We start from the raw sequence: 72,089 nt of genomic DNA, 5'->3' as shown, positions 1-72,089 counted from the left end.
TGCTCATATTTAATACAATATCATGTACAATGAATGACATACTAAGATCTTATACAAACCAAACCAAACCAAACCAAACCAAACCAAACCAAACCAAACCAAACCAAACCAAACCAAACCAAACAAACAAAAAAGAACTAAAAGAGATGAATTGGACAGCATTCAAACAAAGAAATGATAAATGTTTAAGGAGATCAGAGTGCTTGTTATCTGCCTTAGTTGTTACCATATTGTAGCTTGTAAGTAAATGTATTATTCTGTACTACTTATAAATACATAAAAAAGAATCCCAGATAATTTTATATTTTCACTTCTTCCTCGATGCAGAAACCATATTTAATTTGCTAATTTTCTCATTGGACTTGTTTAGGCTACAAGGAGTATGATTTACGCATGGATATATATTCTATCATTCTGCCACAATATGGCGGGATTCATTTTCAGGCCATCCTTGGACGTACAGTAAATGCTAAGTAGGTAACATTAACTTCTTCATTTTGATTTCCATTCTTATTTTTGTTATTATCTCATCCAAACATTTATTTTTCTTCATTTGTGGTAATTTCCTTACTAAGTTAAGCTGGAATGTTAAAGCTATAATTATTTATATATGCTAGTAGTGAGATGAATAGGATTCACTGCGACATCCTCACACCTGCACATGCCCCACATTGATGTTGTCTACCCTTGCTTATTCTTCTGCATCTCAGCCTCCTCTATCACCCCCATTAATCTTATCCGACTATCTAGTCCTTATGCTCATGCTTATACTTTCAGTTCTTGAAAAATATCAGCTTACCCATAAGAAAAAATCTCACAGTACTTGATTTTCTGTCTTACTGTATTTATTTTGCTTAGAGTGATATACTCCAATTCCAAGCAGTATCCTGCAAATAGCATGGTTTTACTCCTGTCTATGAATGGGTGATACTTCAATATGCATTCATTTGTTTATGTCTGCTAATGTTTGCAATATGTTTATGCATTCATTCATTGATGGACACCTAGGTTAATTCCATATCTTGGACTTGGGAATAGTACTGAAATAAATATAAGCATTAGATTGATACATAGGAACATAGATAATTAGGGACAGATGAGCAGATAAATAATAGAACGATAAATGAGAGAGATAGATGCATGGGTAATAGAAATAGGTTAGATAGACAGACAGATACATAGATAAATACATACTTATATACATAAATAGATAATAGATCAAATAGACAGCTTATGAGGACAGATGACAGATACAGAAATATAGATAGATAAATTTATCTCCAGGAAATTGGCAGCTAGATCTCATGGTGTTTCAATTTTTAGATCATAAAGAATTCTCCGTGGTGACGATACTAATTAGTTTTGTATCAACAGTATCTGAGAGTTCCATTTTGCTTCACATCTTTGCCAATGTTATTGTTTTTTATTCTTTTGTTAACACACATTCTTACTGGGATGAGATGGAGTCTCATTACAGTTGTGATCTGCATTTTCCAGATGTACTAAAACACTGAACATTTCCCATATATGTATTAGTCATTTGTTTTTATTATCCTAGGAAGCATCAATTCAGATCATCTGCCAATCTTTAATTTAATTACATGGCTTTTGTTATCACATATTTTGAATCCTTCATATATTCTAGTTATTAATCTGTCAGATGAATTATTGGAAAAGATATTTCCCATTCTGTAAGCTGTCTTCTAATTTTTAATTAGATGTGAATCATATTTGTCAAATCTTGCATTTGTTTCTGGTGAGCATAGAGTCCTATTGGGGAAAAATTGCTCTGATTATTTATTATCTTTTAATTATTTTCTTTACACTTTCCCCTAGCTATTTCAAAGCTTCAGGTCTTGTGATCCATTTTGAATTGACTTTGGGGTGGAGGGCATTCAAGCATCTAGTTTTGTTACATATGCTGTCTGAGTGGGTAGGATCAGAACCTGAGCTCTGGACAGCTCTAACAAACCAGCTTTGGCCATCTGTTTTCAATAGTCCAATTAAACAGACAACAGTGAAGAGAAAAGAAAGGAGATTCATTCATCTGGAAGCAAAAGAAAGAGGTCCATCAAGTCCCTGATTCCATTTACCAGATTATGTCATGAAATTTCATATATGATATGAGGTATATTCATATACCTATAGGTATATGAATAACTAAGCAGCTCTGGTCACAGCCATTAGCTATCTTTCAAGGCAGTCTAAGTAGTTGCCAGAAATAGGTGAAAATTTCCTCCTACCTAGCATCGGGCTTCATCCCAGCCTTCGCCTCCTCCTGGCAGAACACTGGGTATTGTTCAGTGATTTCCTATGAATAGAAGCCTCCCCTCCTAGAAAGAGTAGGAGAGGCTCACAAAACTCAAGACGTAGATTATTATATTCAGAAAGCTGGAACTTTGAAGATTCTTAAGCACCCCCCCCCCCAACTAGGTTATAAAAGCAGTAACAATTTCTGGGAAGGAGATTCTCCCATCAGCCCAGATGCCTGTAAATCTTGCAGAGAGCTCCAAGGATACATTTTTCATGTGTCACCATCCATGCTGGACTTTTGGTAAGTGACCCATGTTCCTGTAAGTAACTCCAGTAAACTCCCTGACTCTCAACAGTAGACTGAAGTGAAATCATTTCATTGGTCTATAATTGATGGATGCCCTTTCTAGGATAACTGGGTATTTCTTTACTTATCCCCATGATAAGTCATGAAACAACAGGACTGCTACTTAAATTCTGAAAGCCAAAGGGAAGAACAGAAGTCTTTCTCTAGAATATCTTTAATGCTGCTAAAATGGATATCTAGCTTTCCCAGTAACACTATCCTTTCTCCAGTGTACACTTCTGGTGCATATTTAATAAAAATCAACTAAAATTTTAGTTTCTAAAACAATAGCATTAATAATTAAATTATACAAAAATATTTAGTTGCCTAATTTGTATGTGATGCTCTACACTTTAATAAAAGGGACTAGGGAGATGGTTCCATGGATAACTGTTTACACAGCTCTTCTGTAGTTGAAGTGTAGAGTATTGAGGGCTGAGACAGTAATGTATACTCTGCTGAAGTTATAGGTTCTCGTGGAGCTGTCTATAAGACAAAAAGCCTCAAGCATGATGGATATTCCTCTCCAATCAGTCTGATTCCAGTGGGTCTTGAGGGAAGTCGTGTTTGCCTCTTCCCTTGAGATTTATGGGATCCTACACTCTGAAAGTTGAATTTGTAAAGGTATTATCAGAGTTCAACTGGTCCAAGCTTGGAATTATTTGGCTCAAAATAGATATGAAAAATAAGTGAAAAATAGCAAAACTGGAGATGAGTGGATCAAACTCGGTGGGAAAGGGGAAGAACTTGAGCCTACCAAAAACCACAGCCAGGTCTGCAGAAATCTGCCTCCACACATACTAAACTAGCTAAAGATTTCTAGTGATTATTGTGGCTTCCTGCTGTTTCATTCTTCCAGAGGATTTTACTCCATAAAGGCTGTTCTTGGATACAGTTTTGAGAAAGTTTCTGGCTCTCAGAAGTCTATCAAGAAGCTCTGTATAGTAAAAAGGGTACCTATTCCTAACAATTCTAACCTTCCAGGCAGTGATATATAATAGTGTAATAGTGGCATGATGGTTACAAGGTTAACCAGTTGCTTTTTAATTGAATTTTAGACTTGCTTCATAGAAAGAAGTTCTTGGCTATAAACCTTGGTTGTAAAAAAGGCCATGACTCAGGTCATAGGCTCTACTGGAAGAACCTATTTCTGTGGTTTTGCTAAATGTTCATGTTGTAAAAATTGCCTTCTAAGTATTTATGTTTATTTCTATAGAGTAGTGCTGTTCTTAGTGTTGGTCAGAGAAGCTTCATTTTGCAGTAGGCAGCAGCTAATGCAGATATTGCAATTGATATAAATGCTGAGGATAAATGACTTTTGGATGTTTAGCCATATCTGGAAAGTTTACATCTGCTCTATACCCAACCCAAGGCTCAGTGCAGATTGTGAAAGATGGGATGGAAGAATCCAGGAGCTGGAGAATGATGAGGAGAACTGTGAAATACTGTGTCTGGACAGGACATGACCATTACAGTAACAAGTTCATAGCAACTGTGGTTTCCTATGCAAGACCATCACAAGACTAAGCCCATTAGAATTCAAACATGGACAGGACAAAAGCTTACAAAGCTTTACTGCTAAGGAAGTTTGGTTGTTGATGACAGCTGGGGTAAGCAGAATCATTTCTCATTAGGAATATAGCCACTGGTAGATTGTCAGTCTTCCATTAGGTGTCTTTACACTCATGTGTTTATATGAAAAACATTAACTGGACTCAAGTGTGAAGAAAGAAAGTAGGTTTAAGGTATTATGGAACATGTTGGGGGTAATCTTGGAGAGAATAGAAAAGAATAGGGGGTAGATATTATTAAAGTTCATTGCTTGAATGTTTGAAATTGGCAAAGAACACAAAACAAATATTAATTAAAAAGAATAATTAAAAGAGCAATACAGACATTACCCACTAATGTTGACACAGAACATGTCACAGTTTATTAAAAAAACATTACTGGGGTTTCAGGTTAAAAAGGAAGTGGTCATGAGCCTGTGTCCCTAACCCAAAAGTTGTCTGCAACTGACAACAGCTCACAAAGGAACACACAAGTGTTTTCTAATAGAGTCTCTCTGGGTATACAAATGACACTCAAGGGAGGCCCCATGTCTAGCAGCCAATGGGCAACACAAGAAGAACTAAGTGGTATTGCTAGCAGTGTTTTGTTCCATAATGCTTTGGGCCTTTTCACCTTACTTGTCTTTTGGTTGTCTACTATGGTTTTTCATTTTGTGTTTTTATGGGTGCACGCATGTGTCTGTCCTTGTGTATGTGTATCTTGTACTTCCCCACTTTTTCCCTTCCCTGTTTGTCAGTTGGCCTTGCTTTGTTCTGGTTTGTTTATCTTTTTTTTTTTTTTTAAACTGATTTCTGCTGATTTCTAGAGAAAGGAGACATGGAGTTACATAGGTAGAGAGGTCAGGAAGCTCTTGGATGTGAAGAAGGGAAACTGTGAAGAGGTCAGGAAGCTCTTGGATGTGAAGAAGGGAAACTGTGATCAGAATATACTGAATGAAAACAAATTACTTTCATGGGTTTTAGTTTTTGTTTTTTTAATCTTTAATCTTAATTTTTTTTACAGTCCAGTCATTATCCCCCTCCAGTTCTGCCCTCTGACAATTCCTTATCCCATGCCGAGAAAGCATTTGACAAAATATAACACCCCTTCATGTTAAAAGTATTGGAGAGGTAATGAATTCAAGGCCCACACTTAAACATAATAAAAGCAATATACAGCAAACTAACAGCCAATATCAAACTAAATGGAGAGATATTTGAAGCAATCCCATGTCCATGTTTTTAAAAGCCCATTACTTTTAAGAAAATTTATTTAAAAAATGACTTTTATCATGTCCTAATGTCATTATGGACTTGAAAACAAATATATTGTTGGAAATACCATGGGTGGGTTACAGCATAGCAAGCAGGTGTTTGCCAGAGGTCTCAGGTGCTCTTGGTCTTTAAGCTGGTGGAAGTCAGCAGCATGTTTATACATTTAAAAAAATACCTAAGAGTCAGGAAGATGTTAGGTCACTCACTGAGATGAGTTACAAAAAGCTATTAAGATGTAGCACAAGCTAATTTGTTCCCTTCCAGCTCTCTATAGTCATTAAAGTTGTAATCAGTCAGGTAAAATGATAAATGTGAGTACTTTTTTATTTCTGGAAACTTCAGTATATAACAAAAATATACAACCCCCCAAGGGAAGATTTGAGATGCTGATAAGAGATGATGCTTGTACATTTTAGAAAGACTGCACTGTGCAAAAGAGCCCCAAAGTCACCACTATGCAAATGAACCTCAATGCTCATCTGATGTAATATAAAAATCTCAACACTGCAAGGTGGGGACATTTGAAGTACTCAACTCTCTGCTCTGGCCCGCTTCATCCTTTGGAAGTGTATTTTTTCTTTTCTTTTCTTTTTTCTTTCTTTTTTTTTTTGAGATAAAGCTTTTTTTTATTCGATATAATTTATTTACATTTCAAATGATTTCCCCTTTTCTAGCCCCCCCCACTCCCCGATAGTCCCGTAAGCCCCCTTCTCTTCCCCTGTCCTCCCTCCCACCCCTTCCCACTTCCCCGTTCTGGTTTTGCCGAATATAAACTCTATTTCTTCTACTAATGTGTCTGCTCAGCTCCTTGCTTGGGGACAGTTACCCCTTTGGAACCCCAATATTGATCATTATCTACAACATGGGTTGTAATTTATGCACAGTCTGAGGTTATCAAGTGGCATAGAAAACCTAGAGACAAATATTATGTGAAGTGTGTCCTGGGGAAAATCACCAAGAATTTTCTAGCTCAAATTTCGACCTTGAGAAAGGGGCCTTAGAGATGTGAAGAGGCTTTATGGAACAAAGAAGAGAACACGTGGGTGGGAAATTCCCACATTGAGTTGGTCTTTTTTATTCAGAAGAACATCTCCTTTTCTGCCTGAGAAAAGACAATAATGGTGAATGCTGAGATGGAAGCAAACCAGGCAAGCAGAGACTTTGAAACAACCAGTTCTGGTTCCTATCTTTGGACAAGAATGCACAATTATTCCCACCAGAGACTGATTCATGTCCTAACTTGTGTGTTCTTCCAGCCAGAAGCAAGATATGTTAGAAATGTTCTGGCCAGAAATCTCAATTCAGCCACCAGTGACAAGACACATACCTTGTAGATGGGCCAGCTGGACTGGCCAGGTCTTTTGGTGTGGTTTGAGTTTCTGTAAAGGCTTTAGCATTTGACCACCCAATTCCTAGTTGGTAACACTGCTTGGGAAAGTGGTATGGGTTTACTGGAGCAGGCATAACACTGTGGTAGGCCTTGAGAGTCCATAGCCTCACCTTCTTCTGGTTCTTTCTCTCTGCTTCATGTTGAAGATGTCATCCCTCTCTCAGGTTTTTGCTCCACTGGCCACCATGTTTCCCACAATGATGGACTCTTACCTGTCTGGGACCATAAGCCCAAAATAACTGTTTCTTCCATAGGTTGCTTTTGGTCATGATAGTTTATCATAGCAGTAGAAAAATAACGAATCTATATCATTTAGAATGATAAAACAGGGATACTAGACAATAGTGTAGGAAATCTTTTCATGCTCAGACTAGGAAACTTAGAAACTATTTCCTTCTATTCCCCTCTCTAGTAGATAAAAAATCGACAGAGAGGGAGCTGTGACTCTGTGATGTGATCGAATGACAAGGTATCCATGAGCAAGGTTTTTATTTACTTTATAAAACCAACTATGTAGGGCTTAGTAAATGAGAAAAAAAAATGGATTAAAACTTGCAATTTGAAAGTTTCTGGAGTTTTCACTATATTTCCCTTTATCCTCTTTCACTAGAAAATTTAAATAGCTTTTAAAGATCTGAAGATTAAATCTAATAGTGGTATTTTTAACAAACTTATAGAGTGGTGTACATACCATTCTAGGTCGTTCATATAGCAATAGAAGTTCTTGATCCTACTTATTAACAGTTGCAACTACAGTTTACCAGATGCAATGCCTAGTTTGGAAAGGGCTTAAATTGGGTGAGTGCTAATGATAGTGAATCTTGTTCTCAGAACGAGGACATTCCACCCTGGGTGAGTATGGTTCTGAGTATATGTAATGCATAAGAACCTTATCAGAAAAGTTCTCCTGTCCACAAGTGAAAAATACTCACTCTGGAGACTTGTTTAAACTTAGTTTAAAAATACTTAACCGTGGGATCACAGCTTCCTTCCTCCAGCCACCAGTTATTTATGCAAAGCATTCCACTCTCCCACATGGTACCTGCTTTCTTTCAACACAAATCTTATTCAGTTATTGGCTGCTGTGTTGGAATTGTTTGCCCGTGTTTGTTTATCTTTGTGCTTCACATCATGAAGTAAGTGCTATGTTTGTTTTTTCAGAATTTGGCTCCCTTAACAAATAATGCATTTGGGAACAAGTTTTCTGTTTGTTTGTTTGTATAAGTAGAAACGCAATTCCACATTAATATTTCAGTGTTTCCTTCTTCATGATATTTTTCCCATGTATTTTGCTCAAGAGCAGCAGAAGATGAATATTTTTATATCATCTCATTTCTTAAAAATAGGGAGCCAAGATTTCAGGTAGACCAACCTAACTTGTGGGATGTGTCCTGAGGATGCAAATTCAGGTGCAAATTGCTCTAAGGGGAAGAGCTGGAACACTTACTGCATTCAGCATATGCAAAGGAAACATCTGGGCCCTTTCTTCCTGGGGCTCCAACAGCAAGAGGAAGGACAACAAAGAACCAGAACCTTGCATTTGCTTTTTCAGGACTTGTCCCTCCCACACTTCCTTCCTCCTCTTCTACAAAAGTTTAGCCCTTTGTTTTGACTGTGATAGATAGTCTGAGCCCCTAGCCTTGCTTTTGCATTTGGGCTCACTCAATGAATAAGGTACCCCGCCCCAGCCCTATGTGGGAATCTACAGTGTCACTGCAGTGATCTGGATGCTACGTGGTGAAACTGCTAAGCTGAGATTGAACGAAAGAGTCCTGCTGGCCTTCACCACTGCCAGTATTGGAAAGTCCCTCTTTCTGCTCAAATGTTTATTCTGATGCTCTCAATCTACTTGAGCTGACACTTCCTCTCGGATTCCTTGGTTTTCTTGCAATATTCCGTGTCTCAACTTCGTTGCTTATTACTACATTTGGGAACTGTGGGCTTTGCCCTTGACTGAGTTGTGAATTCACTTGCCAAGCCCAATTGTGAAAGGAAAGTCCACAAAAGAACCACTGTTTGACAAAGTAGAAATTGAAGGCAGAATCTTAGAAGGAGGTGAGGTTAAGAGTTAAGAAGTTCAAATAAAGAATGCCTTCAAAGGTCATGAGGTGGGTTAGAGGGCAGCTCCGGAGATCCAGATGAGGACAGCAAGGCAAACCCAGGATAGCCCACAAAGATCATGGGTGACTCCATGCACCATGCAGGCAGACCAGACATGGCTTCCTGTTGCAGGATTTTCCCTGTCCAATCACATCAGGGCAGTAGGAGGCCAGTGATTGGATAGGGAAAGGGAGGTGGAGCTAAGAGTTGAGGAGAGAGGAGTGTCTCAGGGTAGGAGGAGGAAGGAAGATGGCTACTGATGAGTACCTGTGTGGCGTTTTCGAGCCACAAGTAGTTATGATTTCACAAGGTTAGAAATATTGGAATAAAGCTGTTATCATTATCAATTGGTTCTGAAATTATTGTATTGGCATCCGTAAACTGTGATATTATTGATACATAAATCTGATTGGTTAATTAAGCTTTAGCGTCTTGATTGTACTGGGTTACTGGGTGTTGTGTTATACAACCGCAAGGTTGGCAGTTCTATTTGTTTGCTGGAGTGTGGAACCACCAGTTACAGGGGACTGTGACAGGGAACTAGTGGCTTGTGGAACAAGTAAGCCAGGTACTGCAGGGGCTAGCTCTAGAGAGTTGGTAGCAGTGGCAGGAGTGTAAGAGTGTGGTCTGGCCCCGAAGAGTGGTGGCAGGATCATTTTTTAAATATTTCCCGCAACAGCTTCCCACGTTTTATCTATAGAATTCTAAGCGCAGTTCTTTAAGTTTCCTTTTATACTCACTGAAGAATCTCAATTCCATCTTTATCCTTTAGGGATAACAGCCTCAAAAATTTTAAGCCAGGCTGGATACTCCATTGAGAAATTTTAGAAAAAATTAATCAATTCAGGTAAAAAAGACATTTTGGGACCATTGAATAGTTCCACCAAAACTTATATTTAACAATAGTAATTAATATCTACCACATGTCAATATCCTAGTGCAATTCTTGACTTTGCTGGCAATTCTATTCCCTACTATGTAGTGTTTGGGACTTTTTGTGTTGATCTTAAAGTTTCTTATTTTTGTTGAGCCATTTAATTTTATTTATTTCCTTACACTCTACAGACACTTAAATATGATATCAGCCAGTATCAGGGATTGATGGCAATCACAGGAGGGGTTGCATATATTTTGTTAACTTGATACAAATCTAGACATACCCTGGAAGAGTGAGTCTCCCTGGTGGAATTGACTCCATCAGATTAACCCTTGAGCCTGTAATTGTGGCATTTTCTTGATTGCTATTGAGGGTGGTTCTGTCCCGGGCTATAGAGAAAAGATAAGAGAGCAAACCAGTAAGCAGCATCCCTCTATGGCTTCTGCTTCCAGCTCCTGCCTTCATTCCTGCCTTTGCTTCTCTTGGCAGTATAAAGTATAAAATGAGGTAAGTTCTTTCCTTCCCAAGTTGCCTTTTGTCAGTGCTTTATCACAACAACAACAAAAAGCAAACTAGAGCAAAAGACTAAACATTCTTGTGTCTCCATGTGTGGACTTGAGCAGATGCCTACTCCTAACAAGAGCGTGGACAGTTTATTTAGTAAAAGACACACTGCAAATGGAAGAAATATCCAGAAAACGAGAGGGTTAGAAGCTCAAAGACCTCACTGCACAGAAAATGGAGAGTTTTGTGTTGTTTTACTGTGGACATGTGGGCTCCTTTAGATAGTGAAGGCTTGGGGGCTCATTTGCATGACACCAGTTTTTTAAAGCATTCTCTCTTTGTTACATGTAGTTCTATGTACAACTGTGCCTTGCATGTCTCATTAGCATCTTGAATCTCTATCTAGAAATGTGTATTTTAGTGGTATAATGAGCTATAGGTCAGACTCTGGGGTACCTCTGTGCCAGAGCCTGTGATTGGTTTTAGCTGGGCAGGAATTTCCAACCTTCCTCTTTGGCAGCTTATTTTATTGTTTTCATATGCTAATTCTGTAAGGCCTTGGGCCAGACCTCTCAGATCACACTCTAAGCTATTCTGCCTCCACCATGAGACAGGAAGAACAGAAACATCTCAAGGACTTTTAACAGTCTTTGCTTGCACACACCTCAGATACAGCTTTCTGTGTAGTTATTGGAACATAGTTATTTTATTAAGAAACAAAAAATAAGACCAAGATCGTCAAGTTAAAATAAAACTTTAAAAGTTATAGGTACTAAATATATTCTTGGCAAAGATGGTTATAGAGAAAAAGAGAGACACTATTAGATGGAAAGGAATTTGGGATGGCAGATTTCTCTTCTATGAGAGGGTTGTTTCAAAACAGAAATTGAAATCAGTCACCAGTAAAGACAAAACAAGAACACCTAAGACCATCACAGAAGGTCTAAGTCATGAACAAGTTCATACATGACAAAAACATTACAAAATAGCATATAGTTGGTTAAGTTTCCGATGAGGAAAGGTTAGTAAATTTTTATAAAATTCACATTTATAATTTATTATTATTAATTAAATATATTAAAATTTATAAATTCACATTAAAATAAAAAAGCAGAGGAGATTTATTTATTTATTTATTTATTTATTTATTTATTTATTTATCTATTTTTCAGATGAGATTTACTGAGCCACATTGGGTAGAAGACTAAACATAGACTCCCTGCACTCAGGTTTATCTTTTTCTCTGGTCAGTTTTGTCTGGGTCCTTATCTCATCCATCCATCTACTCCAGAAATTTGGAAGGAGCTGTAAAAGGAGGCTGTGGGACCCCAGACACTCCAGTTTAACTTTTCAATGTTGGGGATTTGAGGTTTTCAAGAACAGAAATAAAATAGAGTCCCACAGACTATGAGAAATTACCATGAACTAAAGGACAAGGCCAGTTGACACACTTAGTCCTGGGGAACAGTCCATCTCTCCTGACACATACATACCTGCTACCTCAGAGAAATGCCACATGGACCAGGACCTAAGGAGTGAGACCTCCCATGGCTGTGGGAACTCAGAGGGGTTACAACCTGTGGATGGGGGGGTGGGCGATCAACTCCAACAATGCTCATCCTTAAAGACTGAAGCTTCCTTGAGCTCACTTGGTGATGTTGACTAACCATGCAGATAAGCATGGAGGTATCTCGAAGAACTCTTGAAGTAACATGTGAACATATTATCTTCAATACTAGGACCTTGTCCTCTGTCTTATTGATACTTCACCTTGCCTCACTGAGTGAACTTGTATAACAACAAGTATGGTAGACTTTCCCAAAAGTCAAAGAAGTTGCCAGCCCCAGCTTTGGAACTGCTGTATATACAGTCTAGTGACAAGGCCTAATATTGATGCCCTCACCTAAACATTAGGTTACATTCTTGGAACCACAACTTGCTTGCCTATCATTCTGTAACACATGAATAACTAGGACACTTACAAGCTATAGTAGCTATGGCAACTACAGTGATGCAATAAATAAAACACAAAATTGCTCGGATATCTCTTTTCTTCTCTATAATTGAAGACAAACCTACTTATACATAAGATGAGAAAGAATGAGCACCCAGTAAAGTCAGACTAAACAAAATGCCTGGTGGATTCCGGGGAATGTAATATTCTATTGTTCTAGGCAAAGGGGGAAAACCTATTGAGGTTCACGGTACCTCAAAAAACAGACATTAAATGTTTTAGTTAATTATGTCTTTGGGAAAAAGGATCATAATCCTGAAGTCAGATCCTGTCTGCCCTGTCTATGTGATAGCCTGAGATGTGAAGTCAAGTCACCTTCTTTCCTTTACCCAGTACAAAGGATGGACACATTCTGAGGAAATAAATGGCAATTAAATTTTATTTAAAAAGCCGGGCGGTGGTGGTGCACGCCTTTAATCCCAGCACTTGGGAGGCAGAGGCAAGGGGATTTCTGAGTTTGAGGCCAGCCTGGTCTACAGAGTGAGTTCCAGGACAGCCAGAGCTAAGCCGGAGCTATACAGAGAAACCCTGTCTCAAAAAAACAAAACAAAAAAAAATTATTTAAAAGCTATTTCTGTCAAGCCTAAGAATAAGGCTACACAATATAAACCTACAGACTATTTAAAGCCTTAGAAATTCTCTTCGAGCAAGGGGAAAATATGTATATTAATTTTGCTGTATTTGTTTTGTTTTGTTTTGTTTTGTTTTGTTTAAAGACAGTGTTTCTCTGTGTAGTTTTGGTTGCCCTGGAACTTGCTCTGTAGACCAGGCTAGCTTCAAACTCAGTGATTTGCCTGCCTTTGCCTCCTGAGAGCACCACCCCTGCCTAGCTTTGTATATTAATGTTTTAGCATAAAGATGTTCTATTTAGGAACCTACGCATAGGGAGCAGAGGACACGCTGAGTGAGTATGTATGAATGACATGTGTGAACATGTAGACATGTTCACAGCCATGGCAGGTCTCCAAAGCCTCAGACCTGTGGAGCCATGGCAACCCTTCCTCAGCACCTTTGTTCTGGATGAAGAATCCAAGATTGTTTGTCATCTTGACATTTACCTATGGCCTTTTCCCCTGTCTATCTTCCTGCCGGGATGTTTATCTGCCTTCATAACCTCAAGGTAGTTTCTTACAATTTACTCCACCATTTGATTTCTTTTTGTTTGTGCTTTGTTACATTCTCAGTATGTAGCCACCAAGGATTTTGTCTGCATTTCGAATCCACAGACTCTCGCTCCTGAAGTCAGGTTAAAATAATGAGGACAGTTGTACTACCAGACACAGTGGCTTTAGACATGCTTTGAGTAGCACTAGGGGGAGCCTGCTTAATCTTTAAAGAGAAATGTTGTTTTGTTGGTGGTTTTTTGTTTGTTTATTTGCTTGGTTTGGTTTTTAGTTTTTCTAGACAGGGCTTTTCTATGTAGCCCCAGCTGTCCTGAAACTTGCTTCATAGGCCAGGCTGGCCTTGAATTCATAGAGATCCTTCTTCCTCTACCCCCAGAGTTCTGGGATTAAAGGTGTACACCACCACCACCCTACTTTTTTTGTTTTTGTTATTTGGTTTCTGTGGGTTTTTGTTTTCCCAAGCAGAGTTTCACTAAGTAGAGTAGGTTAGCTTTCAGCTCAGAAATTATCTAGCATCAAAGGCATGTGCTGCCATGCCCAGGATAATGCTGTTTTGCAGGTAAGTAGGTCAGAACAAGTTCAAACCAGTATATTAAATGAACTAACCAAGCACCTCACCTCCAGGAACACACTAGATAGGGATTACACATCTGTGAGAGCGCATCGTCATGGCTTCCCTGGCCCTTGCTCTTTTGGGGTGTCATTTGTTGACATAGTCAAGTTGTTCCTGTTCAGACCTGGTATTTTTAACCTTCCCATAAAATCTGTGTCTTCTAGAATACTATCCTCTGGTCTGGAGGGTTTGTGAAAGATTAATTGCAAAAACTATGGTGAACTATGGAGAGGGAGAAGAACTGCCCATTTCAGTTGGACCAGCCAGGTGTCCAGCCGCCTCTGCTCATCCACAGCCCTTATCTGGAGATGCTCATGAGGAGATAAAGAAGAAGCTGGAACACACCCGTCTTCCTCACTTTCTGGCCTTGGGCAAGGCCCTTCTCGGAACTGCTACTTTGGGGAAGCTTCCTTATCTGGCCTGCTTCATTCTGTCTTCTGTTCTCATCCCAAGGGAATCCAAAAACCTTGGGCAAAGGATCCAAATGGATTTCTTTTTGCCCCTTTGGTCTGTATAGAGTGCAGTTAAGACAAACACAAGGAATGTTTCTGGGGCAACTTCAACAGAAGAGCTGACTTAGAGAAAAGAAACAGACAGCATAGATGGAGCCCTTGTGTGTCCTTGTTGATTTTGGTTGCTCAGGATAAAGGCTATAGACAAAAGCAAGCTGTGAATGAACGAGTTTGTTATACCATTTGGGATAGACTCCATCAGCAAGGAAGTCAGGGCAGGAATTCAATGCAGGAACCTTCAGGCAGGAACTGAAGCAGACACCATAGAGGAACTTCCCAGCTGGCTTGCTTTTCATGGCTTTTCAGTGTGCTTTCTTGTGCATTCAGGGTCATCTGCCCAGTGGTGACATACCCACAGTGGGTTGGACCCTTCAACAGTTACTAATTCAGAAAATACAGCATGTCCATAGACCAGTTTGATGGAGATAATTCCTCAATTGAGGGTACTTCTTCCCAAGAGACCTAGTGCTCCATGGCAGAAATGTGTTAACTTGTCAGGGTTCGTTGTTATTTTTTTTTTTTTAATAAGAATTTTATCCTTTTTAAAAGCTTAGAAAGAAAAGGAAGTGAACCACAGAGCTGGCTCAGTCTTTGTAGCAGTAAATGCCAACAAAAGCCTCATTTGTTTTATAAACTCTTGAGAATCAGAGCCACTTCTGGTAAAAGATGTCTGGAAGGCCAGCAGTTGGTTTCACTTTGTGTGTTTTTGAAATTTCTGCTTGCAGAAAGTGGGAGGCATTGGGGAGTATTTTTCAGTTGCCTCTTGCATACTTTGCCTGTTATGGAATTTTGGCTTCTGTCTAAGGAGTCTCATTTGTTTTTCATATCCAAGGCTGGTACTCTTAGCATTCCTGACCCACCTCTATGTCATCTCCTGCGGCCCATCTCCTGTTTGCCTCATTTTGTAGACTCTTTAGTTTTGTCATTGATATCTTTTTCATCAGAACAATGTTTTGGACTAATCTTAAAATGATGTCAGCTGAACATTTTTGTTTTTATATCTTTTAGAAGCTTTTGTTTACAGAAAACAATACTTGCAGTAGCTTATACTGTTCTTGACTTGCAGAGCACTGCAGTTACAAGCTGGAAGTGACTTAAAAAAACCTTTAAATATTTTTAAATATTTAAAATTTCTAAATATAGGAAATGTTAGGCTAAAACCAAGTATAGTTCATACTTGTTTGATTAGCTTCTATATTTCAAAAATGTATGGGAATTATCAGATACTAAATGTAAACTTAAAGCATTTTGTATCTTAGAATATATGTATCCAATGTGAGAATGATTGAATTTAACAATTTGCTTGCTCCTGAATAGCTCAACATGTTTCATATACTTGATTGATTCCTGTAAACATCTCCAGCTGTAGTCACACTATCCTTATAATAATGCCTTTCCTCAAGTGCCTCAGAAAGCTAACAAAAGCAATATGCAAACTCTAAAAGAAAAACCTTCTTGAAGCACTCAATTTTAGTACAGTTGATAGTGCTAAAGCCTGTAACCCCGTGTGATTCCCTTAAGCATTTCTGAATTTTAAAACCAGAATTACAAATTCAGTAAATGAAATTATCTTAATTACTTAGAATTTGTGACAGACACAGATAGGGAAAAAAACCACAGTGTTTTAGCCAAAGTCGTCTATTGTGATGTTAGCTCCTCTTAAACATCTTCAATACAAAATCTTCAAGGGAAATACAATGAATTTGAAACTCATACTTGATAAAAATAAAAGCTAGGCAAAACAACAATATTGTATTAATTTTCTTCTTCTGTTTGCTTCACACATATATGTTTATATTTATTTATTTTTAAAGTTTTATGCTTATGAGGATAATTGCTTAAAATTGAGTAGAACAGAATCAGGCATATGGTATTTATAAGTATAAAAAAATCATATTGGATCTGGGTACCATGCTGGGAAGTATGGATCCAACTTAATTACATCTGTAATGATCATAATCAAATAAGATATTCTGCATACCTAAGAGTTATGACTTGAATACATCTTATTTTATATACCCAGCTCTAGCATGGAAGTAGAATTTGCATAGTGTTAGGCAGACATTTTCAAGCTTAGCCCCTTTGAGACTAACTGGACAGTTTCTTGCTATGGAGGATGTGAGGGGACACTGCAGGATGCTTACTAGCACCCCAATCTCTGTCAGCAAGATACCAGTAGCAGTCTGTAAACTGTTCTAACCATAATTGCTGATGGACTATTTTTAAAACTACAAGTATCTTTTGGTATAATTGGAGTCAAAATAGCACTCAGTTGAGAATCACGGAGAGTAGATAAAGATAGATAAAATATATAATTAAAAGCATTATCCATTTTCACTCCGATATAATCAATACTGTTGTTTTGTGTATGTAGAGTTTACCACCGATATCTTTAAGGCAAAAGAAAGAATGATCTGGAGAACTTGGACTATATAACAAAGAGGGTGAGTTGGTAAATCATCAAGTTATTTGAGGCCCCAAACCGGGCCTTTTTCCATGGAATAGCGGAGGGGGGTGGAGTATCTCCTAGGGGAAATGAAGGGAAAACCACACCCCTACCCCAGCAATATGCAGACAATGAGACAAAAAAAAAGTGGTTGCAAAGATAGCTGTCCTCCAGTGGGTACCAGAACCCAGTAGTAGAACAGAAGGAAAGCTCTAGAAAGCAGTTCAAGGACTTATCAGGGTTTCATAAATTGGACATAAGTCCCTACAAGAGAGTTAAAAGAATTTAAGCCTTGGGGCTGGAAAGATGGCTCAGCAGTGAAGAGCACTGACAGCTCTTCCAAAGGCCCCGAGTTCAACTCCCTCTTCTGGTGTGTCTGAAGACAGCGACCGTGTACTTACATATATAAAATGAATCTTAAAAATAAAAAAAAAGGGACTGGAGAGATGGCTCAGTGGTTAAGAGCACCGACTGCTCTTTCAAAGGTCCTGAGTTCAATTCCCGGCAACCACATGGTGGCTAACAACCATCTGTAATGGGATCCTGTGCTCTCTTCTGGTGTATCTGAAGACAGCTACAGTGTACTCATATACACAAAATAAATAAATAATTCTTAAAAAAAAATATTTCAAGCCTTAAAGAATGGTGGAAGCCAGGTCACAAAAGGGTTAACAAAGCTTATAAAGATTAGTGTCTGAGCAGTGAGGTTTCCCAGGAGGCAGTGCTGGTCTTCTTACAGTGAGGAACACAAGGTAATGGTGCAAAGGTAGTGTGGGTTTGTTGCTCTTTTGAGAAAGTTTCATTCTAAAAGTCTTTATAGACAGGGTCTTTCACTTTTGCCAGACTTTCTAAGAAATAAGATTTCAGACACTGAGTCTGACCCATCTGTATAAGCGCCACAGTGATGTGACTGAGTCTGGTTTGTGCTGCCATCATGAAGTTCTTGTGGCTATGGGCTTTATGAAGGAAAGAGATTTGTTTGACTCATGACATTTGCTATTATACATCTAGAAAATACAGCAGTGGGTGTGTATACAGCACGGAGGGGTGGAAAGGGGGATTTCCAAACAGGTAAGGCCATAGTATGTTTGGAAAGGAGACCTATTTCTTTATTTATTTATTTTGGTTTTTTGGATTTGGTTTTTTTCGAGACAGGGTTTCTCTGTATAGTCCTAGCTGTCCTGGAATTCACTCTGTAGACCAGGCTGGCCTCAAACTCAGAGATCCCCCTGCCTCTGCTTCCCAGAGTGCTGGGATTACAGGCATGCAGCACCACCGCACAGCAAGCTATTTTTTAATGTTCTGGGTTGCTGAGGTAGCGGTAGACTGTTCATGAGGGAGCATGCATATCCTCATTATCGTCTAGTAGGCTCAGACTCTGAAATCAACAATTCAATTTCTCCATACTTGGGAACCAACAAACTAGCAGATGAAACTATTGGTGATTCAAGCCATGGCATTTGCATTAGGTAATAGGACATGAGCGTGCGCGCGCGCGCGTGTGTGTGTGTGTGTGTGTGTGTGTGTGTGTGTGTGTGTGTGTGTGAGAGAGAGAGAGAGAGAGAGAGAGAGAGAGAGAGAGAGAGGCTTTACTAGGATGACTTAAAAGTCATAGACTGAGTAGTCAAACAGCAGTCATCTAATACTGGAGAGGCAGAGAAGATGATGACTATTCATTTCACAATGAAAGAGGCCAAACAATTTGGAGGTGGGTCCTGCATTTAATCGTTCTTGGAAATGGCAGCACAGATACACCCAGAGGTGTGCCTCTTAGTGGATTCTAGATCAGGGTTAATCATCCTGAACTCTGGCCTCTAGACCTGCTTCAAGAGTACCACTGGGGCACTCTCCTGTGACAGTTCTTCATCTGCCACAAGGTTCTGCCAGTCCTCTCATACTTTCTTTGAAGTCTTGGTGGAACGTGCCAGGACCCTATTACTCTTGCATGTATGTTTGTATATAAGAATAGACCTTGTGCATAAGTTTCTGCTTGGCTTCCTCCACAGTGGGAGCCTGAGAAACATTCCTTGACATCTGGAAGGGCTCAGAGCAGTGTCCTGCAAAGCATGCAGTGAAGTCTTGAGGTGACTTTGTTCAAGGAACCTGTAGAAATCATACCAGGCCCATTTCTTGAACCCACACTATCTAAAAGGCATAGGAGCTCATTATAAGGGGAGAGATGACTTTGTAAATTCTTTCTATGACCTTGACATATTGTTTTCTATTGACAGGATGTACAACACCTGGCTCCTTTTAGTTGGTGCTAATCTTTAGCAACCAGCTGTTGTGACATATACATTTCTTTCATGCCTTTCTCTGGCCAGCCTGAAGCTTTCCAATCAAATTTCCTGTTCTGTTTTCCCTTTTAAATACCTATTTCCTCTATCAAAACTGCTTTAAACTGCCCACATAGGCTCTTCTGTATTTTGTGTAGAAATGACTCTTATTAGACACCCCTTAGCCCACAATTTCAAATGTGGACTTCCATAAGTCCCCAAGGCATGGGTACAATATAGACAGGTTCTTTCCAATACTGTGGTAGAGAGGGAAGGCTTGATTCTAGTTTCCAACAGGATCAGATTCATTTTATGGGCTCCTTTCTTCAATTAGTTGCTTCCCATCCACTTCCATCAATCTTCTGGTTAAGAGCACTCAATGCATGTCTAAGAAATTCTTGCCCTTTTCTAGTTTCCTTGCTTTCTGAGCTTTCACTAGAATCACTGTTATGTTCTGTCAATGGGCATGCAGACTTTTTCTAGCCGCTTCCCCAAACTCTTCTAACCTTTGCTGATTACTCAAGTCTAAAGTTTATTGCAAATTTCCACATATCACTATAACAATAATCCATCTTCTTGGTACCAATTTCCTATCTTAGTTGATTTTGGGTTGCTAAAATGAACTCTCCAAGGCTGAATGCTTTGTTTACAAAAAGAGTTATACTGGGATTATATATAACACAGAAGACTGGATGGTCCAGAAATTATGGAAACATTGGCCTGGTAAAGGCCACCTTGGCTGTGTCACGGCATGGTAGAGATGTGAAACAGGGGGCTCTACTTGAATAACGGCCAAAGTGTGTGAGTAATCTCACTTTTAAACATCGTTTTGCAAGACAGGTTTAATATATTATTTAATCTAATCAATAGACTCAAGCCTCCATGACTCAAATGTCTTCCAGTAGACTCATCTACTTAACCACATGAGCACCTTAATGAGCACCATGCTTCCACTGTACGAACTTTTGGGAAACAAGCCATGTTGAATCATAACAGCTAATGAGGAAGAAGTCTAGACTTTGGTCTTCAATTGTTCTTAGCCATCTGTGTTTTTCTATTAGTAAGAGTTTCTTAAAAGATGATTATTCCCAATTTGTTGGTTGCCGATTTGTCCTCTTGATGGTGTCCTTTGCCTTACAGAAACTTTGTAATTTTATGAGGTCCCATTTGTCAATTCTTGCTCTTAGAGCATACGCTATTGGTGTTCTGTTCAGAAACTTTCTCCTTGTACCGATGTCCTCAAGGGTCTTCCCCAGTTTCTTTTCTATTAGCTTCAGAGTGTCTGGCTTTATGTGGAGGTCCTTGATCCATTTGGATTTGAGCTTAGTACAAGGAGACAAGGATGGATCAATTCGCATTCTTCTGCATGCTGACCTCCAGTTGAACCAGCACCATTTGTTGAAAAGGCTATCTTTTTTCCATTGGATGTTTTCAGCCCCTTTGTCGAGGATCAAGTGGCCATAGGTGTGTGGGTTCATTTCTGGATCTTCAATCCTGTTCCATTGATCCTCCTGCCTGTCACTATACCAATACCATGCAGTTTTTAACACTATTGCTCTGTAGTATTGCTTGAGGTCAGGGATACTGTTTCCCCCAGATTTTCTTTTGTTGCTGAGAATAGTTTTAGCTATCCTGGGTTTTTTGTTGTTCCAGATGAATTTGATAATTGCTCTTTCTAACTCTGTGAAGAATTGAGTTGGGATTTTGATGGGTATTGCATTGAATCTGTATAGTGCTTTGGGAAAAGATCTTCACCAATCCTACATCAGATAGAGGGCTAATATCCAATATATATAAAGAACTCAAGAAGTTAGACTCCAGAAAACCAAACAACCCTATTAAAAAATGGGGTACAGAGTTAAACAAAGAATTCTCACCTGAAGAACTTCGGATGGCGGAGAAGCATCTTAAAAAATGCTCAACTTCATTAGTCATTAGGGAAATGCAAATCAAAACAACCCTAAGATTTCATCTTACACCAGTCAGAATGGCTAAGATTAAAAATTCAGGAGACAGCAGGTGTTGGAGAGGGTGTGGAGAAAGAGGAACACTCCTACACTGCTGGTGGGGTTGCAAATTGGTACAACCACTCTGGAAATCAGTCTGGCAGTTCCTCCGAAAACTGGGCACCTCACTTCCAGAAGATCCTGCTATACCACTCCTGGGCATATACCCAGAAGACTCCCCACCATATAATAAGGATACATGTTCTACTATGTTCATAGCAGCCCTATTTATAATTGCCAGATGCTGGAAAGAACCCAGGTATCCCTCAACAGAAGAGTGGATGCAAAAAATGTGGTATATATACACAATGGAGTACTATTCAGCCATTAGAAACAATGAATTCATGAAATTCTTAGGCAAATGGATGGAGCTAGAGAATATCATACTAAGTGAGGTAACCCAGACTCAAAAGGTGAATCATGGTATGCATTCACTAATAAGTGGATATTAACCTAGAAAACTGGAATACCCAAAACATAATCCACACATCAAATGAGGTACAAGAAGAAAGGAGGAGTGGCCCCTGGTTCTGGAAAGACTAAGTGAAACAGTATTCAGCAAAACCAGAACGGGGAAGTGGGAAGGGGTGGGTGGGAGGACAGGGGAAGAGAAGGGGCCTTACGGGACTTTCGGGGAGTGGGGGGGCTAGAAAAGGGGAAATCATTTGAAATGTAAATAAATTATATCGAATAAAAAAAATACAAAAAAAAGATGATTATTCCTGATCATCACACAACCACATGAAGGTCTCTACACGTTATCTGAACAGTTTCAGCTACATTTTAATTCAGCACCTTGTATTCTTTCACATGACCTGGAAGAAGTATGAATGAGGTCATGATCAAGAGCACATATTTGCGAGCATTACACACAAATCTGTATATGCCCTTACTGCATTATGTGACTCAGGCAGACTATCGTCTCTTCTGTGACTAATAGAAACAATCAAAGTTCAGTTGTGGGTCTTCAATTTGGAGCAGCTCCAATCTACAAACATTTATTAAACACTGTGCCTAGTTCTGATAGCTACTGGTGATAAACAGAAAAAAATACAGATAGATTTTTGTCTTACAGGCCACTCAAGGAAAAAAAATCATACAAATATTCTCAAATAAAATAAAAAAAAATATGAAGCTGAAGAAGCGCTCGGACATATCAGCCTGGGGAATCTGAAAGCGGGATAGAGAGGAGAGGATGCTTAGCTTGTGCTTGAGTGGGGAAAAGAACATGTGTAAACACATAACATCTGCTCCAGATGTTTACATCTTACAGGTAGCCACAAAGAGAATTTGGTTTATATGAACAATGCCTTGTCCCATTGCTTTGGAATTCAATTCATCTCATCCATTATATTGCATGGATTTTAGGAAAATGCTTTGTTTATATGGAATTGCTCCACTGTTGAGTGCTTAACTATAGCTTCCAAAGTCATCCTCTGAAAGGAATCGCAGGATGTGATGTACTTGTCCTCAGCTGTGAGAAACTAAACAAGCTTCTGGAAGAGTTTTCCAAGGGATCTCTTAGGAGTTCACACTAAGCTGTGGAAGACCTGATCTGCCGGCCAGGTTATCTTCATCAGGTTGGACATGAAAAATTCAGAAGAACTAAAGCTGTACACCAGATAGTTGGTGGTGCCAGGTGTTGGGTTAGACAAACTCCAGGGGAAAAGAGGAAGAAATTAGTGGAGCATTGGGAGGGTGGAGTGGATCTCCCAGAAAGCTTCTGGAGGAAGAAGTGCTTGCAATCCAGATATATTTTAATTCCTGTGGATAGGAAGGTACAAATCCAGTCTCTAGAGTATCCAGGCAGTTAACCAAAAGGAATGACTTTCTTCCCACTGTTGTGGATAAAACAACAAATGTGGAGAGCTCTGGCAAAGCCTAGCTGCTGCTTGTGGGGACCCATGGGTTTATGTGGGAGTTAGATACCTGGCCAAGCACGGGCACACTGGAGTAACGTTTTATTTCCAAAATCAAGGAATTTATACTTTTATAGGAAATCTCCAAATGTTATCCAACACCTCATATACCAAGCAGAACACATCTGCTAGTGTTTGAGTTCATTAGTGACCAAATTCTGATGTCTGCTCAATTAATAAACCGTTTACAGAATCCCGTAGTTAAAAATGACAATGTCCTCATTGGAAGCATGTGAGTTAATGTATTAGAACATACTTAATTGCAGTAAAGGGAACTTGTGCTTTTTAATTTTCTCTAGTGGGCCAAGTCCAGAAAGATAACTCTAAATGTCCTAGACACAGTGGCTTGGCTGTAGAACAGAGAGCAATCATGTTTCTGAAGTGTGGTCTCCTCTTGTCTTGCTGCCCCTTAGCACGGTTGGGAGAAATAAGATTCGACAGTAAGAGAGAACACTATTCTGAGTCATAAAAAATTTTATTTTCATTTGTTCCAGCAAAGCCTAACAGCTGCCTGTAAGAAGCCATGGGTTTGTGTGACCAAACGTGGGCCGGGTAGAATTACTGTTTTTTTTTTCTTACAAAATCAAGGAATTCATATTTTTATAGGCACTTTCCAAATTTTATCGAACACTTTATATGCCAAAAAAATACATCTGTTATTGGTTCAGGTTATTAGTGAGCAAATTCTATATAACAAATAACAATTGTTAATGTTCATACTAAATCCAACACAGGTCACGGCCATGACTCTCCAGAACTTTGAGTTCCTCTAGATCCTTCAGTTTGGTAGACTTTAGAGACCAGGATGTGAAGGCAGAGAAGGCAGGTAAAGGGGGAAGAGATGAAAGAATGTCAGGTATATGTGGTGCACGTAAGAAAGCTCTCCCCACACAGGACCAGAGGAACTTCTGAAGAAGCCCGGTAGAACTTCTGAGAGACAAGCTGCACACTTTCTTCCTGTCTTCTTATGATCCTTCCTGCTCTTTGCACGGCTCCATTCCTTAAAGGAGACATACAACTGAGTACATCAAGTTTGAAAGGATCAGAGCGACCAAGGAAGAAGACCACAGTTTGCGAGTCTGCTCATAGAACTGCATGTATTTCACCAGAGCGGAGCCCGAATAAAAGCCACAATAAGCCTTCAGAGAGACAAAGATCAGGTCGTGCAAACACAATACACAACAAAAGTTTGTAGAAGGCCAGAGAGCACACGTAACCTTTGCGATCCTTGATGGACCTCACCGCAACTTTCCGTTTGTAGTTACCACAGTTTTCCATCAAACTAATATTTATTTTAGCAGTAATCAAAGACCTAGAACTTTTCCCTGGAAGAGCAATGAAATCCAAAATGTGAATAACTCTGTGAATAACTCCTGAGTAAATGCTATTGTCATCCTAGGCTGGGGTTGTGTTCCTGTAAAGAGATTAAATGAGTCAATGAGAGGGAAGCAAAACAACGCCTGCAAGAAGATTAGCTCCCCCAGTGGTTATGCCTGATGATTCGATTTTTCTTTCCTGAATCTGGGTGTGGTGGAACATGCCGGTAACCTCAGTACTCAGGAAGACGAGCTCAAAGCCAGCCTGGGTGCCATGTGAATTTGAGGCATCCTGAGTTGCTCACCGAGATGCTCTCTCCCAAACGAAATTTTGAACTCTATCATTTGCCAGGTTCTTGCTGCCCTGTCCAATACCTCTGAAAGATAGTGGAAATTTACTTCGGCACATAGAGACTTCAAAGCAGAAAACAGGGTTGCCTTTAAGAGTGGAAGAACAATATTAACTAACCTAAATGAACCCCTCAGAGCTCCCGGAGACTAAACCAACCAAAGAGAATACATGGGTGGGTCCATGGTTCTCACTGCATAAGTAGCAGAGGGTAGGCATCAATGGGAGGGGAGACTACTGGTCCTGTGGCGGCTCCATGCCCCAGTGAAGGGGTATGCTAGAGGGGTTAGGCAGGAGTGGGTGGTTGGGTTTAGAGGCAAAGGGCTGGCGGGTGGGATGGGGATTTGTGGAGCAGTGGCTGGGAAGGAGGACATTTGAAATGTAAATAAATAAAAAATAAAACCAAAGAAAAAGAAGAAGAAAAAAGAGTGGAATTTGGTACAGGAGGGAACAGCCAAGCATTTCCTTGCATTGTAATGAATCCTGAAGATCTGTTTGCTCAAAGGGAAGGAGACTTGTTTCAAAATCTCTGTGGAGGTCCACCTGTGTTATCTTTCGCAACTTATTTTCCTGTCGCATTTCCAAGTCTTCTGTTAAGTTTTCCTTCTAGGGAGTTTACTGTCTGGGGTTTGTCCAGTAAACCTTCCCAGTCTGCTTTCTCTCTTGCTTTTCAACCAGCCAGCCAGTCCCTTTATTAACTTAATTATAACCAATTTGAAAGCTATCTTGTTGGAGTAAGAATAGATTCATCTCCCTTGGTTGAGACATTTAAGACTGAAATGCCTTCAAGCCTACAAGACGACCAGCAAAGTTAAATTTCTATCTCACATCCCCAGACTCCAAAACTCTGTGTATATTTTATCTTTTGGCTGGTTAGGGAGAAAGTTACCAGCATTTCTGAGATTCTTAGGAAACTGCTTAAGAAGAGAAAGCTTCCTCCACAGTGTCTCAGAGGCCAGTGATACCAGATACTGTCTTAGCATTAAAAAAACAAAACAAAACAAACAAGCAAAAACTAAAAACAGAAAGAAACAGTGAAAAGTTGTTGCCAGACACTGAAACAGAAGGAAGAGCAGGGAAACAGAAGCTGAAGGCAGATCTTTGCCTTGGGCTCTCTCTGCCATGACTGTGGTCTCTTTAATTATGTCCCATTTTACAGACACAAAAGAACAAAAAGAAGAAAACTAAAAATGTAAGATATTAAAATAAAACTATAAAAGCCAACAACTGTGATTATTTAGTCTACTGCACTTTAGTTTCTTGGCCTGTATATGGTGGGCAATGGCAAAACATTGAACAACCCTTGCAAAAACAAAATGAAGCAAGATAAGCCAGCTTTTAATGATGCCTCTTGTTTGTCAGGCTAGGGGGAAGTTTGGAGCAATAAACTTCTATTGAACCAGGAGAAGAGAATAACACTCTCAGAAAGAAAAAACTTTTACATAAGCAAATATGCATAGTCTCACATAAGTTTATACACAGCTTCCAACATGCAGACCTCTCATTTACACATTTCCACAAAAATTTATCTGGACCCAACTTGTATGCATTCTCACAATTATGTATTTATACACACATGCATAAATTCTCACAATTACATATATATACATACATACATACTTACATATGCATATGGAACAAAAGACCAAGCACCAGTGTAGAAAGAACTCACTCATTTTGGATGAAAAATGAGCTCCAAGCTTTATTGCATAAAGAAAGAAAAGGCTTCCACCCTTTAAATGCTAAATGAGTTAAATCCATGTTTATAAGAAAAAAGCTTTGTTCCTCTTAATAAGACTAAGCCTGCCTTGTCCTTACCATGGGGCCTGCTCTGTCCCATGATAAGGAGAAGCCTGCCTGCTCCTTCTGCTCTCTGCAGCATTTTCTTTTTCCCTCTTTCCCTCTGCATTCTGCACAATGCTCTCTTAATTTTTTATATTACCTATAGTTTCTAAGTTATTCTACTCTGCATTCTCCTAATCTTGTTCTCTTCTGACTAAAAATTTCTCCTCAGTTCAGTTTTTCTCTCAGCTCAGTTCTTCTCACCTATTCCCTCTCACCTCAGTTCCTCAGTTCTAACTCTTCTCTTTGTCCTCAGCCCTTAAACATCTTTCAGAATACATGATCATATGTTACAAAGTTCATCACAAGTTCAAACAAAAAGTCAAATCAGAAATTGAAATAGAAGTTTACAACAGAGAATGTTTACTTGCATATCCATTAAAAGTAATTATCTAGCTAAACATCTATCACCTGTCTTAGCTCTACAGGTTCATCTAAGGTTTAAAAACCATAACTAAGTTATAAGTCAACCCTTCCAGCAGGTTCAGTTATTCCAGGGTCCCGAAGAGGCACTACCTGAGGGTCAAAAGGGGGGAGAGAAGGAAGGAGGCCAAGCACCCTAAGAAAGACAAAGTCAGTCTGGGTTGTGTCAAAGCCTCGTTTAATGTTCTGGGGTACACAGGTTTTAAGCTCTCAGGGGAAGAGTTCTTCCTAAGGTAAGAACAAAGGAGGGAAGGGCAATCTTAGCAGTTTCAGCGGGAAGAGATAAGTATCCTCTGGTGGAGACATCTGGTGTTTGAGTTGTCTGGAGCACCCCACAGTTATCTCAGGACTTCCTTCCACTGCAATTACCGGAGAGGCTCTTCTTTGTTTTACTCAGGACCTTTGCCCTGTCAGCCCTCCAGGCTGAAGTGAGGATCTCTAATGGCTTCCCACAATAAGTGAAGTTTTGTATAGATAATCCGAGTCAATATTTTATCTTCTGTCCTAGCACCTATAATAAATTATTAGTTCCCTTTTTATGACCTTTGGATAATTGTTTTACCAACTCTTGGAATGTGCTCTGAGTAGGAGAAAGTCTGGTTGCCATCTAAGAGCAATTAACTGGTGACACTTGGGAGACTGCAGTTTTGACTATCAGAAAAGAACCTAATAGTAGTCCTGTTATAAAAGAGCTTAATAATCACATATATAATTTTAGGAATTCCTATAGGATCATCATTAAAACTTAAGTAATCTATTTGTCTACACAGCATCACTATAAGGCAATACATCTTTGTGGATCTGCAGAGATCTACTCCAAAGGGGTGTACTATTACTTATTGATTATTATATATATTTAATGTTAAGAGGAAAAGCATATTAATAGCAGGAGTCTTTCCTAAAATTAGTCTCTCACAGCCTTGCTTAAGGAGGGCTCCCCTGTTGCAGATTATATAATAATCCGAAGCAGGCCGTTTCAAGATGATCACCTGCTAGTTATTAGCTTATCCCTTTATGGCTCCTGCCACTGAAACAATGAGTCAAAACAAATGTCCCTTTTCCATCACGTTCACAAGAAAGTGACAACACATTGAAGACTCTAGTGAAATCTGTGGGTTCTTACCTTGGCCATTGGTGTATAATCTTATACGGAACAAAGTTATAGTGAGTACCTATTCTCTCTGTGAGGTGTTATGGTCAGTGCTGGAGACATAAAGCTACACAGTAGGAATGCCCCCTCTGCCTGGTATGCAGGGTATAAGAAAGTTGTCAGACATTTCAAAGCAGAGCTCATAATCAATTATTCATTTTGAATTTCCAAGAGATTATGTGCAAAAAACCAATAGTTTATACTCAGACCTGTTCAGCTTGAGTTGACTATTAAGTAGATACTTCATAGGTGCAGATGCGCTCAGGTGCGTGTGCACACACACACACACACACACACACACACACACACACCATGTGTTCTGAGTTTTGCCCCCAGCACCTCAAAAATATTAATTCTTTATGATCTCAAGAACAAAGAATATTATTTATCTGTATTTAAAGTCAGTGAAATCACTTAAACTTCTTTTCTTTGATAGTCTAGTGCTCCAAAGAAACAGAAGATTTAGTCTATTATTGTCAGGACAGGAAGCATAGAGGCACACAGGCAGACATGGTATAGGAGAGGTAGCTGAGAGGTCTACATCTGAATTCATGGGCAGACAGAAGAAAGAGACACTGGGTATGCCTGAAGCTTCTGAAACCTCAATTCTATACTAAGTGACACTCTTCTTCCAGTAACTATTAGGAGGAGTCGCCTCCTAATAGTGCCATTCCATATGGCCCTATGGGAGCCATTTTCATTCAAACCAGCACAATTACTTTTCTCATGATCTCTGGGAGAAGTACAGGAAAATATCACTAGCTTGTTTATGTTATGCAAAGTGCTAACATCCCAAACTCTTGGGGAAGAGGATAAACAATATGGAGACACAGGGAGTTCTAGAAGCCCCAGGAACAAAGACTACATGAGTAACTGCAGTGGTGTTTGTAAGCAGTGGGCTAGAATGCTGTGTGAACATGATCTCAGCTCTATTCACAACATGAGCTGAATATAACATTCTGGTCTGACATACAAGACAGTGAAGCAGGATACTTTCCCAGATGACACAGTTACAAAGTGTCAACTTCTTTTACATGCTCAGTTCTTCATGAAGGCGCTTGAGAAAACTTCCCAGCTCAAGTCAAAACCCTCATCATTACTTGTGTGTACAGACTGTTTTAGTGAATTATGGTCATTTATGTTCAACATGTGGAGGTCAGATATCACACATCCTGATGTTCCTATGGCTCATTGGTTTACCGTCAGCTGAAAGAGGAAACATTTCCCACATTCAGTGTGGGAAAAACAACAGAGTCTAGAAATAGCATCCAATTCCCCTTTCCCTTCATGTCGTATAACCTGAGCAAAGCCAAGAAATTTCTGTTTATGAATTGGGCACACACTGCCATTTGTCCAAGTAAAATATGTCAAACCTCAATGAATCAGATATTTTCTTTGTGAGGTCTATTCAATTTAAATTAGAGTATTTCAACTTAAGCCAATGCGTTGTAAGCTAGAGTGAAGAGGCAACACAAGCTTCCTGTATCCCATAGATGTGCTATCTACCACAACCTCCCTTCCCTAGATCTTTTCTGGCTATTCACACTCACCTTAACCTTTTGCTTCTTGCTTTCCTCCCTTATCCACATGTGGTTTTCTACAGATTTGTTCCTGGAATATTTGTTAACCATATGACACTCCATCACTGTTCTGCATTATGGAATTTACAGAGAGCCTCTCTAAAGAAATGATCCTGTCTTACTTTAGATCATTCGAGCTAACTAGAATACCTTGCTCATGTCTGATTAAAAAGAAACAAAGAAAGAAAGAAAAGAAAAGAAAAGAAAGGGAAAGAAAGGAAATAAAAGGAAAGGAAAGAAAAGAAAAGAAAAAAGAAAAACAAGCAAAAAAACAAAACAAAACAAAACCCCTATTTGTTGAAATGAAGGTGTGGCCACATGAAGGCCAAAGGTAGTTTTCGTATGCTTCCTGATTGGATGTCGGTTTCTGATTGGATGTCGCTTCCTGATTGGATGTCAGAGTGGAAGCAGTTCTCTCTTTCTACATCATTCCACCTTTCTTCCGGTCTCCCAGGTTTGTTTCCTTTTTTATTCTCTCAGATTCATTGAGCTCCACTGAAGTAGTTTTTGAAGAGATATTATAGTTTAAATTTCAAATGTCCCCCAAAGGTAAGAAGGTAAGGTTGCAAGTGCTTTGGTGGTCAGCTTGAGATGCTGTTTTGATGGCTAAGGAGCCTGGCCATGGAAATAGCCCACTAGGAATGGGCTGAAGATTATAGCCTCCCCTGGTCTCAGTGTAACTCTCTTCTTTATGGTTCACTGCCTCGTGAATAAGAGGCACCACACACTCACACACCATGTGACACCATGTGTGTGACACCATACTAGGATGGAGCCATCCATCTGTGTCACCACAACTGTGATGGGCTTAAATGATTCTGAAACCATGAGACAAAGCAAACTTTCTTTCCTTACCTTGTTGTTTCCTCCTCATTCTCCATCCTTCCTTACCCATCTTTCTTTCCTTTTTCTTTTTCTTTCTTTTCTTTTCTTTTTTGTTTTTGAGGCAGAACATAGTATAAACCAGGGTAGCTTTCAACTCTGAATAGTAAAGGCCAATCTTAAATTCTTGATCTTCTGTCTTTGTATTTCAAGTCATGGGATTACAAGGATGTATCATCACATATGGCTGAGGAATGATATTTCTACATAGTTATACTAACCTCCAAATGTAACCTTACTCAACACTTCCCCCTCTTTACACAATAGTGGTATGAACGATTGTATAAGAACCAGAGTAGAATTCAGGATTCTTTCCTGGAGAAATTATTTAAAGAGTTTAACACAACAACAAAACCACAACTTTCAGAATGTCCAAGGCATCAAAACTGTTTCTATATAGGAATAACTAGCTTTGCCAGTTTATAATTAGAAAACTTGCTCAACCTTACAATGCCTCTTGAATTTGCTGTTGTTGATTGTAGGTCAAAATCACAGTCCCTTTTACTGAGTTGTGAATATTAAATAACATGCTATGTGATCAGCAATCTATACTATGCCTGATTGCGACAACAAAACCCTCAATATAAGTTGGCTGCTTTTGCTACCATTATATCTCAGTACTTTTCAATTTCTTTCTGTAGCCAATGAATCATAATCTCATAGCTGAGTGGGGATTATTTTTAAAAAACCTAGGCTTGATGAAACTTGCCTGATATCATTACCAGGTCAGTTGATTTAAGGGCAAACTTTTGTTTGTCTTTCCTTTTCTAGGAAGAACCTGTCACCAAGCCTGCCAACTTAATTTTTATCCCTGGGACCTACATAGAAGAAAGATAGAATTGACTCTCCAAAATTGACCTCTAACTTCTTGTTCACTGAGGCACACATAAGGACACACACACACACACACACACACACACACACACACACACTAAATAAATTTAAGTCTTTAAAAATAATACAATGTGAAAATTAGAACCAAGTAAGTGAGCATTTTATATATCAACCATGATAGCAAATACAGTTTTATAAATGGAATGCCATGGTTAAACTTCCAAAATATGATCAGAATAGCTTTTCTGGTCAGTGAGCTCTATAGTGGATTAGGTTTTATTATTGTTGTTGGTTTTGGTTTTGTGTCTATCATTCCTTATGCTTTTATCCTTCTGCACTTCATAGCTCTTTAAAGGTGACCAGAAATCAAACAAATAAATAATCATACAAACTAGATTGGGTTTTGGATTCTCTTGAATCAAGGCAAGAAGGGGAAAAGACAATTATATGGTTAGAATTGCAAAGGAGGGGGTCTCAGGGAAGAAATAATCCTTCTAGTATTGATTTTCAGAGCTTCAGTTTGGAGCTCTGGCACCATGGCTTCATGAACACACTGACTGGCTAAAAATGAACAAAAGGTATCCAAAAAGAGCAGAAAGACCAAGCAATGCTCTACTTTGTTGTTGCTGAAAAAGTACCATGACTGATACAACTTAAGAAAGAAAGCTTTTATATTATTATTGCAGAAGGATGAGTCTGTCACAGCAGGAAAGTGATGACCCAGGAAGCTGGCTGATCCAAGTATCATTAGTAAAGACAGGGAACAGGAAATGGGGCAATATTCTAAGTCTTCAAAGTCTACCCCAATGACATAACTATCCCTACAAGGCTCCATCTTCTAAAAGTTCCATGTCTTAATTATAGCTCTGGTAAAACACCATGACCAATGCAATTTAGAAAAAAGTCTTTTGGAGGCTTATAGTCTCAGACAGTGAGCCCAGGGCCATCATGATGGGGGAACATGGCAGCAGGCAGGCACGCATGGCACTGGAACAGTAGCTGAGAATTTATATCTTCATCCTTAAGAATGAGGCAGAAAAAGGGAGAGACACCAGGAATAGGGTGGGATTTTGAAAACTTGAAAGCTCGCGAGTTTTCAAGTGGCAAACCCAGTGGCAAACCACTTCCAATAAGGCCTCATCTCCTGATCTTTCCTAAATAGTTCCATCAACTGCAGACCATAAATATTTAAATATATGAGACTATGGGGGCTGTTCTCATTCAAACCACTACCACATGCTGTTAACCTTCTCAAACACAAACTGGAAACCAAGTGTCCAACTACATGTTCAGCACCTGGATCTTTGTTAACTCATTTCTATGCTGACAATTACTAAGAAAATGATTCTTTAGTCATTTTAACATTTATGTTTACGGAAGGTTGGGTGCAGAATGTTTGTTGTTTTATTTTTATTGGTGGTCTACAGTAATTGAATTAATTCAAGGACATGGAAGAAAATATTTTATTTGGATGAAAAGGTGACAAAATTGAATATATAATGAAAGTAGATAGATGACAATGTTCCTGCTTAAAGAAAAAAAAAACAAACCCAACCTCCCAGATAATGAAAAATTGTCCTCAAGTCCTTTTCTGACTTTGAGTTTTGAGATTTTTAACAAACAAATAGAAAAATGGAATGGGCTTCAGTTTCAATGATAACTAACAGATGGCCAACTCTTAATTCCTATCAACTATACTTAATGGATTATAGTTTTACATTTGCAATTATATGAAATCATTCTGAAAACTGAATCACATTTTGACTGTCTACACAATGTCACATGGGGAATGAGTCATGTGGCCTCATATGATGGACCACAGCACACTAAAACTGTCATGCGAGTGTTGATAAGATGGCCCAGCATGCAAACACTCTTGCTTCACAAGCCTGATGACTTGAGTTCTGATCCCTCAGAAGGTACATGGAAGGGGAGAATCAAGTCTCAAATACTGTTCTCTGACCAGCACATGTGTAATGTATGCTGTGGCATGAATGTGAACACTTGTTTTCACGTGCATGTATGCCTGCATACATATAAACATCATATATCTATTAGGCAATGCACAAGTAATAAGAATTTTAAATATATAACTAGCGTACAAAATTCCATTTAGCATATATATGCATATATATATGTAATGATTTATATGAAGTATAAATCAATTGTCGTTAGACTTGGGTCTACCACAAGTTCCAAGATAACTATGCCATACATAGATTTAAAATTATGATGAGCTAAAATACTTCTGCTCTCAAGTATGAACATTTTGTATAAGGGACACCCAATCTGCATTTGGACATTTTGTTTCACTATATATAACAATACTTTATGAATTTCCACAGGTTGTCTCTGAATACATGCAAATAGCTTTATTTTATGGTTTCTTAACTGCTGAAATTTTCTCCAGTAGGATTTCATTAATTCCTTCTGCCATTCCTATTTCCCATGTTCGGCATGTCCATGGGAAATAGGAATGTCCATTGACTGACATTTTGCTCAAGGTTTGTCCATTGCTGGATATACATTGCTTATTTAATCACTTAAAACAGGATTCTAATACAGAAACACATTGTATAATGCACCACAGAGAAATGCACGTCATCTCCTAAAAACTATATAAAAATTATTCTCATGTTTTTAGTATAAAATGCAATCAATAATAGAAACCTTTTTCTAAGTAGTATTAGTACTTGTATTCTATCTTTGAAAATCAAAACCAACATGACCCCCACGTTTGTCAATGACTTGTGTTCTTTCTCTTCATCTTTTGTCCATGGCTGACATGTCTCCTATTCTATGTTTAGGTTTTGAAAACTGAGGACTTTCAATAAAAACTCATTCAAGTCTGGCTTTAGGTATTTGCTTCATGATTTGGTTCTTTTGGTTTTTGATATATATTTAAATTTTGTTGTTAATCTGCAATCTCCAGACACTTGTTCTTCCCCAGCTAGTAATGCATGGGAACACACCTCCTTACTTCCAAAGAAAATAAACACCCTGGTTTAAGCCATCAAAACCACTCTACGGGAGAGAAAATCTGTCCTGTTGTGTGCTTTTTACTGCCAAAGATGCCAGGGGTAGCTTCTAACCTTGTACAGGAAAGCAGTTTAGGAAGCTTTTGGCATTCAGTAAACTATGGGGTCCTAACACTCTATATAAACTAGAGAAACAGTTTGCTCAGCTGAGCTGGAAGTTTATATTCTATCAGACCACATAAGAATCATTAACAACATTGAAGTTTCAAGTGCCAGCTTTCTAATCTACACTAGCAAAGGCTTGTGGGAACTCCTAGAGTGAGATCTACGAAAAGATCCTTGTGAGATTTTTCTAACATCTGGGAATGTCATTCAGCCTTGCCCATGGAGACTTAGAGGTCACTGTGCCTCATGGACTACATCCAGTATGAAGTTTCTGTTTACGCAGTGGCTATGTGTTACCCAGCCTCTAAAACAACCTCTATTGCTAACTTCTGCTAATACAAGAGTGCTGTCTATTGGCTAAGCTGACACTTGAATAGGCTCTGGCCAAATCAAACACAGTGTGAATCTGATAGACTTGGAATGCTCTTGAAGACTATGTTCTCTTCTCAGGAGTAAATTAACATTGTCTCTAACATGGAAAAGTGTCACATTGCTCCCAATCATGTCTCAGCAGCCCTTGAACTGGCCAGTCATTTTAAAAATTCACTGGGAAAAGATCCCTTTTCCCACTTAAAATACAGATACCTTTCAGGTATATTTCACAAGCTCTGATAGGCCAATCCCATCCACTTGAAATGACCTGCTTTCTCCACTAAACTCCTCACTGTTTGTTTAGTTGCTCAAGGGAAATTTAATGTTTCCTGGAATTGCACACAGAGCCATCTGGCCTTGCAATGTGTTACTTACAACCATTTCATTAAAGCCATTATCTCATTTATTTTTGACGTAAGGTAGTAATGCTAATGTCATTTATTTATAAAAAGGGAAACCAAGATATTTCCTAAATCTTAAGGTAATTTTTAGATACAGAGGCAACTATGTCCAGAAGTTGCGTGTTGTTTGAAGAACATACTGGAACAGCTGAGCATCCATCTACCTCTGTAACTAGACAGGAACATAAAGAAAACTGGAAAGTGGTTTTAGTTTCTGATTTGTCTGGTTGTCTTATTTTCTTTTAGTTAAAAAAAGTAAAGACTGTTAGATCCAAATTGTATGTGGTATAGGTGGGATTTTTCTAATTTCTTGATTAACATGAATCAGAAAGAAAAAATCTCAAAGCAACTATTGAGTTCCCAGGAAACTGTTGAGCTTTGGCTATTTCCTGATGAAGTTACTTCAGGTTTAGCAATATATATCTGGAGAAAGAACCCTAGAAGTCAATTGTGGCATCCTGCTTAAGTCATCTGGAACAGAACCATCATCATGGAAAAAGTCACATCATCCAGATTTTAAGGTCAAATGGCTTGATGGTCTGTGTTAATGCCTGCTTGACAGGATTTAGGATCCCTTGGAAGATGAGACCCTAGACATGCCTGTGAAGGGTTGTCTTTTTGTTGTTGTTGCTGTTAATTGATGTAGAAAGCCCATCTTAACTAGAGTCAAAACCATTCAGACTGAAAGCAAAGAGTGTGCTCTGCTTCACGACTGTAGAAATGTGACCAGCTTCCTCTGGCTCCCATGGCTGTGAACTCTCCACATCCCTGTGCCCCATACACACATACATCATGGCAGGCTGTAACTTGAACTGTGAACCAGAATCAACCCTTTCTCTCTCTTGGCTTTTTTTCAGGGTAGTCTATCACAGTGACAGGGAAGAAGCTCAAACTCATTACAACACTATGCTAGGGAAGACGGTCAATGGAGGTCCTGTAAGCAGGATCTTGAACTTTGATATGTCCCTTATTTCCCAGCACAGAGAAATGCTGTCTGTGACTCAGCACCTCCTGAAGCCAGGGGATTTCTCTCTGCTTCCTAAGTCAGACCACAGTTCCCAAAGTAAGGCCTCAGGGGTCCACCTGCCTCTTTGTTGGCCTAGAGGAGCTGGAAACCGAAACTGAGGACAAGAGGCACATGATGCAAGAGTGTCAGTTGGGGGTTTTGATGTCACCAGGAAAAATGAGCTCAACACATGAACTTGCACAAGTTATAGATTACACCATCCATCCTTGAATCCATCCACTGAAAAAGACTTTTATAGCTCTAATTTTATTGGATCTACTGAGCATTGTTCTTACTGGATTTAGTGGCCAGTCCATAAAAGCAAGGAAGAAAATATAATCTCCATTTTATGTCTCTAAGTCTGCAATTTTGTAATTTTGCATGTACTTGGTTTCTCTCTCTCTCTCTCTCTCTCTCTCTCTCTCTCTCTCTCTCTCTCTCTCTCTCTCTCTCCTTCTCTCTCTCCTTTTCTCTCTCTTTCTCTGATTCTCTCTCTCTCTCTCTCTCTCTCTCTCTCTCTCTCTCCCTCCTTTATCGATTTAGAAATCAAGGTCTTCACTGTTCCATGAGCTCTCCTGGATCTTCTTGAATGTCTCCTAGCACTGGGGTTCCAGGCATGAGGAGGATCTGAGTTGAATCCCCAGTGCTCAGAACCTAGGTGTGGCAGTGAATGACTGTAATCCAGAGACTCCAGCGCTGCCTTCTCAGAACTGGAATTACAGGCATGCACTATTGCACATGGGTATTTATACGGGCCTGGGGGTAAACTTGACTAAGCCATCTCCATAGTTCCATAACTGCCAATTTTAAAACATTGTTTCATACTGGAGAACACAGTCACATGGTCCTCTACAGGGCAGAAAGGATGCACAAGGACAAAGTTGTGTTAGTTTCTCCTCCCTTCCATAATTTGTGAATGAAAAACTTCACTCAAGGAAGATTGATCGGATGAATTGATTGGTTTTGATTTAGACAGGGTCTTTTATATCCTAAACTGGCTTTGAATGTGCTATGTAGCCAAGGATGACCTTGAATTTTTGATCACCCTACCTCCACCTCTTATGTTCTGGGATTCTGGGTATGCACCACCATACCAGACTGATGAGTATTGGGAATTGAATTTGAAGCTTTGTGCATACTAGCCAAGCATTTGACCTACTGAGCAATATCTCAAGCCCAGTTAAGATTTATTAGCCAATAAAATAAGCCCCCAATGATGCTTATGAAATAGTGAGGGAGTTAGATAATAGAATCAACATGTACCAGGTACAGTGTGCCAGTTAGTGATGCCAGCAATGGAGGAAAGCCAGCAGAGGGAGGTGAGGTAATCTGTCAGCAGAAAGGTAAGGATTGTGAAGTGATATGAGAGGCTTTAGATAGGGAGGCAAATACTAGGGCTCAAGGGTAGAAATGTGTCCAGAATATTGGCAAAATATCAGAGATGCTAGTGACTGTAAGTGTCAGCAGCATCTTGAAGGCTCATGTAGACTTTTGCTTCTATATTATGTGAACTAAAAAGACACTTAAGAAATCTTGTGCACTTGTTATATCTTAAAACAGTCATACTTAAAAGATACTGAAGAGTGGAAAAGAGAAGCAGGGTGATTAATTAGGAAATTACAGCAATGATTCAGGAGAATGATGATTTAGACCAGGGGGTAGAAATAGAGTAAGTGACAGAGTCTGAACATACTGATAGAGCAAACAGGAAATCCTGCTACATTTGATGTGAGGTGGGTCACAGTGCAGTTCTGGGTGTGGATGGAAGTTTGAAGGGCAAATACTGGACAGGAAGCCTAGAAGTTGGAGCTGGAATTTTAACCCTATTTCAAATGCCCACTGCTGTCTGCACTCTCATTTTGGATATCTATAAAAAATGGGATTCAATATCTTTCCCACTCTGGAGGCTCAAATGATTATGATATCTGTACATAGGTTGAGTTGCTTGGGTTGTACCATGGCTCTCTGCGACCTCCTAAGAATTAATTGCCTGAGCAACTCTAGGGAATGTGGAGGTCAAAATGGAATATTTTGAGAATACAAAACAATTTGATCATTAAAGTATACTGGGGGAATTATTTTCAAAGTTTATTTCAGAAAGTAAAATCCTTATATATAAGAATAACTAGTTTAATTGCTTAGTTTGCTTTGCCTGAGTATTTGTTTGAGAGAAGGCGTACTGTATTGTCCTAGCTAGTCTGGAACTTACTATGTAAAAGGAAAGCCTACAGTGTCTAGTAATAATAAGGATTTTCTTCTCTTTGTGCCTATGGTTGTGAATCACTCTCAGGGTCAGTGACTAAGTTGTGAGATAATCAGACCTCATCTCCAGTTTCAGCTCAGCATCAAAGAATTCTTTTGTTTCCCCTTGGTTCTGAATGAGCTACCACTACTGTGGAATTTTTCTAAAATTTTAGCAAAGATGTATGCAACTGAACTACTGTGAAACAAAAACTTTACAATTTCCCAGTTTTGCTTTAATGCGCAAAGTTCAAACTAGTCTTTCTAATTCACAAACATACAAAAGATCCTTTAATTGAAATTTCAGAATGAGAGAGGGAGAGCTGGTCTAGGTGAGGCAGTAGAAGGAAGCGTGCAGAGAGAAAGTGAGACTCCAAGTATAGTTTGTCTGCTGTCTCAGACAAGGGAGCATGGTCTTAAATACCTCTTTTTGTCTTTTGTATTTCTCTCCAACCCTGATACTTGATGTCTCCATCAAACACGCCTGCCTTAAGTACAACTGCCTCAATATTCTGATAGACAATTGATAAGCCATTCAACATGCAGATATAAATTGAACTATAGTGAACCAAAAATAATTAATCCAGGTATCCTCCCTTGTCCAGGAGTTTGGAGGTGGGGGAAGGGTGACCCTAGCTGAGGTTCCTACCAGACAGGGATCTGGAGACTGAAGTGGCCATCGTCTGTAGCCAAGAAGGACTTTCAGAGGAGGGGAGGGAGCATGAATCCACCCACAAAAACCTTCAACCCAAATTTTGTCTTGCCTACAAGATGTGCAGAGATGAAGAAAGAGCAGAGACTGAATAAATAGCTAACTAATGACTCCCTCATGTTGAGAACCAACCCATGTGAGACAGCAAACCCCTGACACTATTAATGGCACGCTGCTATGCTTTCAGACAGGAATCTAGAATAATTATTTCCTAAGAGGTTTCATCTAGCATCAGATGGAGGCAGATGCCAAGACTCATAGCCAAATATCAAGTGGGGTATCTTGTGGAAGAGTGGGGAATGGAATTGACCACATCTGAAATGTCAAGGACAAAAAGACCTACAGAATCAACTAATCTGGGCTGATGGGCTGATAGAACCTTACAAGACACTGGGCCATGAACCAAGAAGCATGCATTGGCTGGAACATGGCCCCCTATACATTTGTATCAAATGTGCAGCTTGGTCTTCATGTGGATCCTCTAGTAGAGCAAGGACTGTCTAGGTCTCTTCCCTGCCATTAGATCTCTTCCTCTACCTGGACTACCTGGTTGGGCTTCAGTGGGAAAGGATGTGCCTAGTCCTGCTGGGACTACATGTCCCAAGGTAGGGTGGTACCCAAGGGGGAGAGCTCCACCTTCTCTGAGGAGAATGGGAGAGGCAGTGGGAAGAGGGACTTGTAAGGATGGGCCTAGGAGGAGAGGAGGGAGGAGCTGTGATGGGGATGTAACGAGAATTAAAAAGAAAAAGTAAATTATGAAAAAAATTAATGTAGGGCTCTCTGAAGTCTTTACTTGGAAGATGAACTCTAAGAAAGGCAATGTCCCTGATAAAGGGATGGCTGATTGATCAAAACCTTAGGTTGTGTTGACATATCTATCTAGGTAAGAGTTGCTTTGAGAAAGGCACACAAAGTGTCATTACCCATCTTTTGATTTACTCATCTTCAGTTGTGTTCCAAGACCATTTCAATGAATGGGTGTGCTGAATGAAAACTACTTTTCCAAAAGCACCAATGAACTATTTGCCCTTTTAACTCTCCATCTTTTGCTAGTGTGGTGGAGTTGACCCTAAACTCTGACAACACTGACAGCGCCGTGTGCTTATACATTTCCCTTTAAAGTTTTATGTTTCCCTCTCAGATATGGTAGCTATCAAGATACATAATTAATTTCACATAGAAATTCTTCGTGGGCCTCAATAATGTCTTTGACTGATGAGAGGAGTGAGTCCTGAGAACAGCACGTTGGAGAAGCATCTCTTTCACTCCTCTTGCCTGACACAGCAATGATTCAGCTGTGGTACCAGAAGCAGCCATACTGAGTGCTAATTGCTATGGTGCCAGAAACCATCTAAGCTACTCCTTTGTGAGGGTTGGTATTTAAAGCTAAAACCAAAAGAGCACCCCTAGGAAACCCCAGAACTCTAGAAACATGTCAAAAGACACTTACCTCTGTAGCTCTCATTGACCACATCAGATACCACCCCACGAGGAAGCAGAAAGGTCAACTGAAGATTTCACACAGAGAAAAAAATGTCCAAGAGTTATTCTTTATTTCTATATTTCTCAAGGGAATGCCACACATCAAATATTTAGTTGACACTTTTAATCACTCAGTATTTTAATACAAATATAGGAAATTATACAGAATTAAATAACACCTGAAAAGCATACTGAGTATATAAATATCCAGTTCAACAACGAAAACAACTTACACTTGAATTCCTAGGCCACTCTATAAGGACAGATAAAGCAAAAGATACAGAAAACAACGTCACTAGTTTTGTCAAAGGGTTAAGAATTAATAGTTCACAATATCTTCGGAACAAAGAGATTGTATTCCAGAGTTGCCTTCTCTTTGTGAAAAATAAAGTCACAGAAAAAGAAGCTAAGGGGGGCGGGGAGTATATACAATTGACTGCTGTACAGGAGATTCTTAAATATCTGTTTTCATAATATATTATGGTTACACGAGACAGGATTTAGAATGGCCTCAAAGAGGGTGATATCGTGGGCCAAATGGACAGGGAAAGCATGCTTTTGTAAAGATGTGAACTACTTGCTAAGACTAACAATATTGCCTAAGTGCTATAAAAATAAGTTAAATGGACACGTTACGGTTGCCAATGTTACTTCACACTAAATTCTGCTCTATTTTCATCATAGTAACCCTCATAGAAGCACATAGAGAACGGCAGGGAAATCAGGGACTCTAGCAAGGCCAACAATCAGCAGAACAGTAGCAGGTAGTCGACTAGATACTCAAACAACAGGGAAACACACTGGTGGACCTAAGAACAAAACCAGAGCTGGGACAGCAACAGAAAGGCAAAAGGTCTCTCTCAGAAGCTCTTTGGACCCTTCTGTGTTCTCTCTTCTTTTGTTTATTCTTCAGCGTTCTTCCTAAAATTCCATCAGATTTCAGACATGGCAAATTTTCTGGTCCCACTCCTTTCTACTTTGTATAAGGACCAGAAAGCTCTGTGAGGTAAGTTGACTATGATTTGTCCCTCCGGTGGGAGTCCTAGTCGGTCTGAGAGCTGGCTTGGCACTGGTGATTCTAAGTCCAGTGCCTTTCTAACAAAGCACTGCATTTTATAGAGCACTGCATCGCTCTACAAAAATCAAGTCCTACAACAGACCCGAGGCACATGATTTCCTCTTGGAATGCAAACACTGAAGACCTGGGACAACAGCAAAAAGTCAAATCGCTCACAGGCTTGCTTCTGTGTTTTTACTCTTTTTAGGTCCCATGGAGAATGACCTTTTCCCTCCTGCTTTTCCTTCACATCAGATTCAAGTAGACCAGGGAAACACGTTCAGGGTTCCGTGTAATTTCTCTAGAGCTCTGAATAAAAGAAAGAGAAGTGTGTCAACATTGGATGTTTCTAGTTTCTCAACATACTTTGGCAATTAACAGAATTAAGTAACACAGAAATACAGAGATCTCTTAGTGTATAGTTTTCCCCTCCCTCCCCCTCCCTCTCTCCCTCCCTTCCTTTCTCTCGTCTCGTCTCGTCTCGTCTCGTCTCGTCTCGTCTCGTCTCGTCTCGTCTCCTCTCCTCTCCTCTCCTCTCTTCTTTTTTGGATATAAAGTTTCACTCTATAACTGAGGAGGCTGTTCCAGAACTCACCAACTCACTCTGAAGCCCAGAATGTCTTTAAACTAGCAATGATCTAGTTCAAGGACCCTACCTCCTCGGTCTCTCAAGCACTGAGATCACACAGTTCTGACCTAGTAGTGGACTAGAGAATCACCTAAGACTACAAAGAAAGGCACATGGTCAAGAATACCAAATGAGCAGAGAGATTCTACCTAAGAAGAACCCTCAGCTTTGTTTCCTCTGGGTCATAACTTGTGGACATCAAACAAGAAATAATCATTAAACAGACAAAGTTTTTCAAGAGTTACTGACTGCCTAGCACATAAAATGGGAGGATGTCAGCTTCCCCACAAGGAATGTAGAAAGTGAGATAACAGACCTGGAATTTAACCTCAGTCCCTCCCTCCCATTTTGTGTCCTTTTAGGTCATTTTACTGGATCTTCCCCAGTTCTGCATACTTTAGATGCCAACGTTTTCAGCATCAGCTATCAGTGATTCATGAAATCACTACCTTCTCCATTAACATGGCCCAATATTTTGATACAAGTGAGTTATTACAATAAAAAGAAAATAAAAGAAAAGACATTTATGAAGTAATTGATTTTTAACAATTATTGTATTTAATAGACATGAACTTTCTCTGTCAAGTTGTTATTATTCCAGCCATTTAGTCTGAACCTACACTTTACTTCAGATTAGTAAGAAGTAGGTTTTGATCTTAGAGCATAAGCTATTAGTGTTCTGTTCAGGAACTTTTCCCCTGTGCCCATGTCCTCAAGGGTTTCTCCCAGTTTCTTTTCTATTAGTTTCAGTGTGTCTGGTTTTATGTAGAGGTCCTTGATTCACTTGGAGTTGAGCTTAGTACAAGGAAATAAGAATGGATTAATTCTCATTCTCCTGCATGCTGACTTCCAGTTGAACCAGCACCATTTGTTGAAAAGGCTATCTTTTCTCCACTGGATGGTTTTAGCTCCTTTGTTGAAGATCAAGTGACCATAGGTGTGTGGATTCATTTCTGGGTATTTAATTCTATTTCATTGATCTACCTGCCTGTCACTGTACTAATACCATGCAGTTTTTAACACTATTGCTCTGTAGTATTGCTTGAGGTCCAGGATACTGATTACCCCAGAAGTTCTTTTACTGTTGAGAATAGTTTTAGCTATCCTGGGTTTTTTGTTATTCCAGATAAATATAAGAATTGCTTTTTCTAACTCTGTGAAGAGCTGAGTTGGGATTTTGATGGGGATTGCATTGAATCTGTATATTGCTTTTGTCAAGATGGCCATTTTAACTATATTAATCCTGCCAATCCACGAGCATGGCAGATTTTTCCATTTTCTGAGGTCTTCTTCGATTTCCTTCTTCAGAGACCTGAAGTTCTTGTCATATAGATCTTTCACCTGCTTGGTTAGAGTCACACCAAGATACTTTATATTGTTTGTGGCTATTGTGAAGGGTGTCATTTCCCTAACTTCTTTCTCAGCCTGCTTATCCTTTGAGTATAGGAAGGCAACTGATTTGCTTGAGTTGATTTTATAACCTGCCACTTTGCTGAAGTTGTTTATCAGCTGTAGGAGTTCTCTGGTAGAGTTTTTGGGGTCACTTAAGTATACTATCATGTCATCTGCAAATAGTGATAATTTGACTTTTTACTTTCCAATTTGTATCCCTTTGACCTCCTTATGTTGTCGAATTGCTCTAGCTAGAACTTCAAGTACTAGATTCAAAAGATATGGAAAAGATATGGAGAGAGAGGGCAGCCTTGTCTAGTCTCTGACTTTCGTGGGATTACTTCAAGTTTCTCTCCATTTAGTTTGATATTGGCTACCGGTTTGCTGTATATTGCTTTAACTATGTTTAGGTATAGGCCTTGAATTCCTGTTCTTTTGAAGACTATTAGCATGAAAGGATGCTGAATTTTGTCAAATGCTTTTTCAGCATCTAATGAAATGATCATATGGTTTTTTTCTTTGATTTTGTTTATGTAGTGGATTGCATTGATGGATTTCCTTATATTGAACCATCCCTGCATCCCTGGGATGAAGCCCACTTGATCGTGGTGGATGATGGTTTTTATGTGTTCTTGGATTCGGTGGGCAAGAATTTTATTTAGTATTTTTGCATCGATATTCATAAGGGAAATTGGCCTGACGTTCTCTTTCTTTGTTGGATCTTTGTGTGGTTTTGGTATCAGTGTAATTGTGGCTTTGTGAGTTGGGTAGTGTTCCTTCTGTTTCTATTTTGTGGACCAGTTTGAAAAGTATTGGTGTTAGGTCTTCTTTGAAGGTCTGTTAGAATTCTGCACTGAAGCCATCTGGTCCCGTGCTTTTTTTGGTTGGGAGACTTTCTATGTCCCCTTTTATTTCTTTAGGGGTTATGGGACTGTTTAGATGATCTATTTGATCCTGATTTAATTTTGGTGTTTGGTATCCCTCTAGGAAATTGTCCATTTCCTCCAGATTCTCCAGTTTTGTTGAGTATAGGCTTTGGTAGTAATATCTGATGATGTTTTGAATTTCCTCTAAGATCAAGAATTGACAAATGGGATCTCATAAAATTACAAAGTTTCTGTAAAGCAAAGGACACTGTCAAAAGGACAAAATGGCAACCAACAAATTGCGAAAAGATATCGACCAACCCTGCATCTGATAGAGGGCTAATATCCAATATATACAAAGAACTCAAGAAGTTAGACCCCAGAGAACCAAATAACTCTATTAAAAATGGGGTACAGATCTAAACAAAGAATTTTCACCTGAAGAATTTTGGATGGCCGAGAAGCACCTTAAGAAATGCTCAACATCATTAGTCATTAGGGAAATGCAAATCAAAACAACCCTGAGATTTCACCTCACACCAGTCAGAATGGCTAAGGTTAAAAACTCAGGAGACAGCAGGTGTTGGCGAGGATGTGGAGAAAGAGGAACACTCCTTCACTGCTGGTGGGGCTGTAAAATGGTACAACCACTCTGGAAATCAGTCTGGCGGTTCCTAAGAAAACTAGACATGACACTTCCAGAGGACCCTGCTATACCTCTCCTGGATATATACCCAGAGGATTCCCTAACATGCAATAAGGACACATGCTCCACTATGTTCATAGCAGCCTTATTTATAATAGCCAGAAGCTGGAAAGAACCCAGAAGTCCCTCAATGGAGGAATGGATACAGATAATGTGGTATATATACACAATGGAGTACTATTCAGCAATTAAAAACAATGAATTCATGAATTTTTTAGGCAAATGGATGGAACTGGAAAATAACATCCTCAGCGAGGTAACACAATCACAAAAGAATACACATGGAATGCAATAATTGATAAGCGGATATTAATTAGCCCTGAAGCTCTGAATACTGAAGATACAATTAGCATATCAAATGATTCCCATGAAGAAGGAAGAAGAGGGCCCTAATCCTGGAAAGGCTTGATCCAGCATTGTAAGGGAGTACCAGGACAGAGAAAAGGGAGGGGGAAAGATAGGAGAATGGATGGAGAGAAGAGGACTTATGGGACATATGGGCGGGGGGACTGGGAAAGGGGAAAGCTTTTGGAATGTAAACAAAGAATATAGAAAAAAAAAAGAAGTAGGTTTTGGGTGGGTAAAACTTTCTCAGACCATACTCCACTTACAAGTGTTCTAAAATCTTAATGGTTTCTCTTTCTTTGAGATTTCAAATTTGTAATTCTTTTGCTAGAGGTCAACTATCTGTTCTCCTCCAAGGCTGGTTTGTTTTCTGTTTGCAGGTCCTTAGTCTAACCAAGCCAGAGAAGCTGACCTTAAATAAGTTGCCCTGCTCCTCAATCTCCCCTCTCATTGTTATGCTATATATGGTTTGCTCACAACACCATTTTCAGTTTTTCATAGTATCCTGTCATTACTTCATCTATGGTTTCTCTGTCTAATATACATGTCTCTATAACAAGTCATATATAATATATATTATAATACATACATGCGTCAAATAAATGGCTTTCCAATCATCCTAGTCCTCTTACCCATTCCCCAAAACAACTCAGGTTAACCAAAATAATTCCACGTCTTCAAAATGAAGCAATTTAGGCTACCAATATCAATAAATCAATGATAAGTATTATAAGCTCATCTCAACACATATGTGTTTTTGCTATATATACCTCTGTCCTTGCTCCGCTCTCAGCTTACCTTGCTTCCAAACTTCTAAACCTGCTTGTGAATGGAACACTGTGTGTTCTGCCTCGCAATCACTCCTATCCTGTGTTCAAATCAGTTTCTGAGTTCTGTTCCCTCAAATCCTGCTTGCTGTAATACCCATGTCCTTTTCTCTGGTTGCCTCCTTGAGCTCTCCTCCTTTTATTGTGTGTGCAAATGCTTAAATACACATTGATAAAACCCAAAAGGACCATAGACTTTGTAACCACAGAATCCAGCACTTCCTGGAAGCTTACTGTGATTCAGTGATGTGATTGGAGCCTAAATGGCATAGGCCAATGGTCAAATTGCTTGAAATTATAAACGATGAAGACATTTGTACTAAATAATACTTGATAAAAGCAACTCTGCTGGCAATCCCCTAAGCTAGTTGGTCCTAGCTTTTTAAAAGCATTTCTTTAATTGCATGCATTTCTTTTAAAATCTTTACAACATTCGTATAATTACAGTAATTGCTTCTAATTTCTGAATGCAGAGAAAGGAGCATAGGTCCAAAGGCACCCAGCTATTTGTTTTAAAGAAATAGGACTTTATGAGAATTGGTAAGGAAGTGATTATAGTACATAATAAAACAAATGAATGCTCAGAAAATAGCCAATTCTGTAGGTCATCTATAATCTCCTTTGCTAAAAGAGAAAGTTAAAATAGTGACTTATTGAGGACAGGAATACAATTGTAGGACAGGAATACAATTATCTCAAGCAGCACTGGGAAAATGAGGGGAATTTCAGTTAGACAGAGGAATGAGTTCCAAAGACTATTGTAACACATGGTGACTGGAGGAACGAGGTCAACACATGAAAATTACTGAAAGCTTAGCTTGTAAGTGTTCTCATAAAAAAAGTTCAACATATAATGAAGAAGAGATATTCCTTATCTTGATTTAGCTATTCCAGAATTTGTACATACATCCAAAGCATTGTATTATGTTACTGATATAATTTTTCAGTCTAAAAAATAACACAAATAATTGATTTGAAATAATTGATATACACATTATGATGATAAAAAGCCCTAATGATATTCAGTAAAAATAATCTTCAAAGGACTTACAAAATAGGAGGCTAATCTTTTCTCTTTGTTGTATAAATGTCATAAATTTTGTAAGCCATTGACCACAGAAATTTTTAGTGTTGGGCGCACTGACAGATCATGGTGAGTTCTGTCTAGTTTGTTTACTAAAAAGAGAAATAAGCTGTATTATGGTGCTCTCTGGTCTAAAGAAACTTCCATAATACTCTATTGTGCAGTAGATGATTTTGTTGAAGGTTGTGAAAGAAAAAAGTCAGCAAGTGTACATATGTCTACATGCTATATTGAGGTGTGTGTGTGTGTGTGTGTATGTGTGTGTGTATGTGTGTGTGTAAGTGTGTGCATGCTCATGTGCATGCCAGAATACAGTACTTATTAGCCCAGTTCTTGTTTGAAAAAGAACTATATTGTATATGGGCTGATGACATCATTGATGCTTATTAATAGGGACTTCTATAGAGAGTGATGAGGAAAATACCCAGAAACTTAGTATCTATAATGGCCTCATAATATTATTCTTTCAGCACTAGAGACTCAACCATCTCCATTTCCCCCCTCTTTAGTCGGTCTTTGACTAATAGCACAGGCTAATGTTAAACTTTAAATTCCTTTGTTTCAACATCTCAGTTGTTGATATTACCGGCATGGATCATCACACTTAGTTAGAAACTTGTGTCTTATTAAGCTATAATCAGTTGGAAAGATCAGTTTGGTTCTGTCTGATATCATGATGTACAGTTCTAAGTGAACTATTACATTATAAATACTGCTCTTACAAAGAATCCAAATGGACTTACCTATGACTAAGCTATAAGGACAAGGTCAGTAACAATTGCTGCTGTTATGGGTGTATGAGTAGAAAGATGCAGGAAGTATGTAAGAATTGAGGTTCCAATGAAAAGAACCCAGGCTAGTAATGTTACAGTTAGTGATGACTAATGAAGAACAGAAAGCAGAAGTTACATTTTTGTGTTAAAGACTTGAGAGATGCGGAATATAATTTTGAAAAATATTGTAAAGTCTTGCCTTGTTGGAAGGAGGCAAGGTTTGAATGAGAAAGCTAAAGGAATGTTTTCAGAGGATCTGACTGGTTTGATGTTCTTTGATACAGCACTTCCCTGAACTAAGCAAAGCTAAGGAATATAGGTATTGGGTGGATTTTTGTACTCGAAGTCCAGGTAACAGTTGTCTCTCCACTTACTCCAGCCCATCTTCATCTGTGTGGTAGCAGCACAAGGTTGTCTTGTATCATCCCTATTCTAATTTCAGGAAAGTGGGAAGGAACATGGAAGGATGGGTTTATCTGTATGATGTAATCAAAAGCCCAGAGATATAGATAGGCTTAATGCAAGCACACATGTCTTTATGAGGGTAAGAGGAGTCAGTGAGAAACTCAACTTGAGAATGACCTAATGGTCATCACTACCTCTGTATATGGAAACAAGTAAAAAAGCAAACAAATAAACAATAACAAACAAAAACAAGGAATGAATTCAATATGAAACTCCTGGATAAACAAAGGCCATTGATATTCTTCAAGAATTTGCAGAAAGGAAGATAGCTTCAAAGGCATTTTGATTTTAGCCCAATGACTCCTATGTTGGATTTATAATCTGAGGGATTGTAGGAAAATGAATTTTTGTGTTGTAAGTCACCAAGTTTCTGATTATTTGATAAAGAAACAAAAGAAAACATAGTATTTCTCTTCCTTGGCTAATCCATTTGTGTATTTGGTAAAGTAATTCAACATCTTTCAATTTAGATAACATAAAGTTGGCTTCTCTAATAATGAAGACTGAAAGTTTGGATCTGTTCAGCCAGGGCTCAAAGTATAGACTACAAGGGTGAGGAGAATAGCAGTTCCAACAAACACAACTGGCAATAGACAGGACAGGAAAAACATAAGCTAAAATTCAAAGTAACAACATTAGAGGATTACTCAACTTAAAAATGTTCTAACTCTTCTTATTTTATTACTATGTGTAATAAATGATGTTAATGTGAACAGGCAATTTCTTTAAAAAAAAAAACAAAAAACCTCCATGGTCAACAGCTAAGGAGATGGATGTCCACTTGAGAGCCAAACTGCTATTTAGTTGCTGTAGAGAAGATTATGATGTCTTCACTCCTGGAGATGTTCTGGCTATGGAGTGAAATTCAGATTTGGTTCATTTATACCAAGATTATTATTTTAGGGTTTTGGAGAGAAGCAAAGAATAGTTCTGTGCGTGAAAACCCAGGCTTTGCTCCAGCCTCTCTTATTCTCACACTCTCTTGGCTTCTCTCTTGCCCTCTTGGGCTCTTCTCTCTCTCCCTCCCCTCCCCGGCTCTCCACATGGTCATAACCAACCTCTACTTCGCTACTCTCTCTTCCTCAGTGCATTTCTATGCATTTTCTACCCTCTTAACTCTCCTCCCCATTCCCTAAATAATCTCTATTCTATACTTTAAAAAAAAAGAAAGAAAAAAAGAAAAAAGAAAGAAAACCCAGGCTTTGAGAGTCTGGTGGTCAAGAAATTGTCATGCCATTTTGGAATGATGAGTAGCATTTTTACACATAAAAAAATGCATGTTTTTCATATAAGCTTGGAGTATATTTTTTCCCAGCAAAGCTAGCCTGAATAGTTTATTAAAGGTTCGCCATTGCTTCATTTATATAGAGCATCTAATTCTTTCCTAAGATTATGAAGATTCTGGGATAGGGTAGGGATTCTCACATACCCAGTCCTTTAGTCTGGAAATCATTAGCATTATTGTTTAACAACAAAGATTCTAATTGCTTTAATAATAAATCTTCTTTGGATTATCTAACTAATGATGAATTTTATCACCAGAAAGTTCACTGAAAATCTTTGGCCCTTGACATAATAGTGTGCTTAACATAGGAATCAGTGTATGTTCCTATCCAGGAAATAGCAAATTATGAATATAATCATTATATATTGTCAAAGGCCCATTCATAGCTCAGGAAGTAAGGGAAGTCAAGATAAATATAAATATTATGTGGCCAAAATATATTTGATGTGAAAATATATTTGATATCAAAATATTAAATATATGAAATAGCCAGCACTTGGAAAAGAAGTAAAGTCCAGAATATATGTCTCACTTGAATGTTTGTGTTCTTTTGTTTTCAACCGAGGCTTGAATCAACCAAACCAAAGCCAAGAAAATAATTTAGCTACTCAAAATTAAGAGTTCTAACATGCAGTGGTATCTACAGTGATCTAGTACATAGCAGACCCAAAATTACATTCATCATTTCTGAGAACTATATAATAAATGGTAGGTGATTGTTGTGAAATGCAAGATCATTCTCAGCCTCAATTTTACTTCACTGTCCTATAAGGAGAAGGTATGAACTTATGACATCATCAACTGTTACTAGAAATAATGGTTTGGGATGATAGAAAATTTCCCCAGGAAAGTTTGTATTCTTTCTCACTTTCTGTTTCAATAGTAAAATACTGATTCACAGAAACAAAACAAAGAAAGCATATTCCTGAAAGACTTCTTAGTCTTATAAGGGTAGACTCCAGGGAATTAACTGTGGTGATACTGCTAGGAGTCGGGTACAAGTGTCCCAGTAGCTATCATAACTTCCTCCAGAGCAAACAATACAGCAGAAAAAAGAGCAGAGGACAATGTCCTACACTGTACTGAATCACAAGAGGAGTTAGGCAAGGCTGACCTCTATGCAAAGAAAAGAGCAGTTATTACAGATTGTCCCTGTGAACAAAACTAAATTTGTTTTCACTTTTGTGGACCATGAATTGTGACTGGGATCTAAAAGGAGTTTTGTTTTGATGGATTAGCAAATAAACGTTGACATAACTGAACACATTCCTATTGGCTACTGAACTCTCCATGGAGATAAGTCCTTTTAGATTTAGTTGGTATAAACATCATTTATCTTTCTTCTTATCTACCTGCAAAGCACACACTTGCACATTCATACATACACATACATATTCACACACACATTCACACACATTCATACACACACATACACTCATACACACTTATACACATTCACACATTCATACCATACACACAGCATGTATACACGCATACATATGCATACACACACACACACACACAAACACTGCATTCAGTTTCACTTTCTCATTTCCTCTCTCATGTTCATGGCATGAGCTTTTGGATCACTGGTTTTGGAACCTCGATGTTGTTTTCACCTGACTGCATTTCCTTTCATATCTAAAAGTTCTACGACCTCAAAAAGTGAAATAGGATGGAAGTAAAGGAGGAAAATATGGAAGACAAGGGCAGAGCTGTGTGTGCACCTGTTGCATGAAAAAAGAGAGAAGCATTACCACATTCTTTGATGTTTTTGTATTTCTCACAATGTTCTGCATAGCTTAAAATTTGGTTCTTTGGGAACGAGTATTTCCTTAGTTCTGAGCAATTAGGCTTTTGATATTATTGACACTTGGTTTTAGTAGCTTTAAGTACACAGAATCAACTCCTACGGCTGCTAAAGTTCCGAAATCTTAAAAAAGAAATCAAGTTACTCAAAATATGAGCATTCAGAGAAATTGACTGATGTGGCCATATGTCATGTCAACGTTTGCCAACAAAATGGCAATTAAGTGTTCACAAGGTTCATCTGAAGGAGCAATAGTTATTTCTTAAGTGAGAGGGAATTTTAGCACAGACATTGATTGCCTCTTCCTGCCTCTTTCTGGCATTTAGCAATTCTATTCCTCAGAAAATCTAAATCTGCAGACTCGCTAAATGAAAAAAAGAACTGTTACTTTGCAAATATTCTTGTTTAGTGAAATTTATCTTGGGCTTAAATATAACTCTTAGTCAAGAAATGAATTTGAATATTTTGGACATTTTTGTTTAAAACAGAATAATTTATAGTGAATACAACTGATAACCATAGCTTTTTTTTTTTTTTTTTTTGAGTCAGGACAGAGATGGGAAAACAGTCTTGTAGTTCTAATCTGCTTATAAGAACTCTGACCTTCAAAAGAAGGAAACTGGCTTCCCTTGCGGAGCTCCTGCTACCTAACTGAGAAAACAGAAATGTTTGGATAAGATAGAAACAAAGAGATTTCGGCCTTTGATATTGTGAGGAGGGCTTGGTGTTCTATGGCTTATGTGTCTATACCATGAGATGTTCTGATCTATAACCTTGCAGACAGAACGAATCCTTTCATCTACTTTCTCAAAGGGAGCACAGACATTGCAGGCTCATTTTGTAAATTCATATGAATTAAGCTGATGTTTATTTAAGGTTTAGGCAAGATAAGGTGATCAAAAACGTTGTGAGAGCATGAGAAATGGCCCAGGAGCTACAAAGTGAAAAGGAAAATAATGTAGACTTTGAGGGCAATTTCTAAATCAAAATCTAAAATATTATTTAAAACCACTTTTTTTTCCTTTCCTGACCCTGAAGTTCAGTTAACTAGGATGGAAGAAACTCCCACATGACCCCTTCACCCTAGGAAATTCCCATTATAAGGAAAAAAATACCAGATTTGTGCTTAATAGGTTGAGAACAGACTTCAGAATGCAAAGAAGTGCATTTCTTTCCTGAAATATAACTCACTTCTCTTGTTTTAGTGGCAATATTATTTTTTGATACTTCACATTCTCAAAGACTTGGCTTATGTTCATAAGGTACTGTAGTTATAACAAGAGGAAGATAATCTGGAAAATATCTTATTCATACTAGTTCCATCTATTCCCTCACTTAGTAAATGAATACTTATCGAGCAATATATCATTATTGCAATATATACCATATATAGAAATAAGTATGTGATCCTGCGGCAAATGGTGGTGGTAGAGGATAAAGAGAAATTCTCAGCCTGGAAAGGCATGAAGAATACTATGAAATAACAACTCCATGTGGGAATCACTTGTATGTGGAGAGTGTTTGAGGAATCCTGAGTGTGTAGCATAGGAGGTGCTATTTAATGATATGATATTGGACAATGTCAGGCTCCTAATTGGTCAGATGGCTGTGGTTTGATATAAAACGAGGCAAGATTGGCCTTATTAACAGGTGGAGAGCTCTTTGCGTGCGTGCTACATTTTTCTATTTGGTTTCACAACATCCCACTATTATCCAATCAACAGATTCCTGTTTTCTTTCTAGAGTTCTTACTCTTCACTTACAAACTAGCCTTTAAAATATCCTAGGAAACGAACAGCTGAAATGTCTCCTTGCAAGAAAGCAAGCTTGTAGATTTTCTTGAACAGCATCAATATTTATGTACTTTATAAACAATATACCTAACAATGCTATCCCCCTTTATTTCTATTTACAAACAAACCCCAAGTTGTTATAAAGAAAGAAATATTTACCTTATTTCATTCTTTGCATCCCCTGTGATGACTCACCGCGCTCCTGATTTCGGTGACGTTTCCAGTAGAGTAAGATGGAGATCAAGACCAGAAGAATTACCAGGGAGACAATGCTCAGCAGCAGTGGAACCGAAAACCAAAATCCTGTGTGCAGAGCGGAGAGAAGGAGAAAGGGGAGTCAGAAGAAGAAGCTGCTAAGCAAAACGTGAAAAAGCAAAAAGTGAGTCTTTATAAAACTGAGAGCTCTTCAAAAATTCTCCTTAAGTGCATACGTAGTTACATCTACAGTCATGACCTCATAGGGCTTGCAAAACAATTAGATGTTAGTAACAGCCAGCATATTTCATGCAGTTGCATATAATAATGTTTCTGCAGTGTCATTTAATTTAGGAGTTAAATGTTATTATTATCTATAACACTTAAAAATGAAACCACTCCTAATCGGAGAGGCTAAATTCCACCAGGGTAGGAAATTGAAAAGCTAAGAGTTAGTCAACTTTTTTTTGCCTTCAAATCTCATGTTCTTTAAATCTCTTCCCAGGAGTGCCCAATGGAGCCCAGCTAAACACGGGTTCCTTGGTGTATAGAACACGAAGGAGAGGAAACATCTAGCACCTTTTCTGAAGCAGACTTTGCACAACTGAACAGAACGTCTCCAGATTTGTCTCATTCCCATGGATTCTACAGCTGCTCATGGGAATTTGCATCATCAGTAAATAGTCCCAGAACAAATACATGCTGTGCAAGCAATAGAAAACATTTTATGTCATCTAAGTCAAATTCAGATTTCCTGGAAAAGAACTTATTTACCTTTTCAAGTTCTCATTTTCAAGGACATTTGCTCTTGACCTTGGCTGATCCCCAGGCTCTCTTCATGAAAGTCCAAATGCACCACACGAGGCTCTTTGGCCAAAATTTACCCCTAAACACCCAATTTCTAACCAGCATTGAGGTTTTAAGGGGTGTGCCAGACATGGTTGTAGGAGCTAGTCCCAGGAGGCCACCGCACAAGAAGGTAACATGGACAACGTTTCCAGGTTTTGTTGATTGAAAAGAACTCACACACAGCTGCTGACATTTTAGGTGCTTATCCCTGTGTGCTCCTTCCAGGGCTACTGCTTCAAAACTAGAGAAAAAGCCGTGCTTGAAATCCAGCTCTCTCTAGTCACCCAGACACCATTCTCAAACCGTGTACCGTGAGTCCCAGAGAGAGTCATTTGGAAGGAATCATCTGAGAAGCTAGAAAACCATACAAATGGCCATGTAGTTTTTCTTAAAAGAGGGATGAGGCTTCCTCAGATGGGCTTTCCTCAGTGATGATCATTCAAAGATTTTATCACAGATGTGGATGGATGGGGTCCTCCAGGAAACCTTCCTAATCCCCAGACCGAGCTAATGCCTCACCTCCTTCACCTTAAGTACTTTCATGGTCTACTGTGGCTTTCTTACTAGACATCCAGTTCTGTGATTGCCTAGAAAATATTCCCCTATTGATGGATATCAACCATACGTATGTAAGCAATATGTTTCCCATGTACCCTTTCTGGCAATTTTACTTTCTAGAGCTTGAGTTAGCTGTTGTGTAGTCCAAAAACATGAAAAGAAAATCCCAGAAATACACAACCCACACATTTTAGCTCACGCAATATTGTAAGTGAAGGATAACATCTGACATCATCTCATCTCACCTCACCAAGGATATGAATTGCCTGGTGTAAGGACATTGTGTGTGCGCTATCCTTCTCTTAATCACGGAGTAGCTGCCTTAACTTTCATATAAACTGTTTTTTGCACCTCATGCTTATAGTCAATGATTTTTTTTTTTTGCATAGAGGAATTCTAAACACAAATGTTTACTAAAGTAGATTTCTGTGATTGTATTTTCTTAATTGGTTTTCATTGTTTAATCTCTTACCACGTGTAATTAGAGAGCCAAGTTAATTATAGATACATGTGCAATTGTGTGTGTGTGTGTGCACGCGCGCGTGTGTATAAAACATAGGGTTCCATACTCTCTGTAGGTTTATGCATCTACTGGAGGTCTTAGAGTGTCATCTTTGTGGATGGGGAGACTATAGGAAAACTTGTATTTGCTCCGCCAAGCTCTTGCCCCTTGCCCCATGCTCTCTCTAACTGCGGCCTTTGCTGAACAGTTGAGAGTCTCTGAAGAACATTACCATCATCCCAGTGTACGAACATAGACGCACCACAGTCTACCTTGCCCAGCCTCTCTTACCTTTGTCCAGACTCTGCTTGTAGTCAATCACAGTCCCCAGGTATAAAACCTGGCAGATCACTTCCTTCCCAACCTGAGTTTTGGGGTCTTTGACCCGGAGGATGCTGGTGACAGACGTCGTCCCATTTGAATGGAAGTGACTCTCAGTACTATTCTCAATTCCTGTCCCAGTGCCCTTCCAGGAGATGGCAGGGGCCGGGCGGGCAGTCGCAGAGCAAGTGATGTTTAGGTGGTCTTCGAAGTAGTTGTAGTGGAGGTGCACTATGGGCTGTACTGCGACAAAAGAAAAGAACACAGGGCCTGCCGTCAGTTAAGCACCTCTCCTCAGTTCTGCATTTTCTTAAAGAGATGAGGGGAAATTCCTCACAGAAAGACAATGGGAGATAGACAGATAAAATGACACATCTTCCTCCCAATCTCTTCCAGTGAGTTCAAACCTTGCATGAGAATCATCATATCTGCAGTTTGTCTCTAGCATAGCTGGCTAGTTAGAAACACGAAGATAAGGTAGGAAATGATATTTTTCTCCTCTGTATATTGTAAGCCTGATTATTCTGCATCTTTTGTGTGAGCAGTCTTTTCTGTTATGTGTTTCTCAGAAATCATCTGAAAGTATCCCCCCAGTCAGCCCCCGTCTATGTGTACCCTTTACCTATTACAAGCAACAGGCAGGGTGCACTTCCCAGAGCCTGTTGTGTAGAGAAAATTCTTACTTTTTCCCAAAAAGATGAATGAGACAGAGAAGAGACTCACCCCTTCCCCAAATTGCCTAATTAGAAAACTTCCTTAAAATGTGAACTAGGAACTCAGAATCCATAAATAAGGAAATCAGAGAGTGACTGTTGGAAGGGCTACAAGGATCATCTGACAATGCTGGAAAAGTTGTTTATATAAAAAAAAGGATGTAATTTCCTCACTAGTTTCAGCCTGTTCTCTTTATAAAGTCATCCCAGCCAACAACTTGAAATAAAGAAACTTTATTTCTGTTGGAATGTCGGCCTTATTTCTGCCAACGAGTACAAACCAATCCTTGTGTAGCTGGCTTTGCAGCCCATGAGTTAATTATAAGCCAGTGGTAAGTGAAAACTTGTTTGTGCCTGTAGGTTCCAGAGACAGGTAGACTGCAGTAGCTGGGGGTGGGGGGAGTGGAACTGTAGATGGGTGTTCAAATTCCAAGAATCAGTAAATGCTGGGAGAGATAAAAGCAAGACAAAAGGATCATGATTTATAGGATTAGACTGTGTATCATAGTCTATGGGGTTATCAGAGAATGACTTAGATGCAAGTTGTATGATTGGATAGAAAGGAAAGGGTTTCTCGTTTGGGGGATGGAGGGAGAAGGAGCAGGAGAGGAGAGAACTAGAGAACAATTGCAGAAATTATAAAATATGAAATGAGAAGCAAAAAAAGAAGGAAAAGAAGACAAGAGGGAGGGATATGGAGGAAAGGAAGAAAGAGAGTAAGAGAAATACACAAAGAAGTAGAAACTAGGAAGAAAGCCTGACCTACTACTGAGAAGGTCCATCATAGAGTAAATAGAAGATCCCTGCACCCATCCGGTTTCCCACATCCTTGTACCTAGTAAATCTCTTCCTGTGGCCGCCTCTCTTAGCATGCTTACAGCCTTGCTTCAACATTTGAAATGCCTCCACTAGGTTCATCTTATCCCTCCTAAAACCACCACATCACATTGGATGTTATAAAGTCATCCACTTCATCCATCCCAGTCCCACATCCTACTGCAGCCATGTGTTAGTAAAGAAGAAACAATCTCTTCCACCACTGTGCCTATGGGATGTTTAAAGAATGTTTTATATCCTGTTATACTCCCAGTGGTATCAGTCATTATGAAAAGCCTCCGCTGGCCATACCCTTAGAAATCTTGAAACTGCTTCCTTGAAGTGAACCAAGAAAGGCATCCTATTGGCTCCAGGTTAGACTATTCTGCCTCTGTTGCTAGTTCCAGAAGTTGTAAAGAGCTCCACAGATAACATATTGCACAGCTGCTGTCCAAAAACCAATGAGCAATGAATTCACTGCTGTGGAGAATGTGTCACCCTCATTGTCTTCAATTTTGGTGATGGCAAGACCCCAGAAGAGAGTTCCAGCCAAACAGCTTAGTGTAGTGACGTCAGCTCTCTGGATTCTGCAATAATAGCGAGAGCAGGCACGAAAGGCTAAGAGCCTTCTACTTCACCTGCTCATGTTTATGAATCAAAAAAATCCAGGCGCCATAACCACATACCCAATGCTCCTGGAAATCATAATTTCTGAAAAAAAAGAGAGAACTTTTTCTCAAAGATTCTCACCATAGAGGGTAAGGCAGGCTGTCCCCGAGACCTTCCTAGAGCCAAACGTGTTGAAGAGACACATGTAGCAGCCCTCATCCTCCAGTGTTGTGTTCCAGAAGGTGATGCTTGAGTTCCAGAGTCCCAGTTCGGTGACGTTTATTCTGTCTTTGTAGGCAGGCTGGATTACAACGCCATGGGTTTTGCTGTAAGTGACCATGTTTTCTGGGCTCACTGCTTTCTTTTTCTGCCATGTCACAATCAAGGGTTCCTGGGATGTTTTCAGAGAACACCGCAAGGATGCGGTTGTGTGCAGCAGCTTTCTTTCATCCTGGGTCACCACTTCCACTATGGAACCAAAAAGAACATTTCTATTTTAGAACCTTATTACACACATACTCTCACTCACTCACTCACTCACATACACACATACACAGACACACACAGACATACACACACACACACACACACACACACACATTCCTAGTAACGAATAGATGCATGCTGAAACTCAAATATAGAAAAGAATAAAAGAGGCCAAGAAGAAAACAAAGTGCATGCACATGCCTATGTGCTAGCAGAGAACTATGTCTCTTTGACTTTGAAAAGCAGAGGCAGAGCATAATAACACAATGATGCACAGTAACCGGAACTTGTGCAGAATCCCTGTGAGCTGGAGAATAAGCACAATGAATGGTTGAATGTGAAAAGTGCCCATGGCATCGGTTCATTGGGTGAGTTCATGCATAGTGACGTATGAGCGACAGTGAAGAAGAGCCAAAGAGCAACAGGCAGATGAGGAAAGCGCTACACACACACACACACACACACACACACACACACACACACACACGCACATCACAGAGGGCTCAGGCTCTGGAAAATGAGGAGAGTGATAAACAGGACGTTGCTCTGGGAAACTTGATATACCCAGCATGATCAAAAGATTTTGGCCCCCAACTGTCATCACGCTCTATTTTTATTGGGTGTTATGACAGCGATTTCTTCTCTGCAATGCAGGCCACTTACACTCTGACAGAGATGTATAAACATCCACGTGATAGCAAAGAACCAATAGCAAAGGACCAATGCTTTGAGAAAAGGGACACAATGAAAGAGGAGTAATAAATGCTATGTCCAAGAACTCACAACAAATGAATCCGGACATCATAAATCAAGAAGCACTTTGGAATGAATATGGGTAAGTAAAAAAAAAAAAAGACATTTTAAATGGTAGAAATTACAGATTTGGAAAACAGGAAATGCAAAATCTCAACACACTGTCCATCTTAGCAGAATGGCTGTCACTAAATGAAGAATCCGTAGGCCAGAAGGCCAGATCTCTGCATTTCCTGAGAATGTAACACATAAGGGATATATATGTGTGTGTGTGTGTGTGTGTGTGTGTGTGTATGCAAAGGATTAACGAAAAAACTCAACAGATATGCTTAAACATTTTAACACTAGCCCAGCCAAAAGCAATGGAATGTGAGGCAACTTATTAACCATGAAACCTCATGTACTTGACAACCTAACCCTGAGACTCAGAAAGCAAACACTGATAAATTACAATAGCAAATTATAAATCCACAGTGGTAATATGAGAGTTTTCACTATGTCTCTCAGAATCTTCATTTCCACAATTTTAAATCACTAAGGTAAAAATTTAACTATGATAATACAAAAAAATTTTAAAATATGCTGATAGGTGTTTTACACTTAATTTGAATACACTAGACTTACATAGCCATTGTTTGATTATATATAAGGATATGAATCACTCAGATATGTGTACTGCTGAGTCATAAAATGTACAATCTTTTTGAAAACCAAAATATTTCCCCCAACTGAACTTGAAATTGATCTTAAAAATTTACTCTTTCTGAACACTCTCTACAGTATACTAAAACCAAAAATTCCCCAATCACTTTTTAAACTGTAATTATAGCTCAACTCATAACAAGATTCATAAATTACCTGAACCAAACAGTAACCAGAACATAATGCGCTCAGTGCCTATAAAGGTCGATGAAGCATTTTCTGATGGAAATATTTAACACAACCACATTTACTGGGAACCAAAGAAACTGAAAATGAATACATTTTCATGTATTTGCCTACATCCAAATCTTCCCCTCCGCACACCAAACAGCAGCAGAGAACTAAATAATAAAATGATAGACAACATATGGATGAACAAAACCACTAAATTTTTTCTTTAAGGGTAACCAAGCCAGTGACATCCTAACAAGTGTAAGCAGGAAATGAGGGTGGCACAAATGTTCCCCTGAGTATCAGAGAACGAGGACAGCAGAGCAGCCAGTATACCTTGGGCACCATGTTACCTAGCTGGGAATTTAATGATGGGAACTCCTTGAAGGTCAGGGCAGTCATGGAAAGCAGAATCCCATTGATGAAGTTGAAGTTCGAAAACCCTTTTAGATTTTGCAGAATGTGTTTGGAACAAATAATGTTGCTTTTAGATTTCCGAGTGGAAAGGAGATTAAAACTAGTATTGGGTATGTGGCAAGCTATACTTGACTGTAGAGGATATCCCGTAGTGGGAAAGTTACCAAGTCTTTGGTGCTCATATGGAATCCTTTTCGACTCTGCTAGTTGGTCAGCAAACCCTGTAATGGACACAGTGTGTCAGGGCTGTGGGTGGGGGTGATGCCTGCCAGACCTTCATTGGCAGCGTCTTTCTCAAAGAGGCTAATGATGAGTGACATCATACCACAGTGATCAGAAAAGAGCTGACAGAAAATGAGCAGCAACCTGCCTCCAATGACATGGAGATTCAAAGATGGCGGAACAAGCAGGGTTACTGTACAAGAGACAATGTAAGCTTATGCATCTCTGAGTGACAGTATTTTTTTTTCCTACCTTTTACTTTTTGTTAAAAGCAGATGAACTCTCAATTTTAAGGATGGCCTTCCAAATATTCCCAGGTCTTTAAAATTACGTCCAGGGAATTATTTTTCAAATATATTTCCCCAGTTCTCTGGGTGAAAAATCTAACATATTTTACTAGGGAGGGGATTGTTTTTCTTAAATCTAGTTTATCTACTGGAAGTGTCAAATTGTTCTGCTACTTTGAAAACGAAAGTAAGGAAAATGGAAAGGACAACTCCCAAGGTTCCAAGGCTGATAGTATGCTTCCGTACTTCATGCAGATGAGTGGGCTAGCCTGAGAGGCATAGGAGTGGCCAACCTTCACCCCAGAGGCTCTCCAGACGAGGAACTGAGTTATCTTTACCTTGAGCTGTGCTCAGCGCTACTGCTGCCATGCCCCAAATCAGGCTGTAGGTGGAGAGATGGCAGAAAGGTCTCCTGTATACCTGAAGACAGAAAGCAAATGACAGAAATAGAGGTTGTATTTGGACAGAGCCAGGGAAAGGTCCTTATAATACCTGTGTTAGGAAATGCAGGAGTCAAGTGTTTACCCACCAGAGACTTGTGGAAACAGAACCCAAGGCTATCAATGGAAGAAATAACAGTGCTCAGGATGTGGGGTGAGGAAGCTGCTGTGTGGCTCTTCCATAGCCCTGGCAATGTAAGCCTTGCTTTTAAAGCTACCATTGTCAAGAGCAAAGTCTTGAACACATTGGCTCCCTGAGCCAAACTGCCTCGTGCTAATAGAGACAAATGCAGAAAATACAGATACCAGACAGCTTACCCTTCCCAAACAATCAGCTTCTGTTAATAATAAGGCCAAAGCTCAAAGGGAAAACATTTTTCAGAAATGTTCCTGTTCTAAGCTTTGCTGAGGCTGACTCTCTGGAACCAAAAAAAAAAAAAAAAAAAAAAAAAAAAAAAAAAAAAAGAAGAAGCCAGTACTATTATTAACTGTGTTTATTCCTTCATTGCTTTATTTTTCTTTACTTGGCCAGGAATACTCTACCCTGATAGATATCCTGGAACTATTTAAGAAAATGTTATTGTAGGCATTGCCTTCTTTAAACTGAGGAGACAGCGTGTTCAGATCAGCTACCCTTTATGACTGCCTCAGAACTGTTTTACTGGACCTAAATTATGCTTTCTCGTATTGTTTTTTTTGTAACTAATTTATTGCGTGTGTGTCTGTGTGTATCTGTGTATGTCTGTGCATGTGCACATGTATATTGATGGGTGAGTTGAAGGTCAGAGAACAACCTGTTGGATGACGTTCTCTCCTTTCACTTCTATGTGAGTTTCAGGGACTGAACTTGGGTCACCAGACTTGTGTAGCAGGGACCTCAGCATAGTGAGCCATCCCAGTGGCCATAATTCTAAAATTTTTATACTAAAGGAATGTAAGACATACCATTTTTTTTTCTGTAACTTTCATCAACTGAATTTCATTCTTATTTCACGTTGCCATTCCAACTGGGGCTAAAAACTTCCTTTCAGTCAAAGTAGTACCTTCTCTGTCAATTCAGCTTCCAAGCACCCCAACACGCTATTGAGCTCCCCATTTCTGGCATTGTATCTGCAATTCAGGAACTCACAGGGGCTTACAGTACACCAAGGTATAGCATAGGGCTAAAGGACTCTTGTTATAACCATTTTCTACCTTGTATTCGCTAAGATAGCTGTGTTTTCCCTCAGTCACCAAGACCACCCTTCTAACAATGATTACTTCAAAGGCTAATTACATCTCTCTTGTGCTCTTGTAAACTACCCTCGGTTCCCTTGTACTGGGCATAAGAAATTTATGCATTCTCTCTCCAGGTGCCTGTGGCACTCTGTAATCCTGCACCCTGTCTTCTGTACACACTCAAGAACTACATACAGGTTCTATGTTTGATTCTCTATGGCTGGGGCTAAGATACAAGGTTCCTTCTTTCTATACACTCTGGTGCCTGGCTGCAGCTGTAGACACCAGACAGCTTTTTCCTTCTCTTGCACTGGAAAACCATTATCTCCCTTGGGTCAGACAAGCTGGTTCTTCCCCCACTCTGGAGCTTGTCATCAATTCTTTCTGGAATGACCTTTTCCCTTCTCTTTCAGTGTGTGGGGTTTTAAAGCTTGAATGTCTAGGCTAAGGTTATCACAAAACTTTGTTTTCTGAAACGTCTCTGACTTTCAGTAATAACATTCTTTGCCTAAGGTAGTAGATACATGGCTGTCTGGTTTGAAAGAATAAGTGACTACATGAGAAATTTTTTTTTAAATTGAGACAGATTTCTCTGTATAGCCCAGGCTGTCCTGGAACTCACTCTGTAGACCAGGCTGGTCTTGAACTCAGAAATCCACCTGCCTCTGCCTCCCAAGTGTTAGGATTAAAGGCATGCACCACCACCACCTGGGCAATTTTTAGTTCAACTTTAAGTTTACTTTTGGTGACTAAACTACTAATAAGCACATATATTGAACACATTATGTACCTGGCACTGTCATTAACTCTTGAGATCAACTACTTCACTGAACACGCCCGGAATCTATGAAGAAGGTAATGTTCATATCAATGCTTGCACAATGCAGAATGGTGAAGGAGAGACTTTAAGTAGCTTTCCTCAGGTAGCATAGCCAGGAAATAGTAGAGACAAGCCTCAAACCTAAGCACTGGCTCCAAAGTTCACAATCATAACCACACCAACACATGGCCTGACCACGTGTACAAAGCATTGTTGGTTTTTTTTTTTTTTTTTTTTTTTTTTTTTTTTTTTTACATTTTGGAATGCTATCCCCCTTCCTGATTTCCCCTCCGCAAACCCCTGATCTCACCAACTGCCTGCTTCTATGAGGGCGCTCCTCCACCCACTCCTGCTTTGCCACTCTAGCATTCCAAGATTCCACAGGACTAAGGGCTTCCCCTCCCATTGATGCCAGATAAGGCCATCCTCTGCTACACATGTAGCTGGAGCCAGGGGTCCCTCCATGTGTACTCTGGGTTTGGTGGTTTAGTCCCTGGGAGCTCTGGGTAGTCTGGTTGGTTCATATTGTTCTTCCTATGGGGTTGCAAACCCCTTCAGTTCCTTCAGTCCTTCCCCAAACTCCTCCATCGGGGTCCCTGTGCTCAGTCAGAGGGTTGGCTGAGAGCATTCACAACTGTATTGGTCAGGCTCTTGTGGAGCCTCTCAGGGCATAGCTACAGCATTGTTGTTTTTTAAAATTAGTCACGAATGTAAAAATATTTTGTACCTTCTATCTCAAAAGCAAGATTGTGAGGATTATCAAGCTCTTGCTTATTTGTCAGGATAAGAGGATCACATTGAATGAAGTTTCCAGGCCTGAGCAATCTGACAGGTATTATGAAATTGGCTAACAGTGCCCACCAGATGCTCTCTAGACTTCTAGAGTACCATTTCCTGCTAGCTGGAGCTCAGCACCTACACAGGTGCCCCCGGCCTCACTCTGCTGTGCCTCCTCCTTGCACACCAGGCTCTTCCTTGCCAACCTTTCCGACCCTTCAGTTTGCCAACGTTTTGTGTGCTGCAGTCCCTTTGCATCTTCCTGCCACCTAAAATGCTCCCAACTGAAAGGACAAATGGAACAGCCTGGGTTACCAGCTTTATGAATGACAGGAAATAATTCATCATCATTTCATTGTGTGAAGTGTTTCTTTTAGACTTTTTTTTCCCAGACAAGAGAGTCTAACTGGCTGCCAGACTTTCCTCTTTTCCAGATATTTAATTAGTCTCTTTATACAAGAAATGCTCCCATGTGAAGTCGTTGCTCTAGTACCCTGGTCTCAGCTCGTGTCCTTGTGTGTTTTGTCCTATTGTTAGTTCTTTGCATAGCATAACTACTTGTATAGAAGCGTAGGCTTCCTTGTAAAACCTTCATGCATATCTGAGCCTTGGCAAGGCTTCTTCCCTCATCTACGGAGTTTGATCTAAACTAGGCACTTTGACCTGTGTGTTGGAGCCTGATAGAGAAAGTAGATACCCCTACTGTATTAATTCATTTTGCATATTGGAACATATTTATATGTTACTAAAGTAATCTTCCTTAAGCTGAAGAGGTTTGCAGCCCCATGGGAGGAACATTAATATGAACCAACCAGTACCCCCAGAGCTCCCAGGGACTAAACCACCAACCAGAGAACACATGGAGGGAGCCACAGCTCCATCTATATATGTAGCAGAGGATGACCTATTCAGACATCGATGAGAGAAGAGGCCATTGGTCCTGTGAAGGCTTGATGCCCCATTGTAGGGGAATGTCAGGTGAGGAAAGGAGGGGAGTTGGTGAACAGGACAAGGGGGGGTGGAATGGGGGTTATTGGAGGAGAAGCGAGGAAAGGGGATAACATGTGAAATTTAAATAAAGCAAATATCTAATAAAAATAATTTTAAAAACTAATCTTCCTTAAATTCATCGTTGCATGAGCTGGCACTTTCTTTTTCATTTAAATATTTTTAAAATTATAATAAATATATTCTCCTTTTCCTTGTTCTCTTTCAAATAATATATTATATGCATTAGATATAATATATTACATATAACAAATTATACAATACATGTATATATACATATTATATATATATATATACATATATATATATATATATGCAAAAACGATTAAAGAAAAGAGGAAAAGAATTTGAAGGACAGTAAGGGAAAGGGGAATGATTATACACACACACACACACACACACACACACACACACACACATATATATATACTTATATATGTATGAATATGTGTGCATATGTGTGTGTGTGTGTGATTATTCCCCTTTCCCTTGTTGTCTTTTAAATTCTTGGACTCATCTTCTTGCTGTTGTATATATATGCTCAGTCTGTATAATGTTAGTTGTTTGCATATATTTTCAAGGCTGACAATTTTCTACTGGATGATCAAGTGCATGTTCTTCCATCTGGAAGATTATTTCTCTTGCTCTCAGCATTCCTTGGTTGCCTGTCATCCTTTGTCGAGGGTTGAGGCTTCATGATCTTTCTCCCAAAACTTTCTATAGCTCCATAGCAGAGAAGCTTGCCTTCCCTACTTTGAAGTGCACACAGCCTGCCTTGGCAGTTTCCTATAAAGTATACCATACCCCTATGTGCATTGGCTTCACTGGTTTTCCTTAGGTGTACATTTTCATGGGCTTTGCCTCTAAAGAACTTTTCTTGCTCATGTTTGTTAGAACTGCTAATGCTTCAGAGTAGAGCTTCCTCCCTAAGGACCTAATGGGCCTTAATCCTTTGCAGACCACCTTATCGTGTTTAGGTCTTTAAAGATTTATTTATTTATTTATTTATTTACTGTATATGATTATACTGTCACTCTCTTCCGATACACCAGAAGAAGACATCGAATCCCACTGCAGATGGTTGTGAGCTACCATGTGGCTGCTAGGAATAGAACTCAGAACCTCTGGAAGAGCAGTCAGTGCTCTTAACCACTGAGCCATCTCTCCAGCTCCCATGTTTAGGTCTTGACTGAGCTTATTAGTTTGCTTTTGGCCATAACTTCTTCCTAAGCATAGTTCACCATATACCTTAGAAGGGAGACACTGTCTCCAATATGTTAATCACCTGCCCAGCATCTCCTTTACCCTTCCCAAGACTATCCTCCTCTTCCTTCTTCGCTGTGAACGGGGAACATCTAACAGTACAGTATGGATTGCCACACTACTAAACATTTCTACCCCAGAGATCATTGGGTTCCTGGAGTTGGGGCAAAGGCTAAGTCTGTAGAGGAAGCCTCTTATTTCACATTTTCCCCTCTTCTTGACTCACAAAACCATCAATATTCACCAAATCAAGTTGCTCTAATCTATTGCTACAACAAACCCAGTGTGGACACCCTATTCTAAATGTGTATGTTAAGAGCCTCTATGTAGAGACAGCCTCTGCAACCTTGATAAACTGAAGCTTATTTACAAATCATTGGCCCATAACCACTTAAATGGCCTTGGTTGTCAAAGGATGGTTTGCCATCTGAGGGAATCTTTCATTCTCAAGGCGTGCCTGAACGAATTCCTACTTTTGCCATGCCTTTCAGATACAGTGGCCTCTAGAGATTATTTTCCACAACACCTCTAAAGTGAGCCAATCACATTGCCCTAAAATTTCTCTTTGTCTTATTCTGTCTGTTTTCCTGTGGGCTTTGGGTCAAATAGTAGAGGAACCGAATAGAGTCTTTAAAAAAAGAAAAAGAAGAGTCTGGTTGGGGTGGAATGTAGTCTAGAATTATCTTGGAATTTGATATGTAGCCAAGGATAGCCTTGAACTCCTAATCCTTCTGTTGCTGTGGCCAGAGTTAGAATCACGGGTATCTTCTACCACACCGAGCACTGAAAAAGAGTGTTTGAAGACCTGGAAGTAATTTTGATATGGTACAAGAATTCCTCTACCCAGTGAGAGCACTCCAGTTTTAACATCCTTTTCCTTCCCACTGTACGGAATTGTTGCTTTGGGCTTTGTACGCCATGACCTAAATCTTAATGGAGGAAATGTTACTGGGAGAAGTGACACACCAGTTCATGACACAAGGTGTGTCACAGAGATTAATCACATTATGTAAATTTGGGTTTTCCGAAACAGGTGACTTTATGAGTAGAGGTAGAATCTTAACTGGTAAAGATCAATACTTGTCTTCCTTTGGGTTTAGGTAGCATAAGAAGGAGAGCTGTCCTAGTCAAGGTCTGCAGTTTGCACTCATAGAAGGTGAATAGTAGAAGAGCGTGTGTGCCTCTCTTGAGGCCAACGGTACCCTGTGGGCATAGGCATTACAGTCAGGGAGAAGACTTGGCTTTGCCAGCACTCACTGAAAGTGTCATAGACCCAGAACCTCCGTCATAAGCCTGGTCCCGGCATTCCTTGTGATCTTTCAGCACCCTGAAAGAGGTGATGTTTTGTCCTGTGGACATCTTCAATGTCGCCCCATACCTGAGTGCTTTTCTGTTTTCACACCCCAGTCTTTCAGACTTTCTTCCTGGACCCTCTGGTATCCATCTACATGACATAGTTGGGTTTTCCTTACAAACTTAAGGCTACAGAAAAATTGAAAATCCGATCATCTGCGTGATCCTTGGTACAAATTATTGTTCGCTCAGACAATTTGTTTGGGGTGGGGGGGTAACTCAAGTGTACCAAGAGTATGCCACGCCTACCTTGAGACGTCACTTGACTTCATTGATCTAAGGTTTACAGCAAAGTCACTCCCCTTTAGGAAGTTAAAAGAGATGAGCTTCCTAAGAGGATGCAACCTCCACCCTTCCTCCCTCTTTTCATGCACATCAGCACAGCCTTCTAAAAGGGCTTTAACTCTGAAGTGCCCTGGGGACTTCAGGAATTTTTCCTCCATATTGTTGAGCCTGTTCTCCATTCGTTCTTATCATGTATGATAGCTGGAAAATTCTAGCCAAATGTATCCTCCGGTTCTGCAGCTAGGGATCGATACCTTTACTTTATCTCCAGCTGGCAGACTGTGGCATGCTAATTCGACACCATTATTTTTAACCATTATGCCTTTCTCTCTCAATGAAGCCCGGGCTCTAGCCAAGGCTGTAATCAGAAAATGCAGGAATATCTGGCTTTTGTAGTGAAAAATAACAGTGTTGCAGGACAAGAGAAAAGCAGATGCAGACAGAAGACTGAGGAGTGGGTTCTGGGGATGGTGAAAACCAAGAAAACACAGAGGTTGGGGAGCAGGGAGTCAAAGGAGAGGCTTCCATATTAAAAATTCACATAGTATTTATTGTATTCTCCTCTGGTCTATGCCAGACAGTGGCAGGCTTTTCTGTTTCTCAGAAAGATGACGTGGAATTGCTGGGTGGTAACCAAGATACAGTCCAGTCTAGAGTGAATCTTAAATGTATCAGGTAAGACACATTATTTAACCCCTCTGGAGCCTGGGGAAAGACATCAGTACTAATCTCAGGGTTAAATGAAGCCTAGGTAGGAAATTGAAAAACCATAATGCTTCAGTATCTGAAACTTCTGAGTGCTGACAGTGTTATCGTGAAAAATTCCTCACCTACCATCATGGTTCCAGCCCTCAAGGGGAACTGTATAATCATGGCATTATCTGAGGGTGTGTATAGAAGACCGACAGAAAAATGAGTTAATTTCCTGCTTAGTCTTAAGTCCCACTCCCAAGAGACCTTATTGTGCATATGCAAATATTCATAAATCTAAAACAGCGTTTGTGAATGGTAAAGATTCTAGGAGCTTGTCTGCTGCAAAACCAGCAAGTCAGTGCTGCAGCGATATCACAGGTGTGTGGTGAGAACTCCATGTTTAAAACACTGAATACAGTGCCCAGAATTTAACAGATGCTAAAAGATTAACCAACCAAGAATTAACTAGAGAGTCCAATCATGAAGAAAAAAACAAACAAACAAAAAAAAAAAAACAAAAAAACAAAAAAAAACAACCCCCCCCCCCCAAAAAAAAACCACCTCCTATAATTCTCATCAAGACGGTGGATGTTCATTAGCTCCTTGGGTCTTAGCTGACCTGCTGGGTGCCTAGCTCCCATTCTCCTTTCTAGGACTAATTTTATCTTATTTTATTGAGCTATAGAAACTTGGGGGGAAAAATGAACCTCTCCGATTATTTGTAAAACAGGAAAGCAATTCTTGCTTGAACATTAAGAGTATCTAGCTGACAGACCAGCATTCCTCTTTGTTAAGAAAGGTAATTCAGTAACTGCTCTGTGGTCTCTGCCAGCCGATGAAAAGTGGTACCTCGGGGATTTAATTGCTTTTAGATTCTCACCCAATTCTACCAATTCCGTGTGTATAAAGAATAGGGCGTATGACTACCCTTCCTTTTAAATTTTTCTGCCTTGTAAACAGTACCGAAGACTCAAAATGTCGGCCTCTCTAAATGTCTTGGCATTTAACACGACCACTGAGCTGGGGCTGACAATCCCTCTTGGAAGCTTGCTCGCCGCAGCACCGCTAGATCCAGCACTACTACATCCTTCATGGTTTCCTAGGCAAGGGCCAGAAATACAGCAAGGGAGAGGGAGAGAAAGAGAGCAAGCTAGATTACTAGGCTACACCCCTGCCGCAGGTTAAGGACCAACACAGGGGACGCACAGAGCTACCCCTCCGCTCTGGGAGCCATGGAGCTCAGGCCCTGTTTTCGCAATGGAATAGCAGCAAGGAGCAAAGCCGCCCACCCCAGAGACACGCGTTCCCGGGCTTTCTCCAGGCCCCTGTCTCCTTACAGAGCTCAGAGCCCCGGATACCCTTTCTCCAAAGGAACAGCTTCGTTGCTTCTCTCGCTGGCTCCACTAGCTTCTGAGAGCCGCGGCTCCAGATCGCCCATTCCGCCCTCCTTCGCATCTCCATCTCCGACTCCACTCACCGGACTGCCCATCCTTGCTCTGGGCGGCAGCTAGACACAAGCTTCTCGGGGTCTGAGCTCTTCCACTATGGAGGGTATCTCCGCAACACCTGTGAGCAGGGACAGTATTCAGCATAGAAAGCCCCCTCCAGCGCACACGCACACGCCGACTCTCTGGCTCCTCTAGAGGAAGACCACGCCCTCTCTTCCCACACCTCTTCGCCCCAGCCCCCCACCACACTGTTTCTTGCCTTTGCTTGCAGAGTAACATAGCAAAAATGTCAAAGAATCACTCCACATGTTTTTTCGTTTTAGATTTATTTATCTTATTTTGTGTGCGTATGAGTTTTGCTTGCGTTCTCTTCACTAGCCTCTCTCGGGTGCCAGCAGACAGTAGAGGGCGACACAGTTCATCCTAGAGGGAAATCAGAGTGGAAACTAACTTGAGTGGAAAATAATTTGAGTCAGAAACCTGATGCATTCTGTGGTCCTGTACAGCAAAAAAAAAAAAAAAAAAAATAAACACCAACACTGAGAGCAGAACAATGTCCTGGGGAAAGGTAAGAAGATTCGTACAGACACCCTGGAAAAAAAGAAAAAAAATTTATTTTACGATTTGGTATTATCAAAGGCCAGTGCATGTGTGTGCATGCTCGTGTGCATGCGTGTGTGCGCGTGAGTGTGAGTGTGTGTGTGCGCGTGAGTGTGAGTGTGTGTGTATGTGTGGTTTCCAGGTTCCTTATCTAGAGCTTTAGAGGACCTAAGGGCTCAGAGCTACCTGTGAACAGTCTTCCTGAAAACCCAAAGGCACCTTCCTTCTGGCTATCAGATTGCCCTGCAGTATTCCTTAAAATGGTTGAGAATCAGGGGACAGGTCAAATGAGTCACAAGAAGCCCTGGAACTGAAGTTTTTTCCTTGATGAAGCTTTACAGGAATGATTGCCTATATTGGGTACATTTCTGTTGCTATGCTAAAACAAAGAACAGCAGCCTATGGAAATAGATTTATTGGGCTTATAGCTGCAGGAAGAGAGTCCCTAAGTGACCAGGAGGCATGGCAGCCAGCAGCTGGAAAGAACACATCTTCAACCACAAGTACAAAGCAGAGAGAGAAACCTGGGAGAGGTGCAAGGCTGTGAACTCTAAAAACCTGGTCCCAGTTACCTACTCCTACTCCTTCCATTAAGGCCACACCTCCAAAAGAAT

At 39.6% G+C, this 72,089-nt stretch overlaps 1 protein-coding gene across 3 annotated transcripts; it reads right to left on the bottom strand.

Annotated features, from left to right (window-relative positions):
• Positions 1-40,987: 40,987 nt before the first annotated feature.
• On the bottom strand, positions 40,988-71,079 carry LOC127665972 (OX-2 membrane glycoprotein). 3 transcript variants are annotated; one of them, XM_052158607.1, is made up of 6 exons: positions 70,905-71,007; positions 61,909-61,990; positions 58,674-59,000; positions 56,365-56,637; positions 54,129-54,272; positions 40,988-42,304 (listed from the first exon to the last, which is right to left on the bottom strand). In XM_052158607.1, exons 1-5 carry the CDS (start codon positions 70,914-70,916, stop codon positions 54,130-54,132), a joined length of 837 nt encoding a protein of 278 aa, XP_052014567.1. In that variant the 5' UTR covers positions 70,917-71,007; the 3' UTR covers positions 40,988-42,304; position 54,129. The 3 variants fall into 3 exon arrangements, with proteins under 3 accessions (XP_052014567.1, XP_052014566.1, XP_052014568.1); XM_052158606.1 differs by lacking the exon at positions 61,909-61,990 and having other exon boundaries at positions 70,905-71,079; XM_052158608.1 differs by lacking the exons at positions 61,909-61,990; positions 70,905-71,007 and having other exon boundaries at positions 56,365-56,632; positions 58,674-58,835.
• Positions 71,080-72,089: the final 1,010 nt, after the last annotated feature.

Source organism: Apodemus sylvaticus, chromosome 15 (assembly GCF_947179515.1).
Source record: "Apodemus sylvaticus chromosome 15, mApoSyl1.1, whole genome shotgun sequence".
In the NCBI taxonomy this organism is placed as follows: Eukaryota; Metazoa; Chordata; class Mammalia; order Rodentia; family Muridae; genus Apodemus; species Apodemus sylvaticus.
The sequence above is the reverse complement of the archived record's forward strand: the minus strand, read 5'-3'. Positions and strand labels throughout refer to the sequence as shown.

Excerpts from the sequence above, each read along its gene's own strand:
- LOC127665972 (XM_052158606.1), bottom strand. The coding sequence starts at position 71,019 with ATGCTGAATACTGTCCCTGCTCACAGGTGTTGCGGAGATACCCTCCAT. Across the intron at positions 59,001-70,904 it reads GAGCAAGGATGGGCAGTCCG|TGGAAGTGGTGACCCAGGAT; the intron begins GTGAGTGGAGTC and ends TTGGTTCCATAG. Across the intron at positions 54,273-56,364 it reads CAAGCAGAGTCTGGACAAAG|GATTTTGGTTTTCGGTTCCA; the intron begins GTAAGAGAGGCT and ends CTCTGCACACAG.